Below are 60,948 nucleotides of genomic sequence, written 5' to 3' on the forward strand. Positions count from 1 at the left end.
GAGCCTTTGCTTTAGCCTGTCTGAGGTGGCAGATAGGTGGTGTTTACACTTTTGGGACTCTTTTATTGGTTCCGTTTCGGCAGGAAAGCTCAGTCAAGCACAGCTAAAGTATTCCAAAAAAAATGTCAAATAGTATTTGAAGTTTGAACCCAGGTTTGATAGGAGCTGTGGTTCAATGGATTTCAACACCTGGCAGGTATTAAAATCCTGTTGTTGATCCATACATTTTATGCAGCTATACGTGTGATATATTGTACTGACAATTTCACCAACTGAGAACAAGGTGAGCCTCGTTGTTCTATTGTACATGTAGTGGTGTGTTTTACAGCCAGTCAGGGTGGAATAGCATATCCCTCAGGTGACGGTGACATAGGCCATCGGATACGGCCATATTGGATTTCAGCCATCTCTCTTCCCCAGGAAGTGATTACAAACTAGGCTGTTCTCCTCTGAGTATCAGAATAGCTCAGCCGGTAGAGCACGGCGCTTGTAACGCCAGGGTAGTGGGTTCGATCCCCGGGACCACCCATACGTAAAAATGTATGCACACGACTGTAAGTCGCTTTGGTTAAAAGCGTCTGCTAAAATGGCATATTATTATTATCAGGAGACACTTCTCATCCTTCTCTCTCTGTGCTTCAACAAGTGAAGTGGATGCAATAGTTTGCTTGGGCCTGAATTCTGTTTGTTTTTCTCTTGTTCTTCCTCAGGACAAGTGTCCTTCTACAACGCTGAAACCAAGCAGTTGATCCACACGTTCAAGGCTAAGTTTAGCCAACCTGTTGTACCAGCCTTCATGGTATGTTTTGTCTGTATTATGGTTGATATTATTTTGTCTAACTACCACTCCCTCATCCCTGTACTTTACACCGCCTGCCTGTCATCAAGACCTAGATAACACCAGAGAACTTGTATTGTAAAAAAAACAATATAAAAAATAAATAAAAATAAAAGTTTCTTTCATGAACTAACACTCGTACTTCTAACTAGCACCGACTTTTCTGACAGCTACTTTGTCGGGAAGAAGTGTTGTGACTATGACTGTGATATGTGGTTGTCCCACCTAGCTATCTTAGGATGAATGCACTAACTGGAAGTCGCTCTGGATAAGAGCGTCTGCTAAATGGTCTCTCTGGATAAGAGCGTCTGCTAAATGGTCTCTCTGGATAAGAGCGTCTGCTAAATTACTCATATATAAATGTGAAATGTTTCATGACTATTGGTAGCACATTTCATTCACAAGTGGACATTGGTCAAAGAAGATCAATGTTATACACCCAGACAAACTCAGTTTAGCAGCAGGGTAAAACAGGGCTTTACTTTCAATAATCTGTCCAGTGACAATGCAAATATGTTGCCATATTCTCCTTTAATCACCCCAGGAGGCCTTGCATGTTATTTGCTTGATGTGTTTAGAGCTCAGTCAGTCCCAGACCACAGGTCCATAGGTCAGTCAGTCCCAGACCACAGGTCCATAGGTCACAGACTAGCTCAGTCCCAGACCACAGGTCTATAGGTCACAGACTAGCTCAGCCCCAGACCACAGGTCCATAGGTCACAGACTAGCTCAGTCCCAGACCACAGGTCCATAGGTCAGTCAGCCCCAGACCACAGGTCCATAGGTCACAGACTAGCTCAGTCCCAGACCACAGGTCCATAGGTCACAGACTAGCTCAGTCCCAGACCACAGGTCCATAGGTCAGTCAGCCCCAGACCACAGGTCCATAGGTCACAGACTAGCTCAGTCCCAGACCACAGGTCCATAGGTCACAGACTAGCTCAGTCCCAGACCACAGGTCCATAGGTCAGTCAGCCCCAGACCACAGGTCCATAGGTCAGTCAGTCCCAGACCACAGGTCCATAGGTCAGTCAGTCCCAGACCACAGGTCCATAGGTCAGTCAGTCCCAGACCACAGGTCCATAGGTCACAGGCTAGCTCAGTCCCAGAACACAGGTCCAGATATTATCCATATACACCCTGTATCTGTGAAATCTACTGGGTGTGTGTACACTATATTGAACCAGCTAAAACCAATACATTTTCAGTGATCCGAAAATTGTCTTCCTTGGTCTACCAAGAGTGAGGAATACTGGTACAAAACAAGAGAAGATATGCCTGTGAGTCTGTAATGATAGTTAATGGTCTCAGAACAGTCCAACTGCCGTGAACAACACATACAGTGGGGGGAAAAAGTATTTAGTCAGCCACCAATGGTCCAAGTTCTCCCACTTAAAAAGATGAGAGAGGCCTGTAATTTTCATCATAGGTACACGTCAACTATGACAGACAAAATGAGAAAAAATAATCCAGAAAATCACATTGTAGGATTTTTTATGAATTTATTTGCAAATTATGGTGGAAAATAAGTATTTGGTCAATAACAAAAGTTTCTCAATACTTTGTTATATGCCCTTTGTTGGCAATGACACAGGTCAAACGTTTTCTGTAAGTCTTCACAAGGTTTTCACACACTGTTGCTGGTATTTTGGGCCATTCCTCCATGCAGATCTCCTCTAGAGCAGTGATGTTTTGGGGCTGTCGCTGGGCAACAAGGACTTTCAACTCCCTCCAAAGATTTTCTATGGGGTTGAGATCTGGAGACTGGCTAGGCCACTCCAGGACCTTGAAATGCTTCTTACGAAGCCACTCCTTCGTTGCCCGGGCGGTGTGTTTGGGATCATTGTCATGCTGAAAGACCCAGCCACGTTTCATCTGCAATGCCCTTGCTGATGGAAGGAGGTTTTCACTCAAAATCTCATGATACATGGCCCCATTCATTCTTTCCTTTACACAGATCAGTCGTCCTGGTCCCTTTGCAGAAAAACAGCCCAAAAGCATGATGTTTCCACCCCCATGCTTCACAGTAGGTATGGTGTTCTTTGGATGCAACTCAGCATTCTTTGTCCTCCAAACACGACGAGTTGAGTTTTTACCAAAATGTTCTATTTTGGTTTCATCTGACCATATGACATTCTCCCAATCCTCTTCTGGATCATCCAAATGCACTCTAGCAAACTTCAGACGGGCCTGGACATGTACTGGCTTAAGCAGGGGTACACTTCTGGCACTGCAGGATTTGAGTCCCTGGCGGCGTAGTGTGTTACTGATGGTAGGCTTTGTTACTTTGGTCCCAGCTCTCTGCAGGTCATTCACTAGGTCCCCCGTGTGGTTCTGGGATTTTTGCTCACCGTTCTTGTGATCATTTTGACCCCACGGGGTGAGATCTTGCGTGGAGCCGCAGATCGAGGGAGATTGTCAGTGGTCTTGTATGTCTTCCATTTCTTAATAATTGCTCCCACAGTTGATTTCTTCAAACCAAGCTGCTTACCTATTGCAGATTCAGTCTTCCCAGCCTGGTGCAGGTCTACAATTTTGTTTCTGGTGTCCTTTGACAGCTCTTTGGTCTTGGCCGTAGTGGAGTTTGGAGTGTGACTGTTTGAGGTTGTGGACAGGTGTCTTTTATACTGATAACAAGTTCAAACAGGTGCCATTAATACAGGTAACGAGTGGAGGACAGAGGAGCCTCTTAAAGAAGAAGTTACAGGTCTGTGAGAGCCAGAAATCTTGCTTGTTTGTAGGTGACCAAATACTTATTTTCCACCATAATTTGCAAATAAATTCATTAAAAATCCTACAATGTGATTTTCTGGAGAAAAAAAATCTCTATTTGTCTGTCATAGTTGACGTGTACCTATGATGAAAATTAAAGGCCTCTCTCATCTTTTTAAGTGGGAGATCTTGCACAATTGGTGGCTGACTAAATACTTTTTTCCCCCACTGTAGCTATGTAAGGCGTGCCATCATTCGGCACATTTCACAGCCGTATTGCAAGTTGTTAATGTGTGTTTTGTTATCTACAGGTATGGTGTAGTGGACTATGGTAGAGGTGTTGTATTCATGTGTTGTGTTGTTCCAGGTATGGTGTGGTGGACTGAGCCTCAGTACAGGGATGCAGGTCCCCAGTGCAGTCAAGAGTTTCCAGAAGACCGAGAACGGCCTGGGAGGATCCAACAGCAGCCTCAACAGCATGGCCCAGTAGCCCACGCTCACTGTCTGAAACCTCACCTTATTCCCTATGTCCCTGGAACTCAACTCCGGAGCTCCAAGCCAGTTCCACTGCGTTGTTTCATTGTTCCCCTCTAATCAGGGACTGATTTAGACCTGGGACACCAGGTGGGTGCAATTCATTATCAGGTAGAACAGAAAACCAGCCGTCTCCGGACCTCGTAGGGTCAGAGTTGAACAGCCCTTGCCCTCTAGTGCACTATATAAGGAATAGGGGGCCATTTCGGACACAACCAATGACTAACTGAACTCGCTCCTGTTCTGACTTCCTGCTTCCTGTGCAAGTACAACCCCTTCCTGTTCTTGATCTGTCAGTCAACCCGAGCCGCCCAACGCAGCCGCACTACGAAGCATGAGAAACACTGAGCATTTTTCTCTGTCTGGCTCCTCTCTCTCTCAAAACCAGCCTCGCCTTCACTCCTCCGAGTTTAACCAAGCAGCTACGGACACTTAAAGGAATCAAGATGTAGCCCCTAGGTGCACAACAATATCCCAGCTGCAGCATTAGGGTAGGGGTTAGGGGAACCCTCGTAACCATGTTCCAGGTCTCTTAGGGGATGGAACACCCATAGGATTCTCATTCTGTATCTGGAATGCTAGACGTTTAATCAGGGAATAGACCAGTGCACTTTTTTCTCCCTTGTTCTCCCCAGTTACCTACTACTGTATGTTTAAAGCATGTCGTGATGTTGCTCAGGAATGGCAGGTCTTAAATTAGGTTGGAAAAGGGTGATATATAGACATTCATAATTATGATGATACATATGGTCGTCGTTAGTTGGAAGGAGTCTGTCAAATAAATGGTGTCAAAACCACCACCAAAGATTGTTTTTAGTGAGGGGAAATACTGTGTCTTCTGCCACCTGGTGTCTGGACAATATCTTTGCAATAATTCCAGAAAACCACCAAGCGGGCAGCATCTCTTCCCACTGCAGACAAGAAGACATCTTTCATCATACATTACTACATTTTTGATTTTTTGTTTTAAAATAATTATTTCACTTGACATCATTTAGTTCTCAGTGGTCTGAATGCTGAAGATGTCACAATGACCTGGATTATTGAGCCAGATGGATTCATTCATTAAAAAAATAACTGACCCATCGTTTTCATGTCTACATCATGTATACTGGTTAAACTCTTTTTCCAATGTTTGGTTATTTCATTTTCTACCATATTTTCCATGCTGCTGTGCTGTTCTGTTCTGTTCTGTTCTGTGTTGGGCCCTGAAGGGAGAATGATATCTCTCCTGTTGTCTTCAAGTGGGCCAACATTTTGAGTAACATTCACACTTTACATAAATATTTGTTTGATATTTGACTCTTTAGATATCTCCTCCTCTTTGTTGAACACCAAATAAACTGTTTTCACCCCCTTAGAAAAGTGTTGTATCTTTATACCCTAAATTATAAATAATTGACCCCTAAATCTATAGTATTGAGGCAGGTTGATTGAATTTTAAAAAGTGAAGAATTTCTCTGTTTCTCTGTTTTCGCTTACCAACATTTTGAAATGCATTGAGCTATCTATTTTACATGTATTCCACAGACGGTAGGCTAATGCTATTCTAGTGTGACCTGTTATCATATATTCTTACATCCATTGAAACCAATGGAGCCCCAGAGTGGACTTGTCATAATACCCATAAAACCTAGCGGTCAAACACAGAAATTATTCCAATAGTTGTTTTCACCATTCATTTTTCCTAATAAGGGATTTTAGAAACACTTAAAATAAGGGTTGTGTTTTGTGTGGGCTTACCCTGGCGTGACGTTTTGATAACCGTGTAAATCTCATTAGGACAAGGTGACTTTTATCAATATATTCGGCTCCATTTACTCTCGGCTGAGAAAATGCTAATTAGCATCAAAGACTACAAATCCCTGCAAGCTCCGGCACGTCATCTCTAGCTGACACCTTTGCCGTCAGCTAGCTAGCTACTAGCTAACTTGATCCAAAACGAAAGATATGTTGAACATTATCGTTTACTATTACATATTTTATTTAACTAACAGTGGCGCAGTGGTCTAAGGTTAGAATCCAGGCTCTGTCGTAGCCGGCCGTGACCGGGAGACCCACGGGGCGGCGCACAATTGGCCCAGCGTCGTCCAGGGTAGGGGAGGGAATGGCCGGAAGGGATGTTGGTAGAGTATGGTGTTTGCAAAGCCAGGGTTGTGGGTTCGATTCCCGCGGGGGGCCAGTATGAAGAATAGATACAAATATGTATGTACTCATGTACATGTACTCGTGTATGTGGTCCTCTGTAGCTCAGCTGGTAGAGCACGGCGCTTGTAACGCCAAGGTAGTGGGTTCGATCCCCGGGACCACCCATACACAAAAAATGTATGCACTCACTAACTGTAAGTCGCTCTGGATAAGAGCGTCTGCTAAATGACTAAAATGTAAATGTGTTGGCTTATTTTTGCATTTGGTCTTGTTTCTTACTATCCTAGTAACAGTCAGATATATACAATGTGCCGTGAATACTATCCTAGTAACAGTCAGATATATACAATGTGCCGTGAATACTATCCTAGTAACAGTCAGATATATACAATGTGCCATGAATACTATCCTAGTAACAGTCAGATATATACAATGTGCCGTGAATACTATCCTAGTAACAGTCAGATATATACAATGTGCCGTGAATACTATCCTAGTAACAGTCAGATATATACAATGTGCCGTGAATACTATCCTAGTAACAGTCAGATATATACAATGTGCCATGAATACTATCCTAGTAACAGTCAGATATATACAATGTGCCGTGAATACTATCCTAGTAACAGTCAGATATATACAATGTGCCGTGAATACTATCCTAGTAACAGTCAGATATATACAATGTGCCGTGAATACTATCCTAGTAACAGTCAGATATATACAATGTGCCATGAATACTATCCTAGTAACAGTCAGATATATACAATGTGCCGTGAATACTATCCTAGTAACAGTCAGATATATACAATGTGCCATGAATACTATCCTAGTAACAGTCAGATATATACAATGTGCCGTGAATACTATCCTAGTAACAGTCAGATATATACAATGTGCTGTGAATACTATCCTAGTAACAGTCAGATATATACAATGTGCGGTGAATACTATCCTAGTAACAGTCAGATATATACAATGTGCCGTGAATACTATCCTAGTAACAGTCAGATATATACAATGTGCGGTGAATACTATCCTAGTAACAGTCAGATATATACAATGTGCCGTGAATACTATCCTAGTAACAGTCAGATATATACAATGTGCCGTGAATACTATCCTAGTAACAGTCAGATATATACAATGTGCCGTGAATACTATCCTAGTAACAGTCAGATATATACAATGTGCCGTGAATACTATCCTAGTAACAGTCAGATATATACAATGTGCCGTGAATACTATCCTAGTAACAGTCAGATATATACAATGTGCCGTGAATACTATCCTAGTAACAGTCAGATATATACAATGTGCCGTGAATACTATCCTAGTAACAGTCAGATATATACAATGTGCCGTGAATACTATCCCGTGAATACTATCCCGTGAATACTATGCTCATTTTTTTGCAAAGAACTTAGCCAGAGCCTAAAGTTAACACCCGCCAAAGATGTCCATTTCACCAGTGCGAGCATTTCACTCGCATTTGTGAATAAAAAGTGTGATCACATTTAGAGCAAAATAAATGCTGCAGTAGCTGTTTAATTATTTCTGCTGTTTTGTTTCATAGCTGGTAAATTAATCGCACAAAGTCAAAGAACTACAAATCCTATAGCCCCCCCCTAAACTAAACTCTGGACCTGGAAGCCATTACCACTGCGTTGTTTCATTGTTCTCCTCTAATCAGTGACTGATTTAGACCTGGGACACCAGGTGTGTGCAATTAGTTATCAGACAGAACAGAAAGCCAGGAGGCTCTGGACTTCGCAGGGAGTTGAATATCCCTGCCCTGCCTATAGCCTATCCCACGTAGAGAGTTAAATACCCCTGCCCTGCCTATAGCCTATCCCACCTTGCTGCAACACTGCCTGGCTGGGGGCTGTGCAACGGCTCAGCATAGAAGTTGGTCTAATTTAGGGACAGATCCAAATTTACTTGGGGAGGGCTGTCCAGCTTTTTATTTGCTTTGGGGAGGGGAGTGTGTTTTGGGGGACACAGGGGAGGGTAGTGTGTTTTTGGGGGCACACGGGAGGGTAGTGTGTTTTTGGGGGGGGACATGGGAGGGTAGTGTGTTTTTTGGGGGGGGGGCATGGGAGGGTAGTGTGTTTTTGGGGGACACGGGAGGGTAGTGTGTTTTTGGGGGGGCACAGGGGAGGGTAGTGTGTTTTTGGGGGGGCACAGGGGAGGGTAGTGTGTTTTTGGGGGGCACAGGGGAGGGTAGTGTATTTTGGGGGCACAGGGGAGGGTAGTGTGTTTTTGGGGGGGGCACAGGGGAGGGTAGTGTGTTTTTTTGGGGGGGGGCATGGGAGGGTAGTGTGTTTTTGGGGGACACGGGAGGGTAGTGTGTTTTTGGGGGGGCACAGGGGAGGGTAGTGTGTTTTTGGGGGGGCACAGGGGAGGGTAGTGTGTTTTTGGGGGGCACAGGGGAGGGTAGTGTATTTTGGGGGGGCACAGGGGAGGGTAGTGTATTTTGGGGGGGCACAGGGGAGGGTAGTGTATTTTGGGGGGGCACAGGGGAGGGTAGTGTGTTTTGGGGGGGGGCACAGGGGAGGGTAGTGTATTTTGGGGGGGCACAGGGGAGGGTAGTGTGTTTTTGGGGGGGCACAGGGGAGGGTAGTGTGTTTTTGGGGGGCACAGGGGAGGGTAGTGTGTTTTTTCACTGGTTAACATTTGCTCTTCTGCTCATATTCTCCCTATAAACAATGGCTTGCTTTACTTTTGATATTACCCTAATAAAGTTTAGAAACATTTGTGAAGGTTTGGTTTGGCTATTATTAAGCTTCAACTACTGCAGGCCTACGATATGAAGGCAGTGCACCCAAGCGCTCCAACCTTTGGAAATGCGCACGCCTGTCTATATAAGGTCCCACAGTTGACACTGCATGTCAGAGCAAAAACAAAGCCATGAGGTCGAAGGAATTGTCCGTAGAGCTCCGAGACAGGATTGTGTTGAGGTCCTCAAGAACACAGTGGCCTCCATCATTCTTAAATGGAAGAAGTTTGGAACCACCAAGACTCTTCCTAGAGCTGGCCGCCCAGCCAAACTGAGAAATCAGGGGAGAAGGGCCTTGGTCAGGGAGGTGACCAAGAACCTGATGGTCACTCTGACAGAGCTCTAGAGTTCCTCTGTGGAGATGGGAGAAACTTCCAGAAGGACAACCATCTCTGCAGCACTCCACCAATCAGGCCTTTATGGTAGAGTGGCCAGACGGAAGCCACTCCTCAGTAAAAGGCACATGACAGCCCGCTTGGAGTTTGCCAAAGAGCACCTAAAGGACTCTCAGACCATGAGAAACAATATTCTCTGGACTGATGAAACAAAGATTGAACTCTTTGGCCTGAATGCCAAGCATCACTGTCACGATCGTCTTGAAAAGAAGCGGGCCAAGGCGCAGCGTGAGATGCGTACATATTTATTTTATTGTACACCACAGCGAACAAAACAACAAACGAAACGTGAAGTTCTTCGATACAAACACAAATCAAAAGGAACAAGAAACCACACGAGACGAATGCCTTACAGCTACCTAAGTATGGCTCCCAATCAGAGACAACGAGCAACAGCCGTCTCTGATTGGGAGCCACCCTGGCCAACATAGAAACACAAAACTAGAACCTAACACCCTGGCTCAACATACGAGAGTCCCCAGAGCCAGGGCGTGACAATCACGTCTGGTGGAAACCTGGCACCCTCCCTACGGTGAAACATGGTGGTAGCAGCATTATGCTGTGGGAATGTTTTTCAGCGGCAGGGACTGGGAGACTAGTCAAGATCGAGGGAAGGATGAACAGAACAAAGTACAGAGAGATCCTTGATGAAAACCTGCTCCAGCGGGCTCAGGACCTCAGACTGGGGCGAAGGTTCACCTTCCAACAGGACAACGACCCTAAGCACACAGCCAAGACAACGCAGGAGTGGCTTTGGGACAAGTCTCTGAATGTCCTTGAGTGGCCCAGCCAGAGCCTGGACTTGAACCCGATCGAACATCTCAGGAAAAACCTGAAAAAAGCTGTGCAGCGACTCTCCCCATGCAACCTGATAGAGCTTGAAAGGATCTGCAGAGAAGAATGGGAGAAACTCCCCATATACAGGTGTGTCAAGCATGTAGCATCATACCCAAGAAGACTCGAGGCTGTAATTGTTGCCAAAGGTGCTTCAACAAAGTACTGAGTAAAGGGTCTGAATACTTATGTAAATGTGATATTTCAGTTTTTTTATTTTTAATACATTTGCAAAAATTTATAAAAACCTGTTTTTGCTTTGTCATTATGGGGTACTGTGTGTAGATTGATGAGGGGGGGAAAAACTATTTAATCCATTTTAGAATAAGGCTGTAACGTAACAAAATGTGGAAAAAGTCGAGGGGTCTGGATACTTTCCGAAGGCGCTGTATATTGAGACGGCTAAACAGGAAGCGCTCTTAGGCCTACAGCTCGATGGTGGTTATAAAAGGCTGCTATACTAAAGCTACTAATGATAACGACATTACTTATTATTATAATGATGGTCATAATAACAACAATAATAAGAAGGAGATCTAGACAAAATGAGGGTTATTATTAGCTAGCTATTAGGAGCGAGACCTTTTGGAACAGCGTGAACGCTAAACAAAGTATTTGTAATACCAGAGAGGCTGTTCTAACTTTTTTTTAAATGTGTAAAGCCTTTATTACATCATAGCAAAGATTAAAAAGAAGCCGGAATAGTGAAATTGCTTTATCCAACATGTTGCCTGAAGCTTAGAGCTCACGGAATCAGACGGCTATTAAACAAACACTCCGGATCTGCCTTGTTTCTGTAGATATGGATGTTTATAAAGACAGGCCCGTTCAACAGTCAGGCTGTGGATTACAGACCTGATGAAGTTAGGGTTTCCTCTCTCCTCACTTTTCTTAGACAATTTAAGGCAAGGGCTATTTTCTCACTCTGCCTCCGCCACATTGTTCTCAATACCAATATGGACCGGCACACCTCCAACCGGGATTCCGGGAAAACCGGGGAATTTAATTAAAGTTCCAGTAATTTTGCAACCCTAGTTCAACTGAAGAAATCTCAGTCGACCAGAATGGGGCCAGCTCTAGCAGGGAGGGATGTATTTTCTGTTGATATTGACAGTCTATTATTGTGGTGTTGAACACACAAACCATGATTGGTTTAATTGGTTGTGGTGCATTGGCACAGAAACCTGCTGGTGAAAATGCGTTGCGTACATTTTATCTAATTATAAATATGGCACCAAAATGTAGAAAATCGGATTCCCCCTCTAGCTGATCATTGTCTGCCGCTGGCTCTGATCGTAGTGTGATGAAACAGGCACGGAGAGTGAGCGTGTTGTGGCGGTCAGCAATCCCTCAACCTTCTGCCCCGTAGCCCTGCGTGGCATCGGCTGTGCCACAAAAGCATGCTGAAGTGGCAATGTCGATATCAACCTTAAATAAACATAGGGTCAATACATTGTTATGCGTTTGTAAAAAAAAAATGTGCGTGTTAATTCTGAGGGGGAAGGGTGTTTCATTTATTTTACAGTACAAGGGGATGGTCATATTTGTAACATTGGGGAGGGGGGTGCATTTCTTAAATATTTTTTTATGACACCTTGAGTTGGACCAGCCCCTCCCCCCAGTAAATTTCGATCTGTCCCTAATGTTAGATGGCACATTTTTGTGCACAATTCTAATTTCATAAATACTGATTCTACCATAAGACACCTTAGCTAACTGTAAGTCGCTCTGGATAAGAGCGTCTGCTAAATGACGTAAATGTAATGTAAAAGCTAGATGTAGAATTAGGTAGTGAAGACTACAGGTATTTTTATTTTATTATTATTTTTTTTATTTTTTTATTTTTCTTTATTTTTTTTTTATTTTTTTTGTTCGGGGGGATGGATCAGCTTAATATTGCAGATAGATTGTATCTTCTATCAATGTAATTGTCTGCATCACTTCCAATCCCCCATGTTTATTTTTTATTTTTTATATATATATTCCCCTTTATTACTTTTCAACCCCACCATCCTTTCCCTACTTGGAGTAAATTAGTGAACAACAACGCCCAGGCCTCTACTTCCGGTCTATACTTACTATCTACACCTTATGGACAGAGTTAATTTTACAATAATTCTATATCTATATATATATATATATATATATACACACACATATATATATATATATATATATATATATATATATATATATATATATATATATATATATATACATATTTATTTATTTTTTTGCTCCTGAACTTCTTCTACTCTCAACCTCTCCGATCATTTTCATGATGTCCATCCGGTTTGCTTCTAAATGCCATATCTTTCTAACTGTGCTCTTTCCCAAAAGCTCCCAACATACAACCTATATACTTATTATGGACACAGTATGCTTACATTATTAGCTATCTTTGTTATTATTTGTTGTTATTTGTTATTAGTCCCATCCTTCAACTCTATTCAATACCTCCCATCTATCTCTTAACACCATCCATATAGGATTTCTATTTGCCATATATATTTCAACCATACTGTGATGTTTTACAAAAGTTCTGAACCTTTCTATTCTCATTGCTTCTACAGATTGTGAATTAAAAATAAACATTTTTGCTAAAAGTATTATTATATTATTGATTGATTGACTATGACTTTTCAGATCACCCAGTAATGCTATCTGCAAGGTTAGTTCCAGGTAAATATTGCAATCCTTTAGCCATTCCTGGACCTGTGTCCAAAAACAAGCTACAAATGGACAGAACCAAAACAAATGATCTAATGATTCTATCTCTTCACAGCAAAATCTGCAGAGCTGGGAAGATTGTATCCCCCATATAAATAACATTCTATTGGTAGCAAGAATTTTATATAATAATTTAAATTGAAAGATTCTAATTTTTGAATCCGGTGTCGTTTTGCGTGTCAGTTCATAAACACTATGCCATGGGATCGGTACGTCAAAGATCTCTTCCCAACTATTTTGCAATCTATATGGGACTGCTGTCAATCCTTTGGTCCTTAAGTGAAACTGATATACTTTTTTATTTATCACAGTTTTCCTTAACCAATTATGTTCTTTAATGCAAGGCCGACAGACAAGTTCCTTACTTTCTCCCCCTTCAACTTTCCTCTTCCACTTTTGCGGTAAGGCTGCAATTATTTGGTTGTAATTTTGGGTAGAGCAGACATTTCCATATGTTTTTATTAGCTGCATGTGCGACATAACTCCACCAGTCCTACCGATGATATCATTTACGAAGATTATACCTTTTTTAAACATTCTGTCAATAAATAAAGGTTTTTTGTCAATTAGTATATTTGAATTTAACCACAATATTTGTTGCATTATTTGTTCTGTCGTTTCTGGAGGATTAAATTGAAATTGCAACCAACTTTCTATGGCTTGTTTTAGAAATAATGACATTTGGGAGATTATTTCCTTTTCAAATAACTGAAAGTGAGAGGTTGTAATCTGAATAAAGGGAAAAAGGCCTTTCTTGAACAGTGGGTGAGACAATCTTACTAATTTGCTTGAGAACCAGTTCGGATTTAAGTATAACTTTTGGATGACTGAAGATTTTAGTGATAGGTCTAATGCTTTAATATTTAATAATTTCTGTCCTCCGAATTCATATTCATTATATAAATATGCTCTTTTAATTTTGTCTGGCTTGCCGTTCCAAATAAAATTGAATATTTTTTTCTCATATAATTTAAAAAACTGTTTGCTAGGCGTAGGCAAGACCATAAGCAAATAGGTAAACTGGGATAATACTAAAGAGTTAATCAGGGGGATTTTTCCACAAATTGACAGGTATTTTCCTTTCCATGGTAGTAAGATCTTATCTATTTTTGCTAACTTTCTATTAAAATTTATTGAAGTGAGATCATTTATTTCCTTTGGGATATGTATTCCGAGTATATCCACATCACCATCAGACCATTTTATTGGTAAACTACATGGTAATGTAAAAATTGTATTTTTTAGTGATCCAATACGTAATATAGTACATTTGTCATAATTTGGTTTTAATCCAGAGAGGTTAGAAAATGTATCTAGATCCTCTATGAGGCTGTGGATGGATTCTAGTTGTGGATCTAAAAGAAAACATGAATCATCTGCGTACAATGACACCTTTGTTTTTAAGCCCTGTATTTCTAATCCTCTGATATTATTATTGGATCTGATTTTAATAGCTAACATCTCGATGGCCACAATAAATAGATATGCCGATAGTGGACAACCTTGTTTCACTCCTCTTGACAGTTTGAAACTTTCTGAGAAATAGCCATTATTTACTATTTTACACCTAGGGTTACTATACATGATTTTGACCCATTTTATAAGAGATTCTCCAAAATTGAAATGCTCCAGGCATTTATATATGAATTCCAGTCGAACTTTATCAAATGCCTTTTCGAAGTCTGCTATGAATAGCAGGCCTGGTTTCCCATATTTTCCATAGTGTTCTATTGTTTCCAATACTTGCCTTATATTGTCTCCAATGTATCTTCCATGTAAAAAACCTGTCTGATTAGAATGAATAATATCCGACAATACCTTTTTAATTCTATGCGCTATACATTTTGCTAGGATTTTTGCATCACAACACTGAAGTGTAAGGGGCCTCCAATTTTGTAAATGGACTGGATCTTTATATTTTCCACTTGTATCCTGTTTCAGTAATAATGAGATCAGACCTTCTTCTTGAGTGTCAGATAATCTACCATTTACATAGGAGTGGTTAAAACATGCTAATAACGGTCCTCTTAGTATTTCAAAAAAGGTTTGGTATACCTCGATTGGTATGCCATCCAACCCTGGAGTTTTCCCGGACTTAAAGTCTTTAATTGCATCCAGAAGTTCCTCCTCTGTAATTTCACCTTCACATTAGTCTTTCTGTGTGGCTGTTAATTTGACATTACCAATAGGAAAAAAATATCTACAATTAGCTTCAGTTAGAGGAGATGGAGGCGACTGAAAAGAAAACATATGCTTAAAATACTTTGTTTCTTCCTTCAAAATATCATTAGGTGAATTATGGGTGACTCCGTCAATTGTAACCAGTTTCATTAAGTTCTTTTTGGTAGCATTCCTATGTTGAAGATTAAAAAAGAATTTTGTGCATTTTTCCCCATATTCCATCCAGTTTGCTTTATTTTTATAATATATTACACTTGATCTTTCTTGAATAAGTTTTTCCATTTCTTTTTGTTTTTCCTCTAATTTATTCTGAGCCTCTATGTTACAGTTTTTATTGCCATCTATCTGTTCTGTTAGACTTTCTATTTCCTTTCTTAGTATAAACTCTTTTGACCTAAATTGCTTTTGTTTTCGAGATGAGTACTGAATTGCATGGCCTCTAAAGGCACATTTAAAGGTGTCCCATACAATAAGGGGATTCGCTGTACCTAAGTTATGTTGGAAAAAGTCAGTTATAAATTCCTTTGTTCTAATTATAAATAAATTATCATCTAATAGGCTTTGATTAAATTTCCAATATCCTCGCCCACGTGGAAATTCAGTCAGAGTAATGTATATGCCTATTATATGATGGTCCGACCGCATTCTGTCCCCTATCAACACTTTTTTTTACTTTTGGTGCCAACGAGAATGAGATAAGAAAGAAGTCAAGACGACTAGCTTGATTCAGTCTCCGCCATGTATATCTCACTAGATCAGCATATTTAAGCCTCCATATATCTACTAGTTCTAATGTATCCATGACATTCACAATTTCCTTAAGAGCATGTGGGTGATTGTTTGTGGTGTGATTTCCTTTTCGGTCCATTGAGCTATTTAAAACAGTATTATAATCCCCCACCATAATAATATTGTCTTGAGTTGCTTGCAGGCTTGATAATTTATTATATATATTGTCAAAGAATTGTGGATCATCATTATTTGGTCCGTAAAGGTTAATGAGCCATATCTGTTTATTGTCCAATACCATATTTAAAATAATCCATCTACCTTGCGTATCTATTTGGACAATTTGCACATTCGGATCGAAATTACTATTAATTAATATCATCACCCCTTTTGAATTTCTTTGCCCATGGGAGAAGTATATTTCCCCCCCCCATTCTTTTTTCCACGCTACTTCATCTCGAATTGTTGAATGAGTTTCCTGTATACAATAGATATTATATTCCTTCTCTTTGAGCCATGTAAATATTGTTCTTCTTTTGTTATTATCAGCTAAGCCATTACAATTATAACTGGCTATACTTATTTCACCATACACCATAATGAGATACAAGTTTCAAGTCTATTTATCATTATATATGTTTGTAAATTTACCAATAAAAAATAGCGTAATGATTGAGTGTCCATATAGCTATACCGTGATATTTGCATTGCTACGGAGTAACCCTTCAATTGTTCTCCACTAATTCCCCCGCTAAAGCCCCTCCCCATCCCAAGTTGAGCCGTCATCCCAGTGATCAGCATCCCCCCCACGTCCCTCCGTATCCCTAAGGCCCTGAGAGGCCAGGACCCATCCATCGAAAACAGCACACAGTGCCACCCACAAAACAGAAGCAGGTTAACCGTCAAAAGCATTTCCAATGCTTTCACCTCTATATATATATATCTATATAACTATTTTTTTTATTTTTATTATGCATATCCTATTTTCCATCATTATCAATTAATATGCGTAATAATGTCGGCAGTTCACGCATAAGACTACAGGTTTACCGTTTTTGGTAAGATTACCGCTGACTCGTCCGAGGATGAAAGGGGGTTCAGTGGACAACGTCACCTTGGTAACATTTTTTTCAAATGTTAGGCTAGCCAGACTATCCACCAGACTATCCACCAGACTATCCACCAGACTATCCACCAGACTATCCACCAGACTATCCACCAGACTATCCACCAGACTATCCACCAGACTATCCACCAGACAGACTATCCACCAGACTATCCACCAGACTATCCACCAGACTATCCACCAGACTATCCACCAGACTATCCACCAGACAGACTATCCACCAGACTATCCACCAGACTATCCAGACTATCCACCAGACTATCCACCAGACTATCCACCAGACTATCCAGACTATCCACCAGACTATCCACCAGACTATCCACCAGACTATCCACCAGACTATCCACCAGACTATCCACCAGACTATCCACCAGACTATCCACCAGACTATCCACCAGACTATCCACCAGACTATCCACCAGACTATCCCCCAGACTATCCACCAGACTATCCACCAGACTATCCACCAGACTATCCACCAGACTATCCCCCAGACTATCCACCAGACTATCCACCAGACTATCCACCAGACTATCCACCAGACTATCCACCAGACTATCCACCAGACTATCCCCCAGACTATCCACCAGACTATCCACCAGACTATCCACCAGACTATCCACCAGACTATCCACCAGACAGACTATCCACCAGACTATCCACCAGACTATCCACCAGACTATCCACCAGACTATCCACTAGACTATCCACCAGACTATCCACCAGACTATCCACCAGACTATCCACCAGACTATCCACCAGACTATCCACCAGACTATCCACCAGACTATCCACCAGACTATCCACCAGACTATCCACCAGACTATCCACCAGACAGACTATCCACCAGACTATCCACCAGACTATCCACCAGACTATCCACCAGACTATCCACTAGACTATCCACCAGACTATCCACCAGACTATCCACCAGACTATCCACCAGACTATCCACCAGACTATCCACCAGACTATCCACCAGACTATCCACCAGACTATCCACCAGACTATACACCAGACTATCCCCCAGACTATCCACCAGACTATCCACCAGACTATCCACTAGACTATCCACCAGACTATCCACCAGACTATCCACCAGACTATCCACTAGACTATCCACCAGACTATCCACCAGACTATCCACCAGACTATCCACCAGACTATCCAGACTATCCACCAGACTATCCCCCAGACTATCCCCCAGACTATCCACCAGACTATCCACCAGACTATCCACCAGACTATCCACCAGACTATCCACCAGACTATCCACCAGACTATCCACCAGACTATCCACCAGACTATCCCCCAGACTATCCACCACCAGACTATCCACCAGACTATCCACCAGACTATCCACCAGACTATCCACCAGACTATCCACCAGACTATCCACCAGACTATCCACCAGACTATCCACCAGACTATCCACCAGACTATCCACCAGACTATCCACCAGACTATCCACCAGACTATCCACCAGACTATCCACCAGACTATCCAGACTATCCACCAGACTATCCACCAGACTATCCACCAGACTATCCACCAGACTATCCCCCAGACTATCCACCACCAGACTATCCACCAGACTATCCACCAGACTATCCACCAGACTATCCAGACTATCCCCCAGACTATCCACCAGACTATCAACCAGACTATCCACTAGACTATCCACCAGACTATCCACCAGACTATCCACCAGACTATCCACCAGACTATCCAGACTATCCACTAGACTATCCACCAGACTATCCACCAGACTATCCACCAGACTATCCACCAGACTATCCACCAGACACCAGACTATCCACCAGACTATCCCCCAGACTATCCACCAGACTATCCACCAGACTATCCACCAGACTATCCCCCAGACTATCCACCAGACTATCCACCAGACTATCCACCAGACTATCCACCAGACTATCCCCCAGACTATCCCCCAGACTATCCACCAGACTATCCACCAGACTATCCCCCAGACTATCCACCAGACTATCCCCCAGACTATCCACCAGACTATCCACCAGACTATCCACCAGACTATCCACCAGACTATCCACCAGACTATCCACCAGACTATCCACCAGACTATCCACCAGACTATCCACCGGACTATCCCCCAGACTATCCACCAGACTATCCACCAGACTATCCACCAGACTATCCAGACTATCCACTAGACTATCCACCAGACTATCCACCAGACTATCCACCAGACTATCCACCAGACTATCCACCAGACACCAGACTATCCACCAGACTATCCCCCAGACTATCCACCAGACTATCCACCAGACTATCCACCAGACTATCCCCCAGACTATCCACCAGACTATCCACCAGACTATCCACCAGACTATCCACCAGACTATCCCCCAGACTATCCCCCAGACTATCCACCAGACTATCCCCCAGACTATCCCCCAGACTATCCACCAGACTATCCCCCAGACTATCCACCAGACTATCCACCAGACTATCCACCAGACTATCCACCAGACTATCCACCAGACTATCCACCAGACTATCCACCAGACTATCCACAGACTATCCACCAGACTATCCCCCAGACTATCCACCAGACTATCCTAACCGACAAGGTCGTCACTAGTTACTACAGCCACAAAGTCAGAAGGCCCGCCTACTCGACCAATCAGATAGAGTGTGGTGACGCGTATGCCTCCCCAGTTTGCAGCGCCAGACGAGAGACATTCGTTTATTTTATCTATTGATCCATCAATGATTTGGTTATTTATTAGATATAGTAAAACCAACCGTTATAAATGCAGTGTTAATCGGATGTCTTATTCAAACTCAGCTTGCAAGCTTATGTTTTCAATTACTCAGTTACTTGTCTTAACCCAAAACAGGTTTACTCCAATATCTACAAGCATTCCGCTACACCCGCGAATAACATCTGCTAAACATGTGTATGTGACCAATAACATTTGATTTGATTTGCATATATTAATTCTTTTTAAAATGGTATGTAGACAAACAAATTGACACATCTTGATTTTACATGTTTATTTTCAAAATCCACAAGTAAAACATACAGTTTCACATAAATGTTCACCGAAATTTATATTTTAGAAATTGGCTGATTTTAAGATATACTTCAACCCTGTTACTTTATTTGGCACCTAGACACTTACTACAGTCATTTATTTATTTAACTTAACATAGCCCTGCAGTCCACCTTTTTGGTATTTTGTACCAGTTTCCATCTCTGTACGAAGGCATGGTCTTCAAGCTATGGAAGATGGCAAAACATGTAATAATAATAATCATTGATTGGACTTCCATGGCTCTTTTCTAGACATCCAAAGCTCTTTACAGTGTAAGGGGAAACTCACCACCCTAACCCCACTCTATAAAGGAGAAACTCACCACAATAACCCCACTCTATACAGGGGAAACTCACCACCCTAACCCCACTCTATACAGGGGAAACTCACCACCCTAACCCCACTCTATACAGGGGAAACTCACCACCCTAACCCCACTCTATACAGGGGAAACTCACCACCATAACCCCACTCTATACAGGGGAAACTCACCACCCTAACCCCACTCTATACAGGGGAAACTCACCACCCTAACCCCACTCTATACAGGGGAAGCTCACCACCCTAACCCCACTCTATACAGGGGAAACTCACCACCCTAACCCCAATCTATACAGGGGAAACTCACCACTCTAACCCCACTCTATACAGGGGAAACTCACCACCCTAACCCCACTCTATACAGGGGAAACTCACCACCCTAACCCCACTCTATACAGGGGAAACTCACCACCCTAACCCCACTCTATACAGGGGAAACTCACCACCCTAACCCCAATCTATACAGGGGAAACTCACCACTCTAACCCCACTCTATACAGGGGAAACTCACCACCCTAACCCCACTCTATACAGGGGAAACTCACCACCATAACCCCACTCTATACAGGGGAAACTCACCACCCTAACCCCACTCTATACAGGGGAAACTCACCACCCTAACCCCAATCTATACAGGGGAAACTCACCACCCTAACCCCAATCTATACAGGGGAAACTCACCACTCTAACCCCACTCTATACAGGGGAAACTCACCACCCTAACCCCACTCTATACAGGGGAAACTCACCACCCTAACCCCACTCTATACAGGGGAAACTCACCACCCTAACACCACTCTATACAGGGGAAACTCACCACCCTAACCCCAATCTATACAGGGGAAACTCACCACTCTAACCCCACTCTATACAGGGGAAACTCACCACCCTAACCCCACTCTATACAGGGGAAACTCACCACCATAACCCCACTCTATACAGGGGAAACTCACCACCCTAACCCCACTCTATACAGGGGAAACTCACCACCCTAACCCCAATCTATACAGGGGAAACTCACCACCCTAACCCCAATCTATACAGGGGAAACTCACCACTCTAACCCCACTCTATACAGGGGAAACTCACCACCCTAACCCCACTCTATACAGGGGAAACTCACCACCCTAACCCCATTGGGGCGCACAATTGGCCCAGCGTTGTCCGGGTTTGGCCGGTGTAGGCGGTCATTGTAAATAAGAATTTGTTCTTAACTGACTTGCCTAGTTAAATAAAGGTTAAATAAATAAATAAAAATTACATCCTCTTTATTTGTATTTATTTGATTGGCCCATCCACCCCCTCTTCGGAGGACAAAAGTAACTTTGTTTTACATTTTAGTTTTTTACAGATATTTTGTTACACATACATTTTACATTCATGGTACCTTTATAGGGAGGCTATATATTTCTCTTTGGCTTTTGTTTGGCAGTCTGTGTTTCCCCTGGTAGCATTCATACGTCTTTGTGCCGACATGAAACGGAACACCATTAAATGGGAGGCTTTTACTCTCCCAGCTGAGTTGTTTTCCTGCCAAAGGCTGTGCATCTGTTGAAGGTCAAGAATATGATATATTACTATTAGAATGAAAGGCTTGTAGGGAAACTAACAACGTTGCTCTATCAAATAGAATAACTCCTCTGTTCTTGGCATGGAATCCCTTATGCTAGCTAGCTAGCTCATTTTAGATGAGTGTAGCTACTTTTGCCCCAAACCTTTGTCCCTTTTCAATGTTATGAATTGGATTTACGTTGCCAATTGCAGCTCTTGTTCCTGAATGTATTTTTGGTCCAGATATGCCAGAACCGCGTTTTCACACTCCCTCATCTGATTGGTCGAGGAGGCGTCAAAAGCTAACCCTAACCCCTTTCCTAACCTTCACCTAAATATCTTAACCTGCTACTTGAATTATCCTAACCTGCTGCGTAAATTCTCCTAACTTGCTACGAAAAGTAAAATCTGATTCTGAAGTTAATTTCACAAAAGCTGGATCCCTTCTAGCCAAGAAGCCATCAGACAGCTCAGCGCAGACGGCCGCCGAGAGCATCAAAACGTCTGCAGGAGACTGCCTGACTGATTTACAAATCACATTGCATCATAAATATCCACTCATTATCGTTTGTAGATCAGTCAGTCACAATTTACCCATGATACATAGCGGTTTTGAGCCTCTGGAACATGGCCAATGACATGCTCGCTCCAACTGACATTTGATTTCAGATAATTATCTCAATTATGTGTGGCTGTTATTCTATGTGAGGCGTATGAGTCAGTCACCTTGCGGTATTCCTTCCTACTGTCATATAATGTCATACCATAGACAGGTAAGGGGTAAGGGATTAGTTCTAAATATCTTTGGTCGTACTCTCACAAAATACAACGTATTCCAGACCAGCAGGAGGCGATGCAACTTGATGTTAACTGACGGTGAACAACGTCACTGTTATAGAAGAAGACATCAGTTTGTTTGGATTTTGTTAGCTAGGACGTTAACGGCACAAAGACAAAACTGGCTTTGGTAAGTTAAACTGCCATTCAGGTATTTTCGATCTAGGACCATTATTATCCAGCTAGCTGGCATTTTCATCAGTGCTCTGTGACCGTTATAACAGTGTCATAACACTCGGTTTATCGGTGTGTCCCCTGATAATGATTATGCTGTTTGCTGGGCCCATCGGCTGTCTAGGCTAATGCACCGGTAGCATCATAACGTTATTTCTGTCCCGAGTAATTTCAGGGCTGTAATGTCTTCTCTCAGTTACACTAAATGTAACTACTTCAAAGTGACATCTGTGTCAACATGAAATGCAGTGCTACATTTTTTTGCTGAAGAGTAGATGGAGACTGTACAGTACCTACACCAGGGATGGGAAACTTTGATGGTGGTGGGGGGGCCACCAAAAAAGTCAGAACTCATCATGAGGGTCCGCAGGGGGTCGCGGGTCGCGGGTCTGCTACCCACATCCATACCCACACCTGCAGTCAGAGCCGGACCTAGCCTTTTGGGGGCCCTATGCGAAGTTTTCACATAACAAAATAAAAATTGGTGATGCACTACCAAATTTCAAAATTTCACCTTGTGTATTCTACTATTCTAACTCTCAACAGTAAGTTGAGACCCCGACCGAGTTCCTAAAAAACTATAAACAGGCCTATATTTTTTTTTTCCTTCCGTTTTTGGAAATTGAAGGGGGGGGGGGCGTCCCTCCAGTTGCCTATCCCTGACATACACTGTAGTGAGTTGCATCTCTCTCTCTCTCTCTCTCTCTCTCTCTCTCTCTCTCTCTCTCTCTCTCTCTCTCTCTCTCAGTATCCCTGCCATCTGATGAACATGGTTAGCGGACCACCTGAGGCTCTGCAACACTGCTACTGCTCTACCACAGATGAAATCTTTGGCTCTACTGTGCCAGAGCAACTAAGGAGGACTGATGCTTCGCTTTAACAAAACAACGGTTCTGGCCCTCCTCATAGCTACCAGCTCTGTTTTCCTCCTGTTCCAGCTCTATCACTACAGACAGCATGTCTCTCAGGTGGGTTGAACTTGACCACATAAGTTTGCTGTAAATCTATGCATGGATATTGACCCACTGGCTGGCCTATTTTTGCCATACAAACTGGAAGTAATGTGCTTGCGTTCACCACAATGTTTAAACTGTTGATGTCGTTTTAGAATGGACCACATATCTTTGGCAGGACAGTGCATCTGTCAGGAAAGGATACTCAATGGGTAAGCTCTTTATAGGCGAGAGCTTCTATTCCATGACTGTTTTCCCCACAGATAAACAACACATATACAGAATGACCTACCGCTAATCTTTGAATAGAACCTATGTTGGGTTAAAATGAAGAATAGTCTGTCTATTTGAGTAACCTGTCATTTCCAGTCCTCTGAACAATATGCAGTAATGGGTGTGGTGTTGTTGTTGAATCGTGACCCTGTCCTACAGCAGGTGGTGAAGAAGTTCATGGGGCTGGTCCATAAGTACAACCTGCCAGTGTTCCTGGTGGACACAGCCTCTCTAGGACTCCTCTCTCAGGACTCTATGCTGCTGAGAGACGGCCTGGTTAAAGAACCCCACTGCAATTTCCTCTGCACTAACAGAGACGTCCTCACCTTCGCTCTGCTCAGCAACCTCTGGAAATACGACGTAAGGAATTAACGGCTATAGAGCTATAGATATAGAGATATAGAGCTAGATATAGAGATATAGAGCTAGATATAGAGATATAGAGCTAGATATAGAGATATAGAGCTAGATATAGAGCTAGATATAGAGATTTAGAGCTAGATATAGAGATATAGAGCTAGATATAGAGATATAGAGCTAGATATAGAGATATAGAGCTAGATATAGAGCTAGATATAGAGATATAGAGCTAGATATAGAGCTATAGATATAGAGATATAGAGCTATAGATATAGAGATATAGAGCTAGATATAGAGATATAGAGCTAGATATAGAGATATAGAGCTAGATATAGAGATATAGAGCTAGATATAGAGATATAGAGCTAGATATAGAGATATAGAGCTAGATATAGAGCTAGATATAGAGATATAGAGCTAGATGTAGAGAAATAGAGCTATAGATATAGAGATATAGAGCTAGATATAGAGATATAGAGCTAGATATAGAGATATAGAGCTAGATATAGAGATATAGAGCTAGATATAGAGATATAGAGCTAGAGATATAGAGCTAGATATAGAGATATAGAGCTAGATATAGAGCTAGATATAGAGATATAGAGCTAGATATAGAGATATAGAGCTATAGATATAGAGATATAGAGCTATAGATATAGAGATATAGAGCTAGATATAGAGATATAGAGCTAGATATAGAGATATAGAGCTAGATATAGAGATATAGAGCTAGATATAGAGATATAGAGCTAGATATAGAGATATAGAGCTAGATATAGAGCTAGATATAGAGATATAGAGCTAGATGTAGAGAAATAGAGCTATAGATATAGAGATATAGAGCTAGATATAGAGATATAGAGCTAGATATAGAGATATAGAGCTAGATATAGAGATATAGAGCTAGATATAGAGATATAGAGCTAGAGATATATAGCTAGATATAGAGATATAGAGCTAGATATAGAGATATAGAGCTAGATATAGAGATATAGAGCTAGATATAGAGCTAGATATAGATATATAGAGCTAGATATAGAGATATAGAGCTAGATATAGAGATATAGAGCTAGATATAGAGATATAGAGCTAGATATAGAGATATAGAGCTAGATATAGAGCTAGATATAGAGCTATAGATATAGAGCTAGATATAGAGATATAGAGCTAGATATAGAGATATAGAGCTAGATATAGAGATAGATATAGAGATAGATATAGAGATATAGAGCTAGATATAGAGATATAGAGCTAGATATAGAGATAGATATAGAGATATAGAGCTAGATATAGAGATATAGAGCTAGATATAGAGATATAGAGATAGATATAGAGATATAGAGCTAGATATAGAGATATAGAGCTAGATATAGAGCTAGATATAGAGCTAGATATAGAGATATAGAGCTAGATATAGAGATATAGAGCTAGATATAGAGATATAGAGCTATAGATATAGAGATATAGAGATAGATATAGAGATATAGAGATAGATATAGAGATATAGAGATAGATATAGAGATATATAGAGAGAGAGATATATAGAGCTAGATATAGATCTATATATAGAGAGATATATAGTGCTAGATATAGATATATATAGAGAGAGAGATATATAGAGCTAGATATAGATCTATATACAGTGGGGAAAAAAAGTATTTAGTCAGCCACCAATTATGCAAGTTCTCCCACTTAAAAAGATGAGAGAGGCCTGTAATTTTCATCATAGGTACACGTCAACTATGACAGGCAAATTGAGAAAAAAAATCCAGAAAATCACATTGTAGGATTTTTTATGAATTTATTTGCAAATTATGGTGGAAAATAAGTATTTGGTCACCTACAAACAAGCAAGATTTCTGGCTCTCACAGACCTGTAACTTCTTCTTTAAGAGGCTCCTCTGTCCTCCACTCGTTACCTGTATTAATGGCACCTGTTTGAACTTGTTATCAGTATAAAAGACACCTGTCCACAACCTCAAACAGTCACACTCCAAACTCCACTATGGCCAAGACCAAAGAGCTGTCAAAGGACACCAGAAACAAAATTGTAGACCTGCACCAGGCTGGGAAGACTGAATCTGCAATGGGTAAGCAGCTTGGTTTGAAGAAATCAACTGTGGGAGCAATTATTAGGAAATGGAAGGCATACAAGACCACTGATAATCTCCCTCGATCTGGGGCTCCACGCAAGATCTCACCCCGTGGGGTCAAAATGATCACAAGAACGGTGAGCAAAAACCCAGAACCACACGGGGGGACCTAGTGAATGACCTGCAGAGAGCTGGGACCAAAGTAACAAAGCCTACCATCAGTAACACACTACGCCGCCAGGGACTCAAATCCTGCAGTGCCAGACGTGTCCCCCTGCTTAAGCCAGTACATGTCCAGGCCCGTCTGAAGTTTGCTAGAGTGCATTTGGATGATCCAGAAGAGGATTGGGAGAATGTCATATGGTCAGATGAAACCAAAATATAACTTTTGGGTAAAAACTCAACTCGTCGTGTTTGGAGGACAAAGAATGCTGAGTTGCATCCAAAGAACACCATACCTACTGTGAAGCATGGGGGTGGAAACATCATGCTTTGGGGCTGTTTTTCTGCAAAGGGACCAGGACGACTGATCCGTGTAAAGGAAATAATGAATTGGGCCATGTATCGTGAGATTTTAAGTGAAAACCTCCTTCCATCAGCAAGGGCATTGAAGATGAAACGGGGCTGGGTCTTTCAGCATGACAATGATCCCAAACACACCGCCCGGGCAACGAAGGAGTGGCTTCGTAAGAAGCATTTCAAGGTCCTGGAGTGGCCTAGCCAGTCTCCAGATCTCAACCCCATAGAAAATCTTTGGAGGGAGTTGAAAGTCCGTGTTGCCCAGCGACAGCCCCAAAACATCACTGCTCTAGAGGAGATCTGCATGGAGGAATGGGCCAAAATAATATAATATAATAAATAATATAATATGCCATTTAGCAGACGCTTTTATCCAAAGCGACTTACAGTCATGCGTGCATACATTTTTGTGTATGGGTGGTCCCGGGGATCGAACCCACTACCTTGGCGTTACAAGCGCTGTGCTCTACCAGCTGAGCTACAAAATACCAGCAACAGTGTGTGAAAACCTTGTGAAGACTTACAGAAAACTTTTGACCTGTGTCATTGCCAACAAAGGGTATATAACAAAGTATTGAGAAACTTTTGTTATTGACCAAATACTTATTTTCCACCATAATTTGCAAATAAATTCATTAAAAATCCTACAATGTGATTTTCTGGATTTTCTTTTCTCAATTTGTCTGTCATAGTTGACGTGTACCTATGATGAAAATTACAGGCCTCTCTCATCTTTTTAAGTGGGAGAACTTGCACAATTGGTGGCTGACTAAATACTTTTTTTCCCCACTGTATATAGAGAGAGATATAGTGCTAGATATAGATATATATAGAGAGAGAGATATATAGAGCTAGATATGAAGCTAGCTATAGAGATGTAGAACTGTTTGGTTTAGAGCTGTTTCTCTAATAATGTCCTCATTTGATTCTAAGCAGAGCTTTGTTTTCATTATAACGTCCTTGGAGTGATAGGTTTGACTTCTCTGACATGTCCAGTAGTTATTTGAACAGAAGCCTGGGTTTTATTCATTAGCACACACCGTAGCTAAATGTTTTTAGCTAAAAGTTTCTGTCCTTTTTCTTTCCATTTGGTGCCTAATGAACATGACCCTGGTATCTGTCTGTGTTGTGGTCAGCCTGGTTTGGTGGCAGCAGCTGAAGAGAAGGGCTTCGAACTGTTGGAGGTGCGAGGGAAAGACCCTCGATTGGTCAGCATGGACGACCTATCAGGAAACGAGATCCCCCTCCACTTCCTGTTCCGTCTCCAAGGTTACGTGGTCCACGTGGTGGTCCTGTACGAGCGCAGCGGGAACTACCTGTGGCACGGCGCCCTGCGACTCAAACCAAACATGGACAGGAAGTTCGCCCCCTTCAGAAGGCTGGACTATGGCCGCAACGCTGGAGCCTATGACAGGTAGGCAGACACCAGGGGGGGCGGTGTATTCATTAGTGCATATAGTAGCAAAACCTTTTGCCAACGAAAACAGTAGTTTCTAATTGGATAAGTTCAAGTTAGTCTCTTCCCGTTTTGGACGGTTTTCTTCCATTTGGTTCTATAGTGAATACACCCCAGCCCTTCTTTCCTCTGTACTTGCTTCTTCTGTAAACCTCCCATTCCTTAGAACAGTCCGGAAACAACACCGTAAGGGGTCATACATGCTCATGACAAGTCTTACAGTGCATTATAACTGCATCATAATGCATTATACCTGCAGACATTGAGTATTTGTAAATAACCACAGAAGGCTGACGATTGTGAGGAAACGTAGCTTGGTTGTCTCTCTCCTGTCAGGCCAGAGCTGGTAATGACCACGTTGGATGGGCTGGATGTCCGGATCCCCAGGAACATCTCTGGATTCCTGACTGAATATTCCCAGGCTCGTTTTCTGGAGTGCAGATACAGGGACGCTCGCTCCTTCTTCCAGGTCTGTAGTTTCAAGTCTCACTATTCCATAGATAGCGCACTACTTTTGACCAGGACCCATTGGGCCTTTGGACTTTGGTTTAGTCCACTACATCTAACCAGGGTTGTTCTCTGTTGAATCAGCTGTACCCTGATGACACATCTCCTGAGGCAATGAACTTCAGGATGAAAGCTAAGGCTCTGCTCCACCTAGCTGCCAGGACCCTCACTGAGCTCCGAGTCCCCTTCTGGCTGAGTAGTGGTACCTGCCTGGGTAAGACCTTACATAACCCTACATAACCCTAACCCTACATAACCCTACATAACCCTAACCCTACATAACCCTACATATCCCTAACCCTACATAACCCTACATATCCCTAACCCTACATAACCCTACATATCCCTACATATCCCTACATATCCCTAACCCTACATAACCACAACCCTACATATCCCTAACCCTACATATCCCTAACCCTACATAACCCTACATATCCCTAACCCAGGACCCTCACTGAGCTCCGAGTCCCCTTCTGGCTGAGTAGTGGTACCTGCCTGGGTAAGACCTTACATAACTCCAACCCTACATATCCCTACATATCCCTAACCCTACATAACCCTACATATCCCTAACCCTACATAACTCCAACCCTACATATCCCCAACCCTACATATCCCTAACCCTACATATCCCTAACCCTACATAACCCTACATATCCCTAACCCTACATAACTCCAACCCTACATAACCCTACATATCCCTAACCCTACATAACCCTACATATCCCTAACCCTACATAACCCTACATAACCCTACATATCCCTAACCCTACATATCCCTAACCCTACATAACCACAACCCTACATATCCCTAACCCTACATATCCCTAACCCTACATAACCACAACCCTACATATCCCTAACCCTACATATCCCTAATTCTACATAACCCTAACCCTACATAACCCTACATAACCCTACATATCCCTAACCCTACATAACCCTACATAACCCTACATATCCCTAACCCTACATAACCACAACCCTACATATCCCTAACCCTACATAACCACAACCCTACATATCCCTAACCCTACATAACCACAACCCTACATATCCCTAACCCTACATAACCACAACCCTACATATCCCTAACCCTACATAACCACAACCCTACATAACCCTACATATCCCTAACCCTACATAACCACAACCCTACATATCCCTAACCCTACATAACCACAACCCTACATATCCCTAACCCTACATAACCCTACATATCCCTAACCCTACATAACCCTACATATCCCTAACCCTACATAACCCTACATATCCCTAACCCGACATAACCACAACCCTACATATCCCTAACCCTACATAACCATGACCCTACATATCCCTAACCCGACATAACCACAACCCTACATATCCCTAACCCTACATAACCTTACATATCCCTAACCCTACATAACCCTACATATCCCTAACCCTACATAACCATGACCCTACATATCCCTAACCCGACATAACCACAACCCTACATATCCCTAACCCTACATATCCCTAACCCTACATAACTCCAACCCTACACAACCCTACATATCCCTAACTCTACATAACTCCAACCCTACATAACCCTACATATCCCTAACCCTACATAACCACAACCCTACATATCCCTAACCCTACATAACCCTAACCCTACATAACCCTACATATCCCTAACCCTACATTACCACAACCCTACATATCCCTAGTTATCCATAACCCTACATAACACTACATATCCCTAACCCTACATAATCCAACACTACATAACCCTACATATCCCTAACCCTACATATCCCTAACCCTACATATCCCTAACCCTACATAACCCTACATATCCCTAACCCTAACCCAGGACCCTCACTGAGCTCCGAGTCCCCTTCTGGCTGAGTAGTGGTACCTGCCTGGGTAAGACCCTACATAACCCTACATAACCCTACATAACCCTAACCCTACATAACCCTAACCCTACATATCCCTACATATCCCTAACCCTACATAACCACAACCCTATATAACCCTAACCCTACATAACCACAACCCTACATATCCATAACCCTAACCCTACATAACCCTACATATCCCTAACCCTACATAACCACAACCCTACATATCCCTAACCCTACATGACCACAACCCTACATATCCCTAACCCTACATATCCCTAACCCTACATAACCCTAACCCTACATAACCACAACCCTACATATCCCTAACCCTACATATCCCTAACCCTACATAACCCTAACCCTACATAACCACAACCCTACATATCCCTAACCCTACATATCCCTAACCCTACACATCCCTAACCCTACATATCCCTAACCCTACATAACCCTAACCCTACATAACCCTAACCCTACATAACCACAACCCTACATATCCCTAACCCTACATATCCCTAACCCTACATAACCCTAACCCTACATAACCATAACCCTAACCCTACATATCCCTAACCCTACATATCCTTAACCCTACATATCCCTAACCCTACATAACCCTAACCCAACATATCCCTAACCCTACATAACCCTAACCCTACATATCCCTAACCCTACATAACCCTACCCCTACATATCCTTAACCCTACATATCCCTAACCCTACATATCCCTAACCCTACATAACCCTAACCCTACATAACCCTAACCCTACATAACCCTAACCCTACATAACCCTACATAACCCTACATATCCCTAACCCTACATATCCCTAACCCTACATAACCCTACATAACCCTAACCCTACATATCCCTAACCCTACATAACCCTACATAACCCTACATATCCCTAACCCTACATATCCCTAACCCAACATATCCCTAACCCTACATAACCCTAACCCTACATATCCCTAACCCTACATAACCCTACATAACCCTACATATCCCTAACCCTACATATCCCTAACCCTACATATCCCTAACCCTACATATCCCTAACCCTACATATCCCTAACCCTACATATCCCTAACCCTACATAACCACAACCCTACATAACCCTAACCCTACATAACCACAACCCTACATATCCCTAACCCTACATATCCCTAACCCTACATAACCCTAACCCTACATAACCCTAACCCAACATATCCCTAACCCTACATAACCCTAACCCTACATAACCCTACATAACCCTACATATCCCTAACCCTACATATCCCTAACCCTACATATCCATAACCCTACATATCCCTAACCCTACATAACCCTACATATCCCTAACCCTACATAACCACAACCCTACATATCCCTAACCCTACATATCCCTAACCACTCACGGAGCTCCAAGTCCCCCTCTGGCTCAGCAGTAGCACTTGCCTTGATAAGACTGCGCTACATAACCATGAACAACAACAACAACAACAACTACAACTACAACTACAACTACAACTACAACTACAACTACAACTACTACTACTACTACTACTACTACTACTACTACTACTACTACTACTACTACTACTACTACTACTACTACTACTACTACTACTACTTCTTCTTCTTCTTCTTCTTCTTCTTCTTCTTCACACTACATATTCAAGCTTTTATCCCATTGAACATTTACACTGTCACGCTCAACTGACTTGTCCATATGGTTATTGTGATATACAGTGGGGAAAAAAAGTATTTAGTCAGCCACCAATTGTGAAAGTTCTCCCACTTAAAAAGATGAGACAGGCCTGTCATTTTCATCATAGGTACACGTCAACTATGACAGACAAAATGAGAAAAAAAAATACAGAAAATCACATTGTAGGATTTTTTATGAATTTATTTGCAAATTATGGTGGAAAATAAGTATTTGGTCACCTACAAACAAGCAAGATTTCTGGTTCTCACAGACCTGTAACTTCTTCTTTAAGAGGCTCCTCTGTCCTCCACTCATTACCTGTATTAATGGCACCTGTTTGAACTTGTTATCAGTATAAAAGACACCTGTCCACAACCTCAAACAGTCACACTCCAAACTCCACTATGGCCAAGACCAAAGAGCTGTCAAAGGACACCAGAAACAAAATGGTAGACCTGCACCAGGCTGGGAAGACTGAATCTGCAATAGGTAAGCAGCTTGGTTTGAAGAAATCAACTGTGGGAGCAATGATTAGGAAATGGAAGACATACAAGACCACTGATAATCTCCCTCGATCTGGGGCTCCACGCAAGATCTCACCCCGTGGGGTCAAAATGATCACAAGAACGGTGAGCAAAAATCCCAGAACCACACGGGGGGACCTAGTGAATGACCTGCAGAGAGCTGGGACCAAAGTAACAAAGCCTACCATCAGTAACACACTACGCCGCCAGGGACTCAAATCCTGCAGTGCAAGACGTGTCCCCCTGCTTAAGCCAGTACATGTCCAGGCCCGTCTGAAGTTTGCTAGAGTGCATTTGGATGATCCAGAAGAGGATTGGGAGAATGTCATATGGTCAGATGAAACTCAGATGAAACTTTTTGGTAAAAACTCAACTCGTCGTGTTTGGAGGACAAAGAATGCTGAGTTGCATCCAAAGAACACCATACCTACTGTGAAGCATGGGGGTGGAAACATCATGCTTTGGGGCTGTTTTTCTGCAAAGGGACCAGGACGACTGATCCGTGTAAAGGAAAGAATGAATGGGGCCATGTATCGTGAGATTTTGAGTGAAAACCTCCTTCCATCAGCAAGGGCATTGAAGATGAAACGTGGCTGGGTCTTTCAGCATGACAATGATCCCAAACACACCGCCCGGGCAACGAAGGAGTGGCTTCGTAAGAAGCATTTCAAGGTCCTGGAGTGGCCTAGCCAGTCTCCAGATCTCAACCCCATAGAAAATCTTTGGAGGGAGTTGAAAGTCCGTGTTGGAGATCTGGATGGAGGAATGGGCCAAAATACCAGCAGCAGTGTGTGAAAACCTTGTGAAGACTTACAGAAAACGTTTGACCTGTGTCATTGCCAACAAAGGGTATATAACAAAGTATTGAGACACTTTTGTTATTGACCAAATACTTATTTTCCACCATAATTTGCAAATAAATTCATTAAAAATCCTACAATGTGATTTTCAGGATTTTTTTTCCTCATTTTGTCTGTCATAGTTGACGTGTACCTATGATGAAAATTACAGGCCTCTCTCATCTTTTTAAGTGGGAGAACTTGCACAATTGGTGGCTGACTAAATACTTTTTTTCCCCACTGTATAGCAAAAAGTCATTATTGAATTGTGTTAAAAAAGTATAATAAATCAATTTAATACACACCATCACAATAAATCCATGATTTATTTTAGGCAGGTCTAAAGAAACATTATGATATGAAGATAATGTATTTCAGAAGAACAGAATAGGAGTTGGCCTAGTGCATGTTATCTGGCTATGCTCCATGCCATAGGCTGTCGGCTTGTTCGTTAAGCAGACAAGATATGCTCATAAATCCTGTGACATTATTTTATATTAAATGATTTTATAGTAAGAAGAATATAATTGAACTTAGCTGAATAAAATAGAAAGGATATTTTTCCCATTCCGGAACGATTGCGCATATGAAGTGGCTATGTTGAGCATAAAAGTGATCATTTGAAACAGGTCTTATAAATTAGATTTAGAGTTATTTGGCAACTTTAGTTACTAACAAATCCAAACATATGTGGGCTGCATGATGTAACTATAGGCTATTGATGATTTGCAAAAAAAGCTTGTGCTTGGTTCCTTGCCTCAGGCAGCACACGCTGTTCTCTCATCAAGTGACCATATTTTCACCCATCAGACTATTCTCAATTTAATCTTGCCTTTACTAATATGTCAAATTTGTTTAGATTTAGAATGGCCCATAATCAAATGCAGTATCACTCCCTACAGTATCATTACCTACAGTATCACTCCCTACAGTATCTCTCCCTACAGTATCATTACCTACAGTATCACTCCCTACAGTATCACTCCCTACAGTATCACTCCCTACAATATCACTCCCTACAGTATCATTACCTACAGTATCACTCCCTACAGTATCACTCCCTACAGTATCATTGCCTACAGTATCATTACCTACAGTATCATTACCTACAGTATCACTCCCTACAGTATCACTCCCTACAGTATCACTCCCTACAGTATCATTACCTACAGTATCATTACCTACAGTATCATTACCTACAGTATCACTCCCTACAGTATCACTCCCTACAGTATCACTCCCTACAGTATCATTACCTACAGTATCACTCCCTACAGTATCATTACCTACAGTATCACTCCCTACAGTATCATTACCTACAGTATCACTCCCTACAGTATCTCTCCCTACAGTATCATTACCTACAGTATCACTCCCTACAGTATCACTCCCTACAGTATCACTCCCTACAGTATCATTACCTACAGTATCATTACCTACAGTATCACTCCCTACAGTATCACTCCCTACAGTATCATTACCTACAGTATCATTACCTACAGTATCACTCCCTACAGTATCACTCCCTACAGTATCATTACCTACAGTATCATTACCTACAGTATCACTCCCTACAGTATCACTCCCTACAGTATCACTCCCTACAGTATCATTACCTACAGTATCACTCCCTACAGTATCACTCCCTACAGTATCACTCCCTACAGTATCATTACCTACAGTATCACTCCCTACAGTATCATTACCTACAGTATCACTCCCTACAGTATCACTCCCTACAGTATCACTCCCTACAGTATCATTACCTACAGTATCACTCCCTACAGTATCACTCCCTACAGTATCATTACCTACAGTATCACTCCCTACAATATCATTACCTACAGTATCACTCCCTACAATATCATTACCTACAGTATCACTCCCTACAGTATCACTCCCTACAGTATCTCTCCCTACAGTATCATTACCTACAGTATCATTACCTACAGTATCACTCCCTACAGTATCACTCCCTACAATATCATTACCTACAGTATCACTCCCTACAATATCACTTCCTACAGTATCACTCCCTACAGTATCACTCCCTACAGTATCACTCCCTACAGTATCACTCCCTTCAGTATCATTACCTACAGTATCACTCCCTACAGTATCACTCCCTACAGTATCATTACCTACAGTATCACTCCCTACAGTATCACTCCCTACAGTATCACTCCCTACAGTATCACTCCCTACAGTATCATTACCTGCAGTATCTCTCCCTACAGTATCACTCCCTACAGTATCACTCCCTACAGTATCATTACCTACAGTATCACTCCCTACAATATCATTACCTACAGTATCACTCCCTACAATATCACTCCCTACAGTATCTCTCCCTACAGTATCATTACCTACAGTATCATTACCTACAGTATCACTCCCTACAGTATCACTCCCTACAATATCATTACCTACAGTATCACTCCCTACAATATCACTTCCTACAGTATCACTCCCTACAGTATCACTCCCTACAGTATCACTCCCTACAGTATCACTCCCTGCAGTATCACTCCCTACAGTATCACTCCCTACAATATCATTACCTACAGTATCACTCCCTACAATATCATTACCTACAGTATCACTCCCTACAGTATCACTCCCTACAGTATCTTTCCCTACAGTATCATTACCTACAGTATCATTACCTACAGTATCACTCCCTACAGTATCACTCCCTACAATATCATTACCTACAGTATCACTCCCTACAATATCACTTCCTACAGTATCACTCCCTACAGTATCACTCCCTACAGTATCACTCCCTACAGTATCACTCCCTTCAGTATCATTACCTACAGTATCACTCCCTACAGTATCACTCCCTACAGTATCATTACCTACAGTATCACTCCCTACAGTATCACTCCCTACAGTATCACTCCCTACAGTATCACTCCCTACAGTATCATTACCTGCAGTATCTCTCCCTACAGTATCACTCCCTACAGTATCACTCCCTACAGTATCATTACCTACAGTATCACTCCCTACAATATCATTACCTACAGTATCACTCCCTACAATATCATTACCTACAGTATCACTCCCTACAGTATCACTCCCTACAGTATCTCTCCCTACAGTATCATTACCTACAGTATCTCTCCCTACAATATCATTACCTGCAGTATCACTCCCTACAGTATCTCTCCCTACAGTATCATTACCTACAGTATCTCTCCCTACAATATCATTACCTACAGTATCACTCCCTACAGTATCACTCCCTACAGTATCATTACCTACAGTATCACTCCCTACAGTATCACTCCCTACAGTATCACTCCCTACAGTATCACTCCCTACAGTATTACTCCCTACAGTATCACTCCCTACAGTATCATTACCTACAGTATCACTCCCTACAGTATCACTCCCTACAGTATCACTCCCTACAGTATCTCTCCCTACAGTATCATTACCTACAGTATCTCTCCCTACAATATCATTACCTGCAGTATCACTCCCTACAGTATCTCTCCCTACAGTATCACTCCCTACAGTATCACTCCCTACAGTATCACTCCCTACAGTATCTCTCCCTACAGTATCACTCCCTACAGTATCACTCCCTACAGTATCATTACCTACAGTATCACTCCCTACAGTATCACTCCCTACAGTATCACTCCCTACAGTATCATTACCTACAGTATCATTACCTACAGTATCACTCCCTACAGTATCACTCCCTACAGTATCATTACCTACAGTATCACTCCCTACAGTATCTCTCCCTACAGTATCACTCCCTACAGTATCATTACCTACAGTATCATTACCTACAGTATCTCTCCCTACAGTATCATTACCTACAGTATCACTTCCTACAGTATCACTCCCTACAGTATCACTCCCTACAGTATCACTCCCTACAGTATCACTCCCTTCAGTATCATTACCTACAGTATCACTCCCTACAGTATCACTCCCTACAGTATCATTACCTACAGTATCACTCCCTACAGTATCACTCCCTACAGTATCACTCCCTACAGTATCATTACCTACAGTATCACTCCCTACAGTATCACTCCCTACAGTATCACTCCCTACAGTATCATTACCTACAGTATCATTACCTACAGTATCACTCCCTACAGTATCACTCCCTACAGTATCACTCCCTACAGTATCACTCCCTACAGTATCACTCCCTACAGTATCATTACCTACAGTATCACTCCCTACAGTATCACTCCCTACAGTATTACTCCCTACAGTATCACTCCCTACAGTATCACTCCCTACAGTATCATTACCTACAGTATCACTCCCTACAGTATCACTCCCTACAGTATCACTCCCTACAGTATCACTCCCTACAGTATCATTACCTACAGTATCATTACCTACAGTATCACTCCCTACAGTATCACTCCCTACAGTATCATTACCTACAGTATCCCTACCTACAGTATCATTACCTACAGTATCATTACCTACAGTATCACTCCCTACAGTATCTCTCCCTACAGTATCACTCCCTACAGTATCATTACCTACAGTATCCCTACCTACAGTATCACTCCCTACAGTATCATTACCTACAGTATCACTCCCTACAGTATCACTCCCTACAGTATCCCTACCTACAGTATCACTCCCTACAGTATCATTACCTACAGTATCACTCCCTACAGTATCACTCCCTACAGTATCTCTCCCTACAGTATCATTACCTACAGTATTACTCCCTACAGTATCCCTACCTACAGTATCACTCCCTACAGTATCATTACCTACAGTATCACTCCCTACAATATCACTCCCTACAGTATCTCTCCCTACAGTATCACTCCCTACAGTATCACTCCCTACAGTATCATTACCTACAGTATCACTCCCTACAGTATCACTCCCTACAGTATCATTACCTACAGTATCATTACCTACAGTATCACTCCCTACAGTATCCCTACCTACAGTATCACTCCCTACAGTATCATTACCTACAGTATCACTCCCTACAGTATCACTCCCTACAGTATCACTCCCTACAGTATCATTACCTACAGTATCACTCCCTACAGTATCATTACCTGCAGTATCTCTCCCTACAGTATCACTCCCTACAGTATCACTCCCTACAGTATCATTACCTGCAGTATCACTCCCTACAGTATCCTCCCTACAGTATCACTCCCTACAGTATCTCTCCCTACAGTATCTCTCCCTACAGTATCATTACCTACAGTATCACTCCCTACAGTATCACTCCCTACAGTATCACTCCCTACAGTATCACTCCCTACAGTATCACTCCCTACAGTATCACTCCCTACAGTATCATTACCTACAGTATCACTCCCTACAGTATCACTCCCTACAGTATTACTCCCTACAGTATCACTCCCTACAGTATCACTCCCTACAGTATCATTACCTACAGTATCACTCCCTACAGTATCACTCCCTACAGTATCACTCCCTACAGTATCACTCCCTACAGTATCACTCCCTACAGTATCATTACCTACAGTATCATTACCTACAGTATCACTCCCTACAGTATCACTCCCTACAGTATCATTACCTACAGTATCCCTACCTACAGTATCATTACCTACAGTATCATTACCTACAGTATCACTCCCTACAGTATCTCTCCCTACAGTATCACTCCCTACAGTATCATTACCTACAGTATCCCTACCTACAGTATCACTCCCTACAGTATCATTACCTACAGTATCACTCCCTACAGTATCACTCCCTACAGTATCCCTACCTACAGTATCACTCCCTACAGTATCATTACCTACAGTATCACTCCCTACAGTATCACTCCCTACAGTATCTCTCCCTACAGTATCATTACCTACAGTATTACTCCCTACAGTATCCCTACCTACAGTATCATTCCCTACAGTATCATTACCTACAGTATCACTCCCTACAATATCACTCCTTACAGTATCTCTCCCTACAGTATCACTCCCTACAGTATCACTCCCTACAGTATCATTACCTACAGTATCACTCCCTACAGTATCACTCCCTACAGTATCATTACCTACAGTATCATTACCTACAGTATCACTCCCTACAGTATCCCTACCTACAGTATCACTCCCTACAGTATCATTACCTACAGTATCACTCCCTACAGTATCACTCCCTACAGTATCACTCCCTACAGTATCATTACCTACAGTATCACTCCCTACAGTATCATTACCTGCAGTATCACTCCCTACAGTATCACTCCCTACAGTATCATTACCTGCAGTATCACTCCCTACAGTATCCTCCCTACAGTATCACTCCCTACAGTATCTCTCCCTACAGTATCTCTCCCTACAGTATCATTACCTACAGTATCTCTCTCTACAGTATCTCTCCCTTCAGTATCTCTCCCTACAGTATCATTACCTACAGTATCACTCCCTACAGTATCTCTCCCTACAGTATCACTCCCTACAGTATCATTACCTACAGTATCACTCCCTACAGTATCACTCCCTACAGTATCACTCCCTACAGTATCATTACCTACAGTATCACTCCCTACAGTATCACTCCCTACAGTATCACTCCCTACAGTATCATTACCTGCAGTATCTCTCCCTACAGTATCACTCCCTACAGTATCACTCCCTACAGTATCATTACCTGCAGTATCACTCCCTACAGTATCCTCCCTACAGTATCACTCCCTACAGTATCACTCCCTACAGTATCATTACCTGCAGTATCTCTCCCTACAGTATCACTCCCTACAGTATCACTCCCTACAGTATCATTACCTGCAGTATCACTCCCTACAGTATCCTCCCTACAGTATCACTCCCTACAGTATCTCTCCCTACAGTATCTCTCCCTACAGTATCATTACCTACAGTATCTCTCTCTACAGTATCTCTCCCTTCAGTATCTCTCCCTACAGTATCTCTCCCTACAGTATCACTCCCTACAATATCATTCCCTACAGTATCACTCCCTACAGTATTACTCCCTACAGTATCATTACCTACATTATCACTCCCTACAGTATCATTACCTGCAGTATCACTCCCTGCAGTATCATTACCTGCAGTATCACTCCCTACAGTATCACTCCCTACAGTATCACTCCCTACAGTATCATTACCTACAGTATCACTCCCTACAGTATCACTCCCTACAGTATCACTCCCTACAGTATCACTCCCTACAGTATCTCTCCCTACAGTATCATTACCTACAGTATCACTCCCTACAATATCATTACCTACAGTATCACTCCCTGCAGTATCACTCCCTACAGTATCACTCCCTACAGTATCATTACCTACAGTATCACTCCCTACAGTATCACTCCCTACAATATCATTACCTACAGTATCACTCCCTGCAGTATCACTCCCTACAGTATCCCTCCCTACAGTATCTCTCCCTACAGTATCACTCCCTGCAGTATCATTACCTGCAGTATCACTCCCTACAGTATCACTCCCTACAGTATCACTCCCTACAGTATCATTACCTACAGTATCACTCCCTACAGTATCACTCCCTACAATATCATTACCTACAGTATCACTCCCTGCAGTATCACTCCCTACAGTATCACTCCCTACAGTATCCTCCCTACAGTATCCTCCCTACAGTATCACTCCCTACAGTATCATTACCTACAGTATCACTCCCTACAGTATCACTCCCTACAGTATCATTACCTACAGTATCACTCCCTACAGTATCACTCCCTACAGTATCCTCCCTACAGTATCACTCCCTACAGTATCACTCCCTGCAGTATCACTCCCTACAGTATCACTCCCTACAGTATCATTACCTACAGTATCCTCCCTACAGTATCACTCCCTGCAGTATCATTACCTACAGTATCCTCCCTACAGTATCACTCCCTACAGTATCACTCCCTACAGTATCCTCCCTACAGTATCACTCCCTACAGTATCACTCCCTGCAGTATCACTCCCTACAGTATCACTCCCTACAGTATCATTACCTACAGTATCCTCCCTGCAGTATCACTCCCTACAGTATCACTCCCTACAGTATCTCTCCCTACAGTATCCTCCCTACAGTATCACTCCCTACAGTATCTCTCCCTACAGTATCACTCCCTACAGTATCACTCCCTACAGTATCACTCCCTACAGTATCACTCCCTACAGTATCCTCCCTACAGTATCATTACCTACAGTATCCTCCCTACAGTATCATTACCTACAGTATCACTCCCTACAGTATCACTCCCTACAGTATCACTCCCTACAGTATCTTTCCCTACAGTATCATTACCTACAGTATCACTCCCTACAGTATCTCTCTCTACAGTATCATTACCTACAGTATCCTCCCTACAGTATCATTACCTACAGTATCATTACCTACAGTATCTCTCCCTACAGTATCATTACCTACAGTATCCTCCCTACAGTATCACTCCCTACAGTATCTCTCCCTACAGTATCTCTCCCTACAGTATCACTCCCTACAGTATCACTCCCTACAGTATCTCTCCCTACAGTATCATTACCTACAGTATCACTCCCTACAGTATCACTCCCTACAGTATCTCTCCCTACAGTATCACTCCCTACAGTATCACTCCCTACAGTATCACTCCCTACAGTATCTCTCCCTACAGTATCCTCCCTACAGTATCACTCCCTACAGTATCACTCCCTACAGTATCACTCCCTACAGTATCACTCCCTACAGTATCATTACCTACAGTATCATTACCTACAGTATCACTCCCTACAGTATCACTCCCTACAGTATCACTCCCTACAGTATCCTCCCTACAGTATCTCTCCCTACAGTATCACTCCCTACAGTATCACTCCCTACAGTATCTCTCCCTACAGTATCATTACCTACAGTATCACTCCCTACAGTATCTCTCCCTACAGTATCACTCCCTACAGTATCACTCCCTACAGTATCTCTCCCTACAGTATCATTACCTACAGTATCACTCCCTACAGTATCTCTCCCTACAGTATCACTCCCTACAGTATCACTCCCTACAGTATCTCTCCCTACAGTATCACTCCCTACAGTATCACTCCCTACAGTATCCTCCCTACAGTATCTCTCCCTACAGTATCACTCCCTACAGTATCACTCCCTACAGTATCACTCCCTACAGTATCATTACCTACAGTATCACTCCCTACAGTATCACTCCCTACAGTATCACTCCCTACAGTATCTCTCCCTACAGTATCCTCCCTACAGTATCACTCCCTACAGTATCACTCCCTACAGTATCTCTCCCTACAGTATCTCTCCCTACAGTATCACTCCCTACAGTATCACTCCCTACAGTATCACTCCCTACAGTATCACTCCCTACAGTATCTCTCCCTACAGTATCCTCCCTACAGTATCACTCCCTACAGTATCACTCCCTACAGTATCTCTCCCTACAGTATCTCTCCCTACAGTATCACTCCCTACAGTATCACTCCCTACAGTATCACTCCCTACAGTATCACTCCCTACAGTATCCTCCCTACAGTATCACTCCCTACAGTATCATTACCTACAGTATCATTACCTACAGTATCATTACCTACAGTATCTCTCCCTACAGTATCACTCCCTACAGTATCACTCCCTACAGTATCTCTCCCTACAGTATCATTACCTACAGTATTACTCCCTACAGTATCATTACCTACAGTATCTCTCCCTACAGTATCTCTCCCTACAGTATCATTACCTACAGTATCCTCCCTACAGTATCACTCCCTACAGTATCTCTCCCTACAGTATCATTACCTACAGTATCTCTCCCTACAGTATCACTCCCTACAGTATCATTACCTACAGTATCCTCCCTACAGTATCACTCCCTACAGTATCTCTCCCTACAGTATCACTCCCTACAGTATCACTTCCTACAGTATCACTCCCTACAGTATCACTTCCTACAGTATCACTACCTACAGGTTGACATGGCCTTGGTCTCTGCTCCTCTCCTCAGGTTGGTTTCGGCAGTGCAGTATCATTAGCTACAGTAAAGATGTGGACCTGGGCATCTGGATTAAAGACTACAGACATGATATCACTCAAGCTTTTCAAAAGGCTGGCCTTCCGTTAAAACACAAGTTTGGAAAGGTACATTATGTTTCCGATCATAAAAGAGATACTATTAGAAAGATCATTTTGGTTCATTTGTGTGTTCCAAATGGCACCCTATTCTATAGTGCACTACTTTTGATCTGGGTCCTGGTCCAAAGTAGTGCACTAAATAGTGAATAGGGTGCCATTTCAGAAGTATCGCCAGTCAATGTGTTGTATCTGGAACTGTCCTTCCAGGGTTAATGGTATCATGTTATGTGTCTCTGTTCATGTGGACAGCCTGGATCTGTCCTTCCAGGGTTAATGGTATCATGTTATGTGTCTCTGTTCAGGTGGACAGCCTGGATCTGTCCTTCCAGGGTTAATGGTATCATGTTATGTGTCTCTGTTCAGGTGGACAGCCTGGATCTGTCCTTCCAGGGTTAATGGTATCATGTTATGTGTCTCTGTTCAGGTGGACAGCCTGGATCTGTCCTTCCAGGGTTAATGGTATCATGTTATGTGTCTCTGTTCAGGTGGACAGCCTGGAACTGTCCTTCCAGGGTTAATGGTATCATGTTATGTGTCTCTGTTCAGGTGGACAGCCTGGATCTGTCCTTCCAGGGTTAATGGTATCATGTTATGTGTCTCTGTTCAGGTGGACAGCCTGGATCTGTCCTTCCAGGGTTAATGGGATCATGTTATGTGTCTCTGTTCAGGTGGACAGCCTGGATCTGTCCTTCCAGGGTTAATGGTATCATGTTATGTGTCTCTGTTCAGGTGGTGGACAGCCTGGATCTGTCCTTCCAGGGTTAATGGTATCATGTTATGTGTCTCTGTTCAGGTGGACAGCCTGGATCTGTCCTTCCAGGGTTAATGGTATCATGTTATGTGTCTCTGTTCAGGTGGACAGCCTGGATCTGTCCTTCCAGGGTTAATGGTATCATGTTATGTGTCTCTGTTCATGTGGACAGCCTGGATCTGTCCTTCCAGGGTTAATGGTATCATGTTATGTGTCTCTGTTCAGGTGGACAGCCTGGATCTGTCCTTCCAGGGTTAATGGTATCATGTTATGTGTCTCTGTTCAGGTGGACAGCCTGGATCTGTCCTTCCAGGGTTAATGGTATCATGTTATGTGTCTCTGTTCAGGTGGACAGCCTGGATCTGTCCTTCCAGGGTTAATGGTATCATGTTATGTGTCTCTGTTCAGGTGGACAGCCTGGATCTGTCCTTCCAGGGTTAATGGTATCATGTTATGTGTCTCTGTTCAGGTGGACAGCCTGGATCTGTCCTTCCAGGGTTAATGGTATCATGTTATGTGTCTCTGTTCAGGTGGACAGCCTGGATCTGTCCTTCCAGGGTTAATGGTATCATGTTATGTGTCTCTGTTCAGGTGGACAGCCTGGAACTGTCCTTCCAGGGTTAATGGTATCATGTTATGTGTCTCTGTTCAGGTGGACAGCCTGGATCTGTCCTTCCAGGGTTAATGGTATCATGTTATGTGTCTCTGTTCAGGTGGACAGCCTGGATCTGTCCTTCCAGGGTTAATGGTATCATGTTATGTCTCTGTTCAGGTGGACAGCCTGGATCTGTCCTTCCAGGGTTAATGGTATCATGTTATGTGTCTCTGTTCAGGTGGACAGCCTGGATCTGTCCTTCCAGGGTTAATGGTATCATGTTATGTGTCTCTGTTCAGGTGGACAGCCTGGATCTGTCCTTCCAGGGTTAATGGTATCATGTTATGTGTCTCTGTTCAGGTGGACAGCCTGGATCTGTCCTTCCAGGGTTAATGGTATCATGTTATGTGTCTCTGTTCAGGTGGACAGCCTGGATCTGTCCTTCCAGGGTTAATGGTATCATGTTATGTGTCTCTGTTCAGGTGGACAGCCTGGATCTGTCCTTCCAGGGTTAATGGTATCATGTTATGTGTCTCTGTTCAGGTGGACAGCCTGGATCTGTCCTTCCAGGGTTAATGGTATCATGTTATGTGTCTCTGTTCAGGTGGACAGCCTGGATCTGTCCTTCCAGGGTTAATGGTATCATGTTATGTGTCTCTGTTCAGGTGGACAGCCTGGATCTGTCCTTCCAGGGTTAATGGTATCATGTTATGTGTCTCTGTTCAGGTGGACAGCCTGGATCTGTCCTTCCAGGGTTAATGGTATCATGTTATGTGTCTCTGTTCAGGTGGACAGCCTGGATCTGTCCTTCCAGGGTTAATGGTATCATGTTATGTGTCTCTGTTCAGGTGGACAGCCTGGATCTGTCCTTCCAGGGTTAATGGTATCATGTTATGTCTCTGTTCAGGTGGACAGCCTGGATCTGTCCTTCCAGGGTTAATGGTATCATGTTATGTGTCTCTGTTCAGGTGGACAGCCTGGATCTGTCCTTCCAGGGTTAATGGTATCATGTTATGTGTCTCTGTTCAGGTGGACAGCCTGGATCTGTCCTTCCAGGGTTAATGGTATCATGTTATGTGTCTCTGTTCAGGTGGACAGCCTGGATCTGTCCTTCCAGGGTTAATGGTATCATGTTATGTGTCTCTGTTCAGGTGGACAGCCTGGATCTGTCCTTCCAGGGTTAATGGTATCATGTTATGTGTCTGTTCAGGTGGACAGCCTGGATCTGTCCTTCCAGGGTTAATGGTATCATGTTATGTGTCTGTTCAGGTGGACAGCCTGGATCTGTCCTTCCAGGGTTAATGGTATCATGTTATGTGTCTCTGTTCAGGTGGACAGCCTGGATCTGTCCTTCCAGGGTTAATGGTATCATGTTATGTGTCTCTGTTCAGGTGGACAGCCTGGATCTGTCCTTCCAGGGTTAATGGTATCATGTTATGTGTCTCTGTTCAGGTGGACAGCCTGGATCTGTCCTTCCAGGGTTAATGGTATCATGTTATGTGTCTCTGTTCAGGTGGACAGCCTGGATCTGTCCTTCCAGGGTTAATGGTATCATGTTATGTGTCTCTGTTCAGGTGGACAGCCTGGATCTGTCCTTCCAGGGTTAATGTTATCATGTTATGTGTCTCTGTTCAGGTGGACAGCCTGGATCTGTCCTTCCAGGGTTAATGGTATCATGTTATGTGTCTCTGTTCAGGTGGACAGCCTGGAACTGTCCTTCCAGGGTTAATGGTATCATGTTATGTGTCTCTGTTCAGGTGGACAGCCTGGATCTGTCCTTCCAGGGTTAATGGTATCATGTTATGTGTCTCTGTTCAGGTGGACAGCCTGGATCTGTCCTTCCAGGGTTAATGGTATCATGTTATGTGTCTCTGTTCAGGTGGACAGCCTGGAACTGTCCTTCCAGGGTTAATGGTATCATGTTATGTGTCTCTGTTCAGGTGGACAGCCTGGATCTGTCCTTCCAGGGTTAATGGTATCATGTTATGTGTCTCTGTTCAGGTGGACAGCCTGGATCTGTCCTTCCAGGGTTAATGGTATCATGTTATGTGTCTCTGTTCAGGTGGACAGCCTGGATCTGTCCTTCCAGGGTTAATGGTATCATGTTATGTGTCTCTGTTCAGGTGGACAGCCTGGATCTGTCCTTCCAGGGTTAATGGTATCATGTTATGTGTCTCTGTTCAGGTGGACAGCCTGGATCTGTCCTTCCAGGGTTAATGGTATCATGTTATGTGTCTCTGTTCAGGTGGACAGCCTGGATCTGTCCTTCCAGGGTTAATGGTATCATGTTATGTGTCTCTGTTCAGGTGGACAGCCTGGATCTGTCCTTCCAGGGTTAATGGTATCATGTTATGTGTCTCTGTTCAGGTGGACAGCCTGGATCTGTCCTTCCAGGGTTAATGGTATCATGTTATGTGTCTCTGTTCAGGTGGACAGTCTGGATCTGTCCTTCCAGGGTTAATGGTATCATGTTATGTGTCTCTGTTCAGGTGGACAGCCTGGATCTGTCCTTCCAGGGTTAATGGTATCATGTTATGTGTCTCTGTTCAGGTGGACAGCCTGGAACTGTCCTTCCAGGGTTAATGGTATCATGTTATGTGTCTCTGTTCAGGTGGACAGCCTGGATCTGTCCTTCCAGGGTTAATGGTATCATGTTATGTGTCTCTGTTCAGGTGGACAGCCTGGATCTGTCCTTCCAGGGTTAATGGTATCATGTTATGTCTCTGTTCAGGTGGACAGCCTGGATCTGTCCTTCCAGGGTTAATGGTATCATGTTATGTGTCTCTGTTCAGGTGGACAGCCTGGATCTGTCCTTCCAGGGTTAATGGTATCATGTTATGTGTCTCTGTTCAGGTGGACAGCCTGGATCTGTCCTTCCAGGGTTAATGGTATCATGTTATGTGTCTCTGTTCAGGTGGACAGCCTGGATCTGTCCTTCCAGGGTTAATGGTATCATGTTATGTGTCTCTGTTCAGGTGGACAGCCTGGATCTGTCCTTCCAGGGTTAATGGTATCATGTTATGTGTCTCTGTTCAGGTGGACAGCCTGGATCTGTCCTTCCAGGGTTAATGGTATCATGTTATGTGTCTCTGTTCAGGTGGACAGCCTGGATCTGTCCTTCCAGGGTTAATGGTATCATGTTATGTGTCTCTGTTCAGGTGGACAGCCTGGATCTGTCCTTCCAGGGTTAATGGTATCATGTTATGTGTCTCTGTTCAGGTGGACAGCCTGGATCTGTCCTTCCAGGGTTAATGGTATCATGTTATGTGTCTCTGTTCAGGTGGACAGCCTGGATCTGTCCTTCCAGGGTTAATGGTATCATGTTATGTGTCTCTGTTCAGGTGGACAGCCTGGATCTGTCCTTCCAGGGTTAATGGTATCATGTTATGTGTCTCTGTTCAGGTGGACAGCCTGGATCTGTCCTTCCAGGGTTAATGGTATCATGTTATGTCTCTGTTCAGGTGGACAGCCTGGATCTGTCCTTCCAGGGTTAATGGTATCATGTTATGTGTCTCTGTTCAGGTGGACAGCCTGGATCTGTCCTTCCAGGGTTAATGGTATCATGTTATGTGTCTCTGTTCAGGTGGACAGCCTGGATCTGTCCTTCCAGGGTTAATGGTATCATGTTATGTGTCTCTGTTCAGGTGGACAGCCTGGATCTGTCCTTCCAGGGTTAATGGTATCATGTTATGTGTCTCTGTTCAGGTGGACAGCCTGGATCTGTCCTTCCAGGGTTAATGGTATCATGTTATGTGTCTGTTCAGGTGGACAGCCTGGATCTGTCCTTCCAGGGTTAATGGTATCATGTTATGTGTCTGTTCAGGTGGACAGCCTGGATCTGTCCTTCCAGGGTTAATGGTATCATGTTATGTGTCTCTGTTCAGGTGGACAGCCTGGATCTGTCCTTCCAGGGTTAATGGTATCATGTTATGTGTCTCTGTTCAGGTGGACAGCCTGGATCTGTCCTTCCAGGGTTAATGGTATCATGTTATGTGTCTCTGTTCAGGTGGACAGCCTGGATCTGTCCTTCCAGGGTTAATGGTATCATGTTATGTGTCTCTGTTCAGGTGGACAGCCTGGATCTGTCCTTCCAGGGTTAATGGTATCATGTTATGTGTCTCTGTTCAGGTGGACAGCCTGGATCTGTCCTTCCAGGGTTAATGGTATCATGTTATGTGTCTCTGTTCAGGTGGTGGACAGCCTGGATCTGTCCTTCCAGGGTTAATGGTATCATGTTATGTGTCTCTGTTCAGGTGGACAGCCTGGATCTGTCCTTCCAGGGTTAATGTTATCATGTTATGTGTCTCTGTTCAGGTGGACAGCCTGGATCTGTCCTTCCAGGGTTAATGGTATCATGTTATGTGTCTCTGTTCAGGTGGACAGCCTGGAACTGTCCTTCCAGGGTTAATGGTATCATGTTATGTGTCTCTGTTCAGGTGGACAGCCTGGATCTGTCCTTCCAGGGTTAATGGTATCATGTTATGTGTCTCTGTTCAGGTGGACAGCCTGGATCTGTCCTTCCAGGGTTAATGGTATCATGTTATGTGTCTCTGTTCAGGTGGACAGCCTGGAACTGTCCTTCCAGGGTTAATGGTATCATGTTATGTGTCTCTGTTCAGGTGGACAGCCTGGATCTGTCCTTCCAGGGTTAATGGTATCATGTTATGTGTCTCTGTTCAGGTGGACAGCCTGGATCTGTCCTTCCAGGGTTAATGGTATCATGTTATGTGTCTCTGTTCAGGTGGACAGCCTGGATCTGTCCTTCCAGGGTTAATGGTATCATGTTATGTGTCTCTGTTCAGGTGGACAGCCTGGATCTGTCCTTCCAGGGTTAATGGTATCATGTTATGTGTCTCTGTTCAGGTGGACAGCCTGGATCTGTCCTTCCAGGGTTAATGGTATCATGTTATGTGTCTCTGTTCAGGTGGACAGCCTGGATCTGTCCTTCCAGGGTTAATGGTATCATGTTATGTGTCTCTGTTCAGGTGGACAGCCTGGATCTGTCCTTCCAGGGTTAATGGTATCATGTTATGTGTCTCTGTTCAGGTGGACAGCCTGGATCTGTCCTTCCAGGGTTAATGGTATCATGTTATGTGTCTCTGTTCAGGTGGACAGCCTGGATCTGTCCTTCCAGGGTTAATGGTATCATGTTATGTGTCTCTGTTCAGGTGGACAGCCTGGATCTGTCCTTCCAGGGTTAATGGTATCATGTTATGTGTCTCTGTTCAGGTGGACAGCCTGGATCTGTCCTTCCAGGGTTAATGGTATCATGTTATGTGTCTCTGTTCAGGTGGACAGCCTGGATCTGTCCTTCCAGGGTTAATGGTATCATGTTATGTGTCTCTGTTCAGGTGGACAGCCTGGATCTGTCCTTCCAGGGTTAATGGTATCATGTTATGTGTCTCTGTTCAGGTGGAGGACAGCCTGGAACTGTCCTTCCAGGGCCTGGATGTTAAACTGGACATTTTCTTCTTCTACGAGGAGACTGACGTCGTGTGGAACGGAGGAACCCAAGCTAAGAGTGGGAAGAAATTCAAGTAAGTCTCTGTTTCACTATTACTATACGTTATAAAGCCGAGTCACTGTTGCTTAGTGATAGACTGTAACAAAAACTACAGGTAACACGTTTTCAATCTGTTGACCTTCAGGCTTTTTAAAATTTATTTTTATGTATTTAGAAATGCAATCGCACATCTGAGCTATCTTTGATGCAGGTACCATGGTAACAGTTGAATAACATGAGAAAAAATACGAAACCTGCACACTGCTCCTGCTGGCATCACATCTCTTTATTAAGCTTTACGTATCGGCCTCAAGGCCTTCGTCAGAGTTTCTGATTTGCACCCTTACGTAGACATAGCCCCACCCACATCCGTTCAATGTATCGAATGGGGTCGGAGTCGAGCGAAAATAATCGTGTGTTACCAAATATAACAAGAGGACAGTAAGTGGTGGGTTCTTAAATTCAGCTGGGTCCGATGATAAAACATGCCAGTGTTTTCTTGACAGCATCTCCAACTTTCCACGAGTTCAAAGTATAATGTGGAGGTGAACATTCCAGAATGTTCTTTAGCTCTAGAGGGTCATGTGTTCCCTAATGCCAAATTAAGAACTTTGAACTTGCGCAAAGTGGGAGACTGGTCTCATAGCACGTATAGTCTAGCAACGCAAGGGTTGCGTGTTCAAATCTCATCACAGACAACTTTTGCGTTTTTAGCTAATTAGCAACATTGCAACTACTTGCTACTTTTTTTTAGCTACTTTGCAACGACCTAACCCCTAGAGCTAGCTGATGTTAGCGTTAGCTACCTAGCTAACTTTAGCCACAACAAATTGGAATTCATAACATATCATATGTTTTAGCAAAAAACGTAACATATTGTCCAGATTGCAATTCGTAAACATATCATACGAATTGTAAATTCGTAACATATCGTACAAAATGGATGATGGACATCCACAAATACATACCATACGAAACGTAACATCTCATACTAAATGGAGTGTCTCGGATTTACGTACAGAATAGTACGAAATGCTCTGAGACCACGTTGTATTTACAGTTGTTTTTAAAAATAATTAGCAGTGTTTTTGTCCCAGTTACTAACCAGCGGTTACCAATGCTTCTCCTTCTCCCTCCTGTCAGATACAGTATGTGTTCCCTAAATGTACTCTCTGCAGACCTTCAGGCTTTGTTGAGATGTTTTAGTATATGTTTTTAAAATGTGTAGTAGAGATGCTTTCAAATATGTGGACACCAGCTCGTCGAACATCTCATTCCAAAATCATGGGCATTAATATGGAGTTGGTCCCCCCTTTGCTGCTATAACAGCCTCCACTCTTCTGGGAAGGCTTTCCACTAGATGTTGGAACATTGCTGCAGGGACTTGCTTCCTTTCAGCCACAAGACCATTAGTGAGGTCAGGCACTGATGTTGGGCGAGCTTTACAAAACTCCCGACGAACAGTTCTTGTGCTGACGTTGCTTCCAGAGGCAGTTTGGAACTCGGTAATGAGTGTTGCAACTGAGGACAGCACTCGGCGGTCCCGTTCTGTGAGCTTGTGTGGCCTACCACTTCACGGCTGAGCCGTTGTTGCTCCTAGACGTTCCACTTCACAATATCAACACTTACAGTTGACCGGGGGCAGCTCTAGCAGGGCAGACATTTGACGAACTGACTTGTCGGAAAGGTGGCATCCTATGACGGTGCCACGTTGGAAGTCACTGAGCTCTTCAGTAAAGCCATTCTACTGCCAATGTTTATCTATGGAGATTGCATGGCTGTGGGCTCGATTTTATACACCTGTCAGCCATGGGTGTGGCTGAAATAGCCGAATCCACTAATTTGAAGGGGTGTCCACATACTTGTGTATATTTAGTGTATATTTAAATATGTTTTTGATACCATTCCAGACTTACTAACCAGAGACTCCTACCTGTTCTGTTAGGTATGTGTTCCCTAAGTTTACTCTCTGCTGGTCTGAGCTGATGGACCTCAAGGTGCGGGTCCCATGTGAGACGCTGGACTATGTGTCAGCTAACTACGGCCCCTCCTGGAACACACCTGTAAAGACCTGGGACTGGAAGAGCTCTCCGCCCAACGTGCAGGACAACGGGGTGTGGCCTGTCAGGGACTGGGATGAGGTCATTCAGGTGTACTGACACACTGCTACACCTGTACTGACTAGTACACTACATAATGAGGGCACTGTATGAGATTGCACTACATCAGAGTAGACTACGTTGGAGAGTACACTTAAACCACACGGAAGAAAATGGACTGAAACAGGGATTGACTATCTGGACTGACTGTCTGGACTGTATCTGGACTGACTGTCTGGACTGACTGTCTGGACTGACTATCTGGACTGACTGTCTGGACTGACTATCTGGACTGACTGTCTGGACTGACTATCTGGACTGACTGTCTGGACTGACTATCTGGGCTGACTATCTGGACCGACTGTCTGGACTGACTATCTGGACTGACTGTCTGGACTGACTATCTGGGCTGACTATCTGGACCGACTGTCTGGACTGACTATCTGGACTGACTATCTGGACTGACTATCTGGACTGACTGTCTGGACTGACTATCTGGACCGACTGTCTGGACTGTATCTGGACTGACTGTCTGGACTGACTGTCTGGACTGACTATCTGGACTGACTGTCTGGACTGACTATCTGGACTGACTGTCTGGACTGTATCTGGACTGACTGTCTGGACTGACTGTCTGGACTGACTGTCTGGACTGTATCTGGACTGACTGTCTGGACTGACTGTCTGGACTGACTATCTGGACTGACTGTCTGGACTGACTGTCTGGACTGACTGTCTGGACTGACTGTCTGGACTGACTATCTGGACTGACTGTCTGGACTGACTGTCTGGACTGTATCTGGACTGACTCTCTGGACTGTATCTGGACTGACTCTCTGGACTGACTATCTGGACTGACTGTCTGGACTGACTGTCTGGACTGACTCTCTGGACTGACTATCTGGACCGACTGTCTGGACTGTATCTGGACTGACTGTCTGGACTGACTGTCTGGACTGACTATCTGGACTGACTGTCTGGACTGACTGTCTGGACTGACTGTCTGGACTGACTGTCTGGACTGACTGTCTGGACTGACTATCTGGACTGACTGTCTGGACTGACTGTCTGGACTGTATCTGGACTGACTCTCTGGACTGTATCTGGACTGACTCTCTGGACTGACTATCTGGACTGACTGTCTGGACTGACTGTCTGGACTGACTCTCTGGACTGACTCTCTGGACTGACTATCTGGACTGACTGTCTGGACTGACTATCTGGACCGACTCTCTGGACTGTATCTGGACTGACTCTCTGGACTGACTATCTGGACTGACTCTCTGGACTGACTATCTGGACTGACTGTCTGGACTGACTCTCTGGACCGACTATCTGGACTGACTGTCTGGACTGACTCTCTGGACTGACTCTCTGGACTGACTCTCTGGACTGACTATCTGGACTGACTGTCTGGACTGACTCTCTGGACCGACTATCTGGACTGACTGTCTGGACTGACTCTCTGGACTGACTCTCTGGACTGACTCTCTGGACTGACTATCTGGACTGACTGTCTGGACTGACTATCTGGACCGACTCTCTGGACTGTATCTGGACTGACTCTCTGGACTGACTATCTGGACTGACTCTCTGGACTGACTATCTGGACTGACTGTCTGGACTGACTCTCTGGACCGACTATCTGGACTGACTGTCTGGACTGACTCTCTGGACTGACTCTCTGGACTGACTCTCTGGACTGACTATCTGGACTGACTGTCTGGACTGACTCTCTGGACTGTTTAACTGAACTTTTCAATAAGAAACACTTGTCTTTGTACGTTTTGCTACGGCGTCCTCCATACGACCCTGAGTACACTACTCCGAAGTACACTACACCTGAGTACACTACTCCGAAGTACACTACACCTGAAAACACTACACCAAAGTAGCAACTTTAAAGCCTACTACTAAAGGTTGTGAGATGTGCGTTTTGAACTTACCGTTGACTGTTTGGTTGTAAACTGCAGACCACCCAATACTGGACTCTCGTCATCCTTTGGACTGAAGCAGCTGTCTATTGATATGGAATGTGTGTTCCTTGTTTGAAGTACTGTATTATGTTGACAAAAACATGTCATAGACGTTTGAATAGCTACTGACATGACTTACTACTGACGTGTTGCCCAGTTGGGTAGGCCCAGGGTAAGGCCGTATTACAGCCTTGGTTACTTTGGATAGGCCCAGGGTAAGGCCGTATTACAGCCTTGGTTACTTTGGATAGGCCCAGGGTAAGGCCGTATTACAGCCTTGGTTACTTTGGATAGGCCCAGGGTAAGGCCGTATTACAGCCTTGGTTACTTTGGATAGGCCCAGGGTAAGGCCGTATTACAGCCTTGGTTACTTTGGATAGGCCCAGGGTAAGGCCGTATTACAGCCTTGGTTACTTTGGATAGGCCCAGGGTAAGGCCGTATTACAGCCTTGGTTACTTTGGGTAGGCCCAGGGTAAGGCCGTGTTACAGCCTTGGTTACTTTGGGTAGGCCCAGGGTAAGGCCGTGTTACAGCCTTGGTTACTTTATATCACGTTATTACGGCCTTGGTTACTTGATATCACGTTATTACAGCCTTGGTTACTTGATATCATGTTATTACAGCCTTGGTTACTTGATATCACGTTATTACAGCCTTGGTTACTTGATATCACGTTATTACAGCCTTGGTTACTTGATATCACGTTATTACAGCCTTGGTTACTTGATATCACGTTATTACAGCCTTGGTTACTTGATATCACGTTATTACAGCCTTGGTTACTTGATATCACGTTATTACAGCCTTGGTTACTTGATATCACGTTATTACGGCCTTGGTTACTTGATATCATGTTATTACGGCCTTGGTTACTTGATATCACGTTATTACGGCCTTGGTTACTTGATATCACGTTATTACGGCCTTGGTTACTTGATATCACGTTATTACGGCCTTGGTTACTTGATATCATGTTATTACGGCCTTGGTTACTTGATATCACGTTATTACGGCCTTGGTTACTTGATATCACGTTATTACAGCCTTGGTTACTTGATATCACGTTATTACAGCCTTGGTTACTTGATATCACGTTATTACGGCCTTGGTTACTTGATATCACGTTATTACAGCCTTGGTTACTTGATATCACGTTATTATAGCCTTGGTTACTTGATATCACGTTATTACGGCCTTGGTTACTTGATATCACGTTATTACAGCCTTGGTTACTTGATATCACGTTATTACAGCCTTGGTTACTTGATATCATGTTATTACGGCCTTGGTTACTTGATATCACGTTATTACGGCCTTGGTTACTTGATATCACGTTATTACAGCCTTGGTTACTTGATATCACGTTATTACGGCCTTGGTTACTTGATATCACGTTATTACAGCCTTGGTTACTTGATATCACGTTATTACAGCCTTGGTTACTTGATATCACGTTATTACAGCCTTGGTTACTTGATATCACGTTATTACAGCCTTGGTTACTTGATATCACGTTATTACAGCCTTGGTTACTTGATATCATGTTATTACGGCCTTGGTTACTTGATATCACGTTATTACAGCCTTGGTTACTTGATATCACGTTATTACGGCCTTGGTTACTTGATATCACGTTATTACGGCCTTGGTTACTTGATATCACGTTATTACGGCCTTGGTTACTTGATATCACGTTATTACGGCCTTGGTTACTTGATATCACGTTATTACGGCCTTGGTTACTTGATATCACGTTATTACAGCCTTGGTTACTTGATATCACGTTATTACGGCCTTGGTTACTTGATATCACGTTATTACAGCCTTGGTTACTTGATATCACGTTATTATAGCCTTGGTTACTTGATATCACGTTATTACGGCCTTGGTTACTTGATATCACGTTATTACAGCCTTGGTTACTTGATATCACGTTATTACAGCCTTGGTTACTTGATATCATGTTATTACGGCCTTGGTTACTTGACGTGCTAGGTGGTGGTGATGACCACTGACTGAACTTGATTATTGTGTGTGTCCCAAATTGCACCATATTTCCTACATTGGGAGTGGACATTATGTTCACATTGTATATATTTTATGCCTCTTGTGTTTCAGGAATCATTGATTTGCCAACAAATCTTAATAAAGATCCAACTGTCTTACTTTCCTTTGGATTGAGTTTTGTCATCATCGTTGTTGAAGGGAACTATGCTCACGCTAGCCTGAGTGCCAGTATGTTTGTGCTATCATGCCAACTCCTTGTCACTCATTTAGCTTGACAATGACAGCATTGGAGTTATCAAGAGAACAAACAAATCTGGGACCAGGCTATGCTCACCAGCTGACAGCTCCCGATTTCTAAAATGATTAAAAGCTTTGACATGATGGAGACAGGTCAGAAATATGCAGCGTTCCATAGAACAACCACGGACCAGAACCCTAGAATGAAAACACTGTGCGTGGCTCCGCTCTGTATAGTTGGCATATAACAGCACGTGGAACTGTTTCCTGTACTTCATCTCATCTGTGTGTTGCTGCATTTCATGGTTGTAGCAACTTCATAAAAAGGCATTTTTAAGGCTACCTCTTACGCAGTGTGCTGGTTTTCCCTTCGAAACATTCCTGAATGGGAGAGATTATGTAGTCCTGAAATTGCTGGCAGTCTGCCAGTAGTGTTGCCGCAGACCATGTGACAAGTCTTTACAACACCATGTCCGCATCCCAAATGGCACCCTTATTCACTAAATAGTGCACTACTTTTGATGGGCTCTGGTCAAAACTAGTGCACTGTATAGGGAATAGGGTTCCATTTGGGAAGTAGTCTATTCGTCCAGAGGTTCCCAGGACTTCTCCTCAGTCAGTTTTTCCTCATTACCTCACCGTGCCTGCTGTGTTGGTGCTGCCTGCACTGGGCCTGCTGTGTTGGTGCTGCCTGCACTGGGCCTGCTGTGTTGGTGTTGCTGCCTGCACTGGGCCTGCTGTGTTGGTGCTGCTGCCTGCACTGGGCCTGCTGTGTTGGTGCTGCTGCCTGTACTGGGCCTGCTGTGTTGGTGCTGCTGCCTGCACTGGGCCTGCTGTGGTGCTGCTGCCTGCACTGGGCCTGCTGTGGTGCTGCTGCCTGCACTGGGCCTGCTGTGTTGGTGCTGCTGCCTGCACTGGGCCTGCTCCTACTCTGCTCCAGTCCGTGTGTGTCTGGGGGGCAAGGTGCGGATCTGGCCAGCATGAAGATCCTGTCACAGAGGGGTCACCAGATCACTGTGATCGCACACCGTCAGCAACAGTTTCCTCGACGTCGCCGGCTACCGCTTCGAGATCCTCCAGGTTCCCTTCACCGGGCAGGAAGTCAAGGAGTAGACGGATAAGATGCTGAGATACTGGAAATACGACATGCCCAATGGCAATTTAATCCAGTCATCAGTGAAGGTCAAGGCCACGATAGATGTTGGCGTGAGGCAGAAACAGGAAGTCTGCAAAGCGCTGTTATCTGAGCTGCTGGAGAGACTGTGGAGTGAACAGTATGACGTTCTGCCCTCTGACCCCAGCAGTATAGATGGGGAGCTTCTTGCAGAGACTACCCTTCGTCCTCACGATGCGCTTCTTCTTTGGTAACAAACACCATGGAACGACTTTGCAGGCAAATGCCATCACCTCTTTTTTTGATGTCCCAGGCAATGGTTTTGAATACACTGACAAAATGACTTTTGCTCAGCGACTGAAAAACCCTGTTTTGAATATCTCAAGACATCTTGTTCAAAGATCGTGGCAGCAACGAGGTTTTTGGTAAAGATATATAGCTCCATCATATTCAAGAGTCAGTGGTAGCCATACCTTCGGTTTGTTTGACCTTTAACCGAGCCCATCTCTTTCAGACAGTGTAGGCCAAGTAAGGATGGGGGGTGCAATAGTCCCTTTTCAGTCAGTTATCTCTTTCAGACAGTGTAGGGGCGGGGACAGACAGTGTAGGGGCGGGGACAGACAGTGTAGGGGCGGGGACAGACAGTGTAGGGGCGGGGACAGACAGTGTAGGGGCGGGGACAGACAGTGTAGGGGCGGGGACAGACAGTGTAGGGGCGGGGACAGACAGTGTAGGGGCGGGGACAGACAGTGTAGGGGCGGGGACAGGCAGTGTAGGGGCGGGGACAGACAGTGTAGGGGCGGGGACAGACAGTGTAGGGGCGGGGATGCAATGTTTAAGAGCTCAGTTAGTGTTTGTTTTTCAGAATGTGTCTCTAAGACTCCTCCATGTCTGGTTTTTATAAAGTCATATGAGCTGAAATACCAGCCTAAGGAGTGGAAGGGAAAGTGTATTATTGGGAACTTGGCCAGGGCCCGTATCCCCAAAGCATCTCAGAGCAGGAGTGTTGATCTAGGATCAGTTTAGCCTTTTAGATCATCATTTTTGTTTTTACATTTTTAGTCATTTAGCAGACGCTCTTATCCAGAGCGACTTGCTGTTAGTGAGTGCATACATTATTAGTTTTTTTCATACTGGCCCCCTGTGGGAATCGAACCCCACAACCCTGGCGTTGCAAACGCCATGCTCTACCAACTGAGCTACATCCCTGCCGGCCATTCCCTCCCCTACCCTGGACGACGCTGGGCCAATTGTGCGCCGCCCCATGGGTCTCCCGGTCGCGGCCGGCTATGACAGAGCCTGGATTCGAACCAGGATCTCTAGTGGCACTGCTAGCACTGCGATGCAGTGCCTTAGACCACTGCGCCACTCGAATCAGATGATATGGAGAGGGAGGACCTGATCCTTGATCAGCACTCCTATTTGAGATGCTTTGTGGATACGGGCCCAGGTCTGAACTGAACAGAAGTGGCTCTGCCTTTGTGGGAAGATCCTGTCACAGTGGGGTATGTGTTTGTTCTGTGTTCATGCTTTCCCCTCATTGAAAAAGAGTTGACTCAGGTTAAGGAGTTACACAACGGTTTATTGGCATATTACCCTCAGAACACTCTCTCTTTTACAGTGTTGTTGATCTCACACTGACGGATGTGAGTCAAAACCTGCTGTTTTTTAAGACTTTGTATCTTATTTGCCTATTCCTCTCTGGGTGTATGTGGCCACCTTGAATGCCTCAACCTCCACTCCCTGAATGCCTCAACCTCCACTCCCTGAATGCCTCAACCTCCACTCCCTGAATGCCTCAACCTCCACTCCCTGAATGCCTCAACCTCCACTCCCTGAATGCCTCAACCTCCACTCCCTGAATGCCTCAACCTCCACTCCTTGAATGCCTCAACCTCCACTCCCTGAATGCCTCAACCTCCACTCCCTGAATGCCTCAACCTCCACTCCCTGAATGCATCAACCTCCACTCCCTGAATGCATCAACCTCCACTCCCTGAATGCATCAACCTCCACTCCCTGAATGCATCAACCTCCACTCCCTGAATGCATCAACCTCCACTCCCTGAATGCATCAACCTCCACTCCGGTCTCTATCTACTTAGTCTCGCAGGGCCCTCCATCCAAATCTCATCTCGTTGACTAGGAACAGAAGCCTGGGTGTCCGAGGCTACTCTACTCTTCTCAGCCAAACTTCAGAGGATGGAGTCTGCTGTGGCCCTCCTCCTGCTCTGTGGGTGTCTGGGCACAGATGAATACGATCCTGGAGGAGCTAGTGGAGGGGAACCTTAGTGTCACAGTGCTGGAGTCCACCGCCTCGCTTTCCATCAACTCATGTTTTACAATGTACCCTTTGACAGAAAAGACTGGCAGGATATCCATGACTACTTCATAGACTTCTGGATGTATGAGTCTCAGAACGCGTCCATGTTGCAGATTGGCCTGTGGATCAAAGACCTGATGCAGAAAATGTATGCTCCAATGTTCCCGTGCAGTGA

The 60,948-nt window shown here is 43.6% G+C and overlaps 2 protein-coding genes across 2 annotated transcripts in view; both read left to right on the forward strand.

Annotated features, from left to right (window-relative positions):
- LOC311127140 (FSD1-like protein) overlaps positions 1-5,391 on the forward strand; it is a 49,606-nt gene extending 44,215 nt beyond the window's left edge. The window contains exons 11-12 of the mRNA XM_084158905.1: positions 711-799; positions 3,918-5,391. Of these exons, the coding sequence (XP_084015031.1) occupies positions 711-799; positions 3,918-4,040 (212 nt within the window). The 3' untranslated portion in view covers positions 4,041-5,391. The remainder of the gene's footprint in view (positions 1-710; positions 800-3,917) is intronic.
- Positions 5,392-22,863: 17,472 nt separating this feature from the next.
- Positions 22,864-57,257, forward strand: LOC311127330 (ribitol-5-phosphate transferase FKTN-like). The gene is made up of 10 exons (XM_084159150.1): positions 22,864-22,925; positions 23,718-23,937; positions 24,078-24,134; positions 24,355-24,555; positions 28,304-28,581; positions 28,960-29,092; positions 29,215-29,344; positions 44,041-44,174; positions 50,927-51,051; positions 52,963-57,257. The coding sequence occupies exons 2-10, from the start codon at positions 23,836-23,838 to the stop codon at positions 53,174-53,176; spliced, it is 1,374 nt and encodes a 457-aa protein (XP_084015276.1). The 5' UTR covers positions 22,864-22,925; positions 23,718-23,835; the 3' UTR covers positions 53,177-57,257.
- The last annotated feature ends 3,691 nt before the right edge of the window (positions 57,258-60,948 follow it).

The sequence above is a fragment of the Coregonus lavaretus genome, assembly GCF_964263955.1.
Source record: "Coregonus lavaretus genome assembly, chromosome: 4".
NCBI classification, from domain to species: Eukaryota; Metazoa; Chordata; class Actinopteri; order Salmoniformes; family Salmonidae; genus Coregonus; species Coregonus lavaretus.

Excerpts from the sequence above, each read along its gene's own strand:
- LOC311127330 (XM_084159150.1), top strand. The coding sequence starts at position 23,836 with ATGCTTCGCTTTAACAAAACAACGGTTCTGGCCCTCCTCATAGCTACC. Across the intron at positions 24,135-24,354 it reads CAGGAAAGGATACTCAATGG|CAGGTGGTGAAGAAGTTCAT; the intron begins GTAAGCTCTTTA and ends CCTGTCCTACAG. Across the intron at positions 29,093-29,214 it reads ACGCTCGCTCCTTCTTCCAG|CTGTACCCTGATGACACATC; the intron begins GTCTGTAGTTTC and ends CTGTTGAATCAG.